The sequence below is a fragment of the Humulus lupulus genome, chromosome 3 (assembly GCF_963169125.1).
Source record: "Humulus lupulus chromosome 3, drHumLupu1.1, whole genome shotgun sequence".
Taxonomy (NCBI): domain Eukaryota; kingdom Viridiplantae; phylum Streptophyta; class Magnoliopsida; order Rosales; family Cannabaceae; genus Humulus; species Humulus lupulus.
Window position 1 is genome coordinate 52667311 of NC_084795.1, and position 72089 is coordinate 52739399.

Consider the following 72089-nt stretch of genomic DNA (forward strand, 5'->3'; position numbering starts at 1 on the left):
TATATTGTAATATAATTCACATAATAACTCAATTATTGCCTCCCGGCCCCCTAATCCAGGCACTAAGCCCTATTAGGAAATTTTGGATGTTACACTGCTACTGCTACTACTGCTACCACTATTACCACTACTACTTTTACTCTACTACTGCTACTACTACTCTACTACTACTGCTGCTGCTACTACTACTACTGCTGCTGCTACTACTACTACTACTACCACCACCACTACTACTACTACTGCTACTACTACTACTGCTACTCCTACTACTGCTACTACTACTACCACTACTACTACTACTGCTACTGCTACTGCTACTGCTACTACTGCTACTACTACTACTACTGCTACTGCTACTGCTACTACTGCTACTACTACTACCACTACTACTACTACCATTGCTACTACTGCTACTACTACTACTGCTGCTACTACTGCTACTTCTACTACTGCTACTACTGCCGCCACTACTACCACTACTACCACTGCTATCACTGCTACTACTACTACTACTGCTACTGCTACTACTACCACTGCTACTACTACTACTACTGCTACAACCACCACTACTACTACCACTACTATTACTACTGCTACTACTACTACTCTACTACTACAGCTGCTACTGCTACTACTGCTATTGCTACTCCTGCTACTAGTACTACCACTACTGCCACTACTACGACTACGACTACTACAACTACTACTACTACTACTACTACTACTACTACTACTAAATTATGAGACACTACACAAGTAAGCAATGCAACTAGGCATATATCCAAATATAGGGCATTCAGCATGCTTACTCAACAATCACCAGCATAAGTATGATTATGCACATTTATAGAGACTCATGCTCTAATCAATTCAATATTCTTGTCATGCCATAATCACATGTATCGCATGCTTCATATGCATCACATATTGGGTGCAGTTTTCTTACCTTTGGTCCAAGCACATGTTACCAATAAACGACCCTCAAGCACAATCCTATTTCCAAGCCCCTGGCGATAACCTAGTCACAACCATAATATAAAACCCCATAAAAATGAGTAAATAAATACTTCTGGACCAAATCCTAGCCTCCAGGGCATCAAATCCTACTCAAATGGGTAGTAGGATCGATCTCAGGCCCTTAGAGTTAAGTTTCCATGATTAAAAACCAAATCTAGACAAAAATGCATAGGCCGGTTGCGACTTGGCCCTGAGGGCCACGACTTGCCCCCAAGACAAAGAGCCTCTACCTGGGCTTCAGGGTGCTGGCCGTAACTTGGCCCCCCTTGAGTCGCGAGTCGCCCCCCAGGCAGCCTCCTCCTGGTTCTGGCTTCATCCAAGTCACGACTTGCTAGAACAAGGTCGTAACTTGACCACGAAATCTACCATTTCATACGTTTTTTCCCATTAAAATCCTCCAAAAACCTATCCAGATCCCAAAATAAAATTTCCCAAACATCCTAATTTCCCAAAACTATGAAAACCCAAGTCTCAATCCATCCAAAAACTCATCAAAACGTAAAATCCAATCAAAGCTTAAAAACCCGGAAACTTAAAACTTAAAACTTGGATTACCTCTGATTTAGTCGTTTCCCAACTAAATCCTCATGCTAATAAGCTTATAATCTTCCCTAGAATCGATATACCTCGATCCTTGCTTAAATCTGAGTCCTAAAACTCGAGTTTCCTTCGAAAATGCAAATGGGTGTCGAAAAGGGAATGGGAGAGAGAGACGTTCTGAACATTCTTTTATAATTCTAACAGGTTACTTCGAGCTTAAGTAACCTCAAGCAAATCCTAATGTCCAGGGTCCCAAAAACGCCCCCAGGGTAAAATAGTCAAAATTCTCATAATTTCCCTCTAATCTCACTAACTCCCAATTTATCATCAAGTATTTATTCCCATCACCCAATATCCCGGTAATGTGCTAAATACCCAAAATACCACTTGACTCACTCCGAGTCAAGTATGGATTCCGTTGTGACTTTCCCACTAACTTGCTCCCTAGGATCGTCTCATGCCGAGTAACCCAAACATATTCACATAATAATGTGGTCCCACACACATACCACATATATGCCAACTATACCCATAACGAGCCAAATTATGAAAATTTCCCAATTAAATAGAAATGGGCTCACATGCATATTTAATACACCTAAACATACATTTCAAGTCATTATAATATCACTCACATATTCACATAATAATACACATAAATATCATATAATCACATAATTCCATAATTTTCCATCCTGACCCCCTAATCATGGCCCTAAGCCTTACTAGGATATTTGGGACATTACAGTATCCACTGGGAACCGCACCACCTCCAGTAGATGACCACGTAGCCACCATATATGGGGGCCCGCATCTGGGAGGACCATCCCGGAATGATCAAAAGAGGTACCTCAACGAACTTGATCACGATGGTGAGATGTGTGCTCTAGTCAAGACCCCAGCCTAGCGCCCGAAGCTAATGAATCTACCAATAACCTTCATAGAGGAAGATGCCCGGAATGTTCATTTCTCGCATCACGATCCATTGGTCATTGATGCACAGATTGCCAACAAAAGAGTACCCCGAGTGTTGGTGGACAATGGAAGTTCTGTTAACGTCCTATTTAATTCGGCCTTTACAGCAATCGACCTGATAGAGGTAGCTCTAGCATCGTGCCCAACTCAGATATACGTTTTTAATGGGGATTCGTTGCTCCCCATGGGCAAGATACAACCCTCAGTTACGTTAGGAGGTGACACCCAAAGCACTTTCAAGTATTGCACGTTTGTGGAAGTAGATTGTCCCACTGCGTACACCGTGATTTTAGGGCACCCCGCTTTGGTTGATTTCGGAGCCGTCACTTCCATTCGCCACTTATGTTTGAAGTTCCCATGTGACAACGGCAGAGTAGGGACAATACAGGGAAATCAGAAAAGCGCCCGGAAATGCTACCATGTATCTGCCATACCAATCTTCATGGTTCGTGAAGAGCCTTTAGAAATAGGGGATGTTGTTCCTGTGCATTAGCCATAGCCAACCCAGGTGGTGGTCTGGGAGGATGATGAATTAGACCCTAGAATAGAGGTAGACAGAACATTGGAATCGATGGAAGAAATAGAGGAGGTGTGCATCAGTAACACAGATCCAATAAGAGTAATTCAAGTAGGGAGGAATTTGGATCCCGAAGTTAAAGTTGCCATAGTTGCTTGGGTAAAAGAAAATCAAGACGTTTTGGCTTGGTCCCACATAGACATGACTAGGATTGACCGCAACATCATATGTCATACCCTGAACATCGATGAGAACGCGATCCCGGTTTGACAAAAGCGAAGGCCTTTAGATCCAATACGGTCGTAAGATCTAAAACAAGAAATTGAAAAGTTATCCTCGATCAATTTCATCCTGGAAGCATTATATCCGATGTGGCTGGCAAACCCGGTGTTAGTGCCAAAGCCAAACGGAACATGGAGGACCTGCATTGATTGCACTGACTTTAACAAATCATGTTCGAAAGATTGTTTCCCGCTGCTCCGGATCGACCAAATGGTGGACGCCACTTCTGGATATGAGTTGCTAAGCTTCATGGACGCCTACTCAAACTACAATCAAATTTCCATGCATGTAGCAGACCAGGAACACACTAGCTTCCAGACGGACAAGGGTGTGTACTGTTACGTTGTCATGCCCTTTGGGATGAAGAATGTCAGAGCCACGTACCAGAGATTGGTTAACAGGATGTTCAATATTTTACTCGGAAAGAATATGGAAGTAACATAGATGACATGTTGGTTAAGTTCAAGACCTCAGCCCAGCATGCAATCGACTTGGCTGAAGCATTCGCCATTATTCGGAAGTATGGGATGAAGCTAAATCCCAAAAAGTGTACCTTTGGAGTGGCATCAAGGAAATTTCTTGGCTTTATCGTAGGCTCTAGAGGGGTAGAGTCCATCCCAGAAAAGATCAGGGCTTTGATCGACATGACATCACCCTGGAAGCATAAAGATGTTCATAGTTCTACTAGGAGGATAGCTGCTGTAAGTCGCTTCGTGTCAAAGTCCACGGACAAGTGTATCCCGTTCTTCAACATACTTCACAAGTTCGAATGGACAAACGAATGTGAAGAGGCTTTCCAAAAACTTAAGGAACACTTAGCACAAGCACCAATCTTGTCAAAGCTGGTGGATGGGGAACCACTGTACCTGTACTTGGCCGTGTCAGAACATGCCATAAGTGCTGTCTTAGTACGAGAAGAGGGAAAGGTCCAACTCCTAGTCTATTACGTAAGCAAAAGGTTGTTGGGCATGGAGTCCAGGTACCCACTGATCGAGAAGCTGACATTTTTCTTTTTGAACGCTTCTAGGAAGTTGAGACCTTAATTTCAGGCTCATGTCATCAAGGTACTAACAAACCATCCCCTACGACAAGTATTACAGAAACCAGAATCATCAGGGAGACTTTTGAAGTGGGCTATGGAGTTGAGCCAACTTGACATTTCCTACATTCCCAGAGTCTCCATCAAGGGTTAGGCCCTAGCCGACTTCATCATGGAATGTATCGGGATCACACACGACGAATAACAAATCAATCCTATCATGCCCATCTGGAAAATTTTTGTTGAAGGAGCTTCAAACGAGAATGGGTCTGGGGCCGAGATTATCCTAGTCTCTCCCCAAGGTCACCAATTACAAAGAGCCCTGCGATTCCAGTTAGAGGCATCAAACAATGAAGCTGAGCATGAAGCTATCCTAGCCGGACTACGCCTGGCTTGAGAAGTTGGGGCAGATAATATCGAAATTCACAGTGCTTCCTAGTTAGTGGTAAAACAAATACCGAGAGAATACCAAACGAGGGGAGAAAAGATGGCCACCTACGTGACACGAACACGAGATTTGCTTCAGTCCTTCAAGAGGTACATCATCCGCTAGATCCCTAGTGAACAAAATGTGTTCGTGGACACTCTGGTGAAGCCGGCCACGAATGTCGAAGCTAAACTCTCAGGAGTAGTCCTGATCGAGCATCTACCCATACCCAGTATTCAAATCCCTATAACTGTGCATGCCATCGATTGCATTGCCTCATGGATGGGGCCTATCATTAAATACCTAACCACTAGGGCATTGCCCGTGGACCGAGCTACTGCAAGGAAGCTACAGTACCAGGCTCCCCGATATGTTGTGATGGATGGAAAACTGTATCACAGGGGGTTGTCTATGCCTTATCTTAGATGTGTATCCAAGACCAAAATAAGTGAGATCATGCATGAGGTACACGAAGGGTTTTGTGGAGATCACACAGCCAAACTCAGCCTATCCAAGAAGATCCTAAGGCAAGGATACTTTTGGCCAACGATGAAGAAGGACTGTGTGGATTACGTCCGCAAATGTGAACAATGCCAAAGATACGCGAAGGTCCCGCGAGCTCCTCCTACGGAGTTCACCCTGATGACCAGTCCACCTTCCTCTTTTGAGCCAAACCCTCCGTCGGTGGAGCCTGCTCCAAGTTGACGATCCGTAAGAGAGTGGCTGGGAGTAGTCGTGACTCCATTGAAGCCGTGCTGACTGGGACGACACCTGCTGACCTCTCCATGGCTTCGGCAGCCAGCTCCATGGAATAGGCCAGCGAGATTATCATATTGGTCTTGGTTGAGCTCTTGATGGCCTTTTTTGCAGCTGCCCTGGCCTTGATGAGCCCCTTCATTTTTGCTACCGGGTCCACCATGTCCTACTCACCTGAGATAAAAACAAGTCAGGGTCAATAACGAAGCTAGATAGAAAGAAGTATGTAAAACACTACGATAAAAATACGTTTAAGTTCCTCTGGGACAGACCCTTAGCAGTAGATATGGCACGACTTAATTCTCCTAGGGCAAAGATCATATTGAAGAAACCATGATGAACTCATGAGGGTAAGAGAATCCACAACAATAGGATATGGAGGGGGCCTCCTGTTGCTGGGACTCCCAAATAAGTGGTCAGGGGTTTTTTTCCTAATCCTAACATAGTCCTCAATGTGTGGGGCATGAGTTAAAGACAGAGGCGATTTACCTTGCCCCGCGATGCTGGCTCTGGGAGCTCCAATGTTGGGTTGCCTCCCCTCGAGCAAGGCGTCCAAATCCTCGAACTCGGCCTGCTCCGCAAGGCACTTACGTTCCACCTTTGACCTCTCTGCGTCGGTCTTGATCGCAGGGTCCCTCTCACGTTGCAGTCCCCGAAGATTGGGAGCATCTATCGATTGATGGCTGGCAAGCAATCCGACCAGCCAAAGATTTTCCGTGTTCACTAACCCCCCACATCCGAATCTTCGGCACTAAAGGTGGCGTATTTTCTCTTTCGGTCTAGGATGAATTTAGTCATTTGGGTTTGGGCATACGAAGCTGTTCAAAGGGACATGAATATCTGATGAGAGATAAATAAAAAGGAAAGACGAAGCGTAGAGTGGGAAATGAAAACTTACCCACACGCTGGAAGTCTAGAACTAGAGTTGGGTTCTTGTCTAGTAGGAACCCATATGTCATGAACCAATAGTGCCTGACATCAGGGGGATGCTTTTAGATACTGGAACCAACATTACAGGTTCTCATCCTGTAAAACTCGTCCCACTTCTTGTCCTTCGAGTTCAACTGCGGCCCCAATCGATAATAATAAAGCACCTCCGCGAGAGTAGGTTCAACCATCTCCTTCCATGCACAAAACATGTACAACCCCGCGAGAAGCTTGTATGCTTGGGGAAGAAGCTGGAACGGGGTGATTCCCATGAACTTGAGGACCCTCACGAAGTATTCATGTAAGGTGAGACTAGCCTCGATGCTGATGTGGCCCGTGCTCCAAGCCCCGAAACCCACCAGCGCTGTTGTGGGCCTTCTCTTCTTTCTGAGCCAATCTATAGAAAAAGAGTCTAGGAGTTGACTCGATGCTGAACGACTTCTCAATCTCATTCAACATTTGATAGTTTTGGAACTCGTTCACTTTTGTCTCCATCTCCCAGGTATTTCCGGTAGGGAGTTTGTGCCTCTCCAGGACCACAGGAGCTGCGCTGATGTCATCTTTCAGAAAGATAGTAATACCGGCCATGATCAGGGAGTCGGACATAAAAAAAAAAGCAAGAACCAAGCAGTTAGCACCGAAACCGAGCAAAATGGTTTGGTATGGGAACTCTCCTAAGCTGCTTGGAGAAGTTTACTCTGGAGCGCCAGGGACAACTAAGGTCCCGAAAGCATAAGTCGGGAACTAAAAGCAAATTTTTTTTTTGCAGAGATGAAAAAAATCCACCCGAACGATTTTAAGGCGTCTGGGTTCGATGATTCGAAGTGGCCCAGCGAACTTCAATATTCACAACAAGCGTTTTGACGGAACATCACCTTAAAACTTAATTGGTCTACTTATTATGCTACCTAGAGCCAGCCGATACAATGACATTTACCCTAACAACCAGAATCTTAACAGAGAATACTAAGGCAATAAAGCGATGAAAAACAAAGCAAAGAGATTACCGGAAACACTTACTTGAGAGAAATGAGTTTGAAGTCTGGTGATGAAAGGGCGAAATCGACGGTAAAAACTCGACCTTGAACTTGAGAAGACGGTAGAGCAGTTCGTCAATACTCTCAGAGGGGCTGGTGGAGGTGAAGGACTCCTCTTGATGAATGGAAGCCGGATTCGACTGGAATAAGTGGGCTCGGAGTAGTAATAGACGGTGTTCGTCGGCAAGTTCAGACATTCACAAGCAAATCCCGTTGCTCTCTGGTTTGGAAATTTTAATGTGGTCAAAGTGAATAGAGAAGTTTGTAGGTGTATTTATACAAACAGATCCATGATCTGTGCCTTTTTGATCCAACAACTCACATTGAGTATCCCAAGAAAAACTACATCCGATGGCCTGGAAGGACAAACGACCATTAATTAAACTACTTAAGTGACAAAACATCGATTCACCTTGATGGGATCCCTTGAGAAATGCGATGATACCCATCAGTCCCCCAGGACAATGAAGAGGTTTCCACACATGTTCAGGGCGTGGGTGGTGTCAACATACCACCCACCTGGAGACACGTGCCCAAGGCCTTTGGAATTCAAAAAAGTTTGGGGACCTTTGGAATTCTAAAAGGTTGGGGTTCTTTGGAATTCGAAAGGTTAGGTTTGGTCAGTTGGCCCCCAACAAATTGAACCGGGATGAAGGAACAAGTCTCCATCGCGCGAACACGAATGAAGACTTGGGGGTGAATGTTGTCCGTATTTTCTACCAAGGACACGTGGCACCACTAAATGGGCTTCGATAACTCTCAAGGTAGGCCTAGGCCCAACTTGGGTAAAATAAATAATAATTACCCGAAGTATGGCGAGAAGCCAGACCTAAAGTGAAGGCTCGGACCAACACCATGACCGCGAATGACCTGTATTAACCTGGATAAAGGTCATTACATCGTATAGCCTAGCTCAATGAACGGATCCCATCATTGGAGACTTGAATGGTATCTCCGACTCCATCCGTGCATCCTAGTTTGATGCATCAGGGTATATCCTAAACTCATCACCATGAATGGATACCTACCCTCGGAAATGAACCCGGACTCTTCGTCTGGAAAGTGCAAGACGGACATGTCATCGTGCTGACGCCATCCTCGAGAAGTTTGAAAATTGGTCTCCTCAACCAACCTGCAAAAGGGGTGCGCACAAAAAGCACAATATTCTTAGGGATTGGCACTACCACTACTCTAACACATCCTGTCCCCTGAATCCCCATGACGACTCATACACGCCAGTCACTATCAACGAACAAGGGACTACTGGAGCGTCCAACTAGACTTGGGCCGACCCAATGGGCTTTAGATTTAACATATTGGAATAGTGTTTTATACTTGTATCAAGCTCCATTAGAGGGTTAATTGTAATTACATCCCTATTGGCCCCGGATTAGTTTGGCCCAAAGTACATGACCATCTATAAATAGGGTCCTCAGTTCATTATAGAAGGGATCCAATTTTTCATGCATGCAAAGACGCTGCTGAACTTACTACACAAAGCCTCCATTGTTGAAACTCAAAGCTTAATACTACTGAATCATGGACTAACACTTATTAATACCCCAACCAAGTAAAAATCCTAGTCACATTAGTTTATTTCCTTTTTTGCTAGTTCTGATTCTTAATATATTTAGAGTTTCCGAAAAACTCGGTAAACAATTATAATAATATATAATACAATATTAGCTATTTAATAATTGTATTAATATAAACTCAAATTTTATAAATATTATTATGATAATAGTATATAATATATAGTCCTAATTTTATTAATATGAATTCAAGTATTATAATAATATTTAATACAAAATTAGATATTTAATACTTATTTTAATATAAATTTAAATATTATAAATATCATTATAACAATAATATATAATACATAATCTTAATTTTTATTAAAAAAATTATCATTTGTATTTAAAAGGTTGTTATATTATATATATATTTCAAAAATCATATACAATGTTTTCAAAAATTATATACAATGTTTTGGTTTAATTTTTCTTTTAATATATTTATGTCATTCTTTTATATATAATACTGTTTATTTATTTAAAATTTATATGACAATGATACAAATTTAATAAAAATAACTAATAAATTTTATAAATAAAACTAAGCAAACATGTATTGCACGTTATTTGTATCTAGTAAATTTGAAAAACTGTGTCAATGATAGTGTACTAACGAGGTGCTCTAAAAATTATTTATTATCTCAATAATTAATAATTCAGTGGTTATAAGGATAATCTAGTGATACTAAAGGTCCAAGTTAAAAACTACCTCAGAGTGTAAAAAAGCGTTAATAAATTAAAGACGATATTTTTTTTTAAATACATATATTTTTTTGTTTTTTTTACTTTTTTACGGTTATACTTTTTTAAAAAAAAATATATGCACTCAAGTTTTCAAAAATACGATTTCAAACTTTCATAATTACGAAAATACGATTTTTAGGAAAAACAACTAAAAAAGAATTTGAAAGCAACTCACTAGACCAACTAAACATCAACAAACAAAAAAACCTAAAAGCAACGTGAAAATAACTGGAAGCAATACAAAAAAAGGAAAAAAGATAAAACCGTAAAAATTTCTTTTAAATCATAAAATTGAACAAAAATGTTTAACCATGAAAATGTAATTTTTTAGCGAAAATTAATATTTGATGTAATTTTCTATTTTTTTTAAGCAAAAGTTAAAGTACTTTTCTTGTTTGGCAAAAAATTACCGTTAAACTTTATACAAACGGTAGAAAGACACGTGGACTTAAACAAAAGCTTAGAGCACTCCCAATGGATGAGGTAAAATGTATAATTTTTTATAATATAGAGAAAAAATTGTTAAAAATAGTCTTCCAATGAGTGATGTAAAGTTATATTTTTTTACCTAAATGAATAGTATTTATATATATAGTGAAATACTATTCATCAAGCTATAAATATTTTATTATTTTTTTATAAACTTTTGTATATATACGAGTGTGATACTATTATATTTAATTATTTTATTTCTTAAAATGAATAAAATATTTAAAAAATATATAATATTTAAATTATGTAGAGAAAAAATAGAAAAACTAATATATAGTATAATGTAAAAATTTGAGATAAATTATAAAAAAATATATATTTTGGTGATATATTTTATAATACATTTTCTCTATAATATTTTGTTAAAACTTACAAAAACACATTCCATCAACTCCTTTATACATATAATTATAATAGCTATGCACAAACTCCAATTAATCCATACCTATATTTACATAACATTTACATATCATTTATATAATATTTTAATATTATTTTTCTTTATAATTTTTCTCTCTTATTTAGTATATATATTTATTATTTATTTTTTTAATTATTTTATTTTACTTTAATTAATAAAATATGTTTAAAAATATAATATTTAAATGATGTAGAGAAATATATAGAGAAGCTGATGTATGGTATAATGTAAACTTAGAGGTAAAATAGAAAAAAATGTATTTTTAGAGGTATTTTAAAAGATGGAGTAGAACATCCATTGGAAGTGCTCTAAGACCAAAATGCAAAAGTGATATTCATCTAGGGTCTTAAACGACATATATATGTATTTTTATAATTAAACGACAACAAAACTTCATACCACAAATGACTGATTGTATCTGAAACGACATAAATTTGTCGTTTAAATAATGCAACGACCCAAAGTTTCTAACACAACTTGTTGTTTTAACAAGGAACACACAAGTTCATTACAGCAAAAAAAAAAAAAAAAAAAAGAGAAGGAACACACAAGTATTTATTCTCTAGCCTTACATTAAATTTCAACATATATTTATAATACACCCTAAAAATATAAATCCAGTAAAAAAAAAAATAATAAGTGTCGATATTTAATTTTAAAAAAAAAAAAGAAAAAGAGAGAAAGTGTTGATCAAGTAAACACGTCAGCTGCTGTTCTTTCATACATTTATTTAAAATGAAAATATTGAGGAAAAAAAAGAAAAAGAAATCGAGAGCGGGAGAGGAAAGAAAAAGGGAGGATTGGAGGAGAAGGAAATGAAATAAAAAGAACCAAACCTACTTATTTATTTCATTTTAATAATTAATTATTGTAATACTATTTTTATGGATAATTATTAATATTTTAATTATGCTTAATTAGTTGTTAATTTGATTGATATTCGTCAAGCAAAGGAAAGGAAAGCAAGAAAAGAGACGAAGAGGGTTTGTTTGAAGCTCATCTCTTTTCTTTGAGTTTCAAAAATGGACGATGAAGTGGTACAGCGAGTTTTCCAAGAAGGAGGCCGCGATTACTTCCAGCAGCAACCTTCCACTTCTTCTTCCTCTTCCTCCATCCTCCAATCACTCCCTCTTCATGTGGTATATAATATATATATATATTTATATATATTTGTTTTTGGTTTTATTGTGTATGAATTTGGGTTGTGATGAACGAATTTTTCTCTAATTTTAAAAATTTCCTGGCATTTGGTAACAATTTTTTTGTTATGTAATTCTAAAATGCATTATGTGGGAAGGTTTGATCATCATGCTAATTAAAAAATTGGCTTTTACTTGAAATAAGGATAAGAGAGGGGAAGTTAAGTTGTTTGTCGTGTAAGTTTTGGCAATTAGAACAGAAGGGCTATTTTTTTTTGTTTTTAGTTTTTCATTGGTTGGTTATGCAAATTCATCAGTATGAAAGGTGGATGAAGAGACTAAAGGGAACTTAACTTCATTTCTGATGCTTTTTGGCATGTATTTTTTTTTATTTTGATCAAGAAGAAAATGGAACTTCATTGAACAAACAAACTATACAACTCAGTGCAATGCACTCAAGAACAAATTCTGTACAAATAACAAAAAAACCAGCACAACCTCTCACTAATTACATTGTAGTTTCCTTATAAAAGTCTGCTCTTGGACTGAAATCTTCCTAAAGTTAACCAAGTAAAGTCTATATTTAACTGTGTTCTTGACTTCCTTAGCTAGGCAATCAGCTGCCAACGAATAGCCATCAAATAAACACCTGTTTCTATTCCTCCATATACTATAAGTAAAAGCTGCAACAGAAGCCAATATTCCATGCCGAGCTCTAGCAAGCCAAACACCCCAGCTAGTGAAGTCACTAGGCCAAGCTATGAATCCAAGCCAATTAAACATGATATGGAGAACCTGCTTAGAGAGACAACAATCAAAGAAGAGGTGATGGTGACTCTCGGAACAACTCCCACACCCCGGACACATCAGATTTGTCACCTGAATGTGCAATCTAATAAGGTTGTCTCTGGTGAGCAGCTGCGGATTAATCACCTGCCAAAGGAGAAATTTGTGTTTTGGTAATGAAAGCTTACTCCAAACTGCAGGGTAATAGCCACCAGCTGCTGGTTTAAAGCACAATTGTACAGTTTTGAAGGCTGGAATCTCCTTACAAACCCAGCAGCCTGTATCTCAGAATAACTAAATTTCTCCCTAATACGACATAACTTCCTCCAGTACCAACTACAATAAGATTTTAGTGTATAACTCCAGAAGTTGAAGCCTTTCAGATATATAGCATTGATCCATTTAACCCATAACCCATAAAATCTCAAGCTTTTCAGAGATAGTCCAGATATATTTGGCTAAAATAGCTCTATTCCATAAAGCTCCATCTTTGAAACCAAGCCCACCATAAGCCTCAGGAAGGCTAACCTTCTGCCAAGATGCAAGATGAAGCGTACTCCTCTGTCCAGAACTACCCCAAAGAAAGCTACGACAAAGTTTCTCTACCTTCTGCCCAGATATATTTGGCATGTATTTTTTGCCCATTAAGTAACTAAGCTGTTTGGGCTGGAAATAGTAGCATCAAACTATTATGACATGGACTTTGATCCTAGAATGAAGATAGAAGATACATGTTATTTTGTTCCCCCCCCCCCCCCCCCTCTCCTCTTTCTTCTATACATTTTGGTTGCCTCTTATAATTCTTCAATTAACATCCTAGTGGCTATTGTTGTGATGATGTTTATGGTGGTTTGATATCTAAAGTTTCTTTGACCTGTTAAATAATCCTTATGTATCATAAGTGAATCTATGTTATTGTGTTCCTGCAATGTTGCTTTTGAGAGTCAATATTTTTCATGTATTATTGGTATTGACTATATTAGAACCAACTTGTAATCTTAGAATGTGGTGTTTTACTTTTATCTTTATGTGTACCATCGCAAATGCTGTGTAAACTTTCATTAAAAATTCCTAATTGAGGATTCGGTTGAAATGTTGCAGTCTTTTGATCGCGGCTATTATTTGTTAGTAAAATCTATCCAAGAACTCAGAGAGAAAAAAGAGGGTCTTGTCACAGTTGGCATTGGTGGTCCTAGCGGTTCTGGTAAAACAAGGTATACATAAATTCCTTTGATGAATGTCATGTAGCTGCTGCTGCTTCTTCCCTCTTTTGAAATTTTTAGGGTTGATGATATTTTAATGGTCCCTGAAGCTTAGCAGAAAAGGTGGCATCCGTTATTGGTTGTACTGTTATATCAATGGAGAATTATCGCACTGGAGTTGATGAAGGGAATGATTTGGGTTCATTAGATTTTAAGACACTTGTTCAAAATCTTGAGGTATGCTTCTTAATGTACACTAGTAGTCTACTTTATCTACCTGTTTGGGTTGAATGATGTCCAAACAATTGGCTTGTCATTCTAATGTCATGTTGTTTTTGATAATTTCTATGACCATACTTATATCTTGCTATTGGAAATGGCTGTTCTTACCTCAGAACTTTAAAACAACTACATTTTACTGGTACCACCAAAGAAAAGCACAAGTGTTCTGGATTTTTTTACATATTTTTCCTAGTTAAAGTTTCAGCTTCCTTTGTTCAGTATTATCAACTCAGGTCCTGAGTTTGTCAGTGCGTTCTAATCCAAGGCAATAGGGGTCCTATGCTTATATATATTCTTCTTCCTTTTCTGGTGTTTTATTTTTTGTTTTGTTGTATATGCACTTATGGTGAGCCTCTATGTTGAAATAGGATTTAACAAAAGGTAAAGATACATTGATCCCAGTGTTTGACTATCAACAAAAGAAGCGGGTTGGTTCAGAAAAAATAAAAAGTGCTTCTTCTGGGGTGGTAAGGATGTCTGAATTGCATTTAGCATGATAACTGTGATAATTATTGGGTTTGTTCTGAGAAAATATTTACTTATACGAATATATGTAGAATGTACACATAATTGTATTATTTTTGTGTTTAGGTAATAGTTGATGGCACCTATGCTCTGCATGCAAAACTGCGCTCCTTGCTGGATATTCGAGTTGCAGTGGTACTTCTTTTGTCCCCATCCTTTGTTTTATAATACATAGGTTTTTTTGGTTGAAAATGAAAGACTGATACAGCCGTATGTAAATCTCTTATACCAGGTCGGCGGGGTTCATTTTAGTCTCCTGTCCAAAGTTAAGTATGACATTGGTGATTCTTGTTCGCTGGATTACCTTATTGATAGCATTTTCCCTCTATTTAGAAAGCATATTGAGCCAGACCTTCATCATGCACAGGTTAATGTTTTTCTGCTCTTTTTCTTGACTTTAGTAAAGCTGGGATGGGGTCACAGATGCTGTCTCCTCTTTTCTATTGCCCTTACCATCTTATGTATCATGTTATCTCCCTGGTCCAATTTTCTTCCGTCTTTACCACAGTTGAGTGTGTTTTTTTTTCTTCTTTTTTGTTGCAGATTAGAATTAACAACAGCTTTGTCTCATCATTTCGAGAGGCAATCTATAAACTAAAATGCAAAACTGAGGTATGTACTTTTCTGTTAGGATATTTTCAATTGATGCTGGACTTATTTATATATGTAGAACTTGGACCATCCTCATTTATGCTGTTCTTATGGCTGTATATTCTAAGTAGTTTAGAGACAAGACTTATATATTGTACTTAAATTTGATTTTTTCCTATAAAATAATCCAACCATTCTGTTAGGCCATTTTCAATGGATTCTGGACTTTGTTATATGCATAGAACTTGGACCTTCCTCATTTACGTTCTTGTCGCTTTGTAATTTCAAGTAGTTTGGAGACAGGAAATGTGCATTGTTCTCTAGGACATAAGGTTATGTGAGTTTATCTTAAAAGTAATACAACTTTTGCTTTATTGAGGCATGTAGAAATGACATGTTGAAAGGAAGAAGAGGAGAATGAGGCATATGTCAGGAAATCCCTCACTATCTATGAAGACATTATACTGTGATTAATATATCTAATTGTCCAAGAAACTGTGGCTATAATCTTTACTGATGTAGATGTGTTATATTTGTGGAGAGATATACTACGATAATTGGATTACATGGTTGTGTTTGTGTGCATGCTTCCTTCTTTCTTACATTATTAAGCCTACCTAAACAACTTCTTATGTTAAATTTCTTTTCTGATTTGTACTAGTTTTTTCTTTTTTTAATTATCAATTTTTACAGTTGACGATTTTATTATTAATAGTATATTTTTTTTTGTGGGGTGGTATTATTATTTCTAAATAGGCATGTGTGTGTATCATTCTTGATTAATTTAATTTTTTAATATTATTATTATTATTTTTACGCTTTTGATACAGTCTCCAGGTGGACAATCAGCATATTTTCTTCAAGAATATGAAGTAGAAACAGATAAGTGAGTGTTGCAGACTGTTTATTTTCCTAGTCCTGACCAGTTTTTTCAACGATATGGAAAGAAATAAACTGTAATTTCCTTTTGATTTTTTTTTTTTTAAATTTTTTCTTTTTTGTTATCAGTTTTATTGAGATGTACCTTAGGCCTCCTTCAGCCAGTGAAGAAGCACTGACAAATGATTGGATAAAAGTGCGTCAATCTGGTATTAGATATTATCTATCTCTTGGTGATCAGAGGATTGTTGACAAGAATTTCATCATCAGGCCAAAAGCTGAGTTTGAGGTAAGGCATATCTTCTTAAGTGATTACTGACAATATTTTCACATTGATAGTGAAATTATTTCAATAAGCCATGATTTTCAGGCATGTGAATAGTAAAAAGACCCAAGCTTGTCAGGCCTTACATTTCCTGTTATATATTTCTTTCCGAGTTGGAAATTCCTTTATCCTTGCTATATCCATGCAGCAAAAAGACCTTAGTAATTTGACTAGATTTGATAAATTTTTGTTTGTGTTTCTGGATTAGAGCCAAATCCCAGCAGCAGAGCCTTCATTAATTGATTTAAAAAGAGATGATTATTTTGTGCACCCCTATTATTATGAAGCATGTGGTCCTTCCTTTTACTTTTGGTTTTGTTTTGCACTTGAAGATAATTCCTACTTAAAACTCATGTGAAAGCTCTTGTGCTCGGGTCATTTTATTTGTACATTATTTAATACATAACTACTTTATATTCTTTGCTTTCCGATTATCCTTTTAAATATCAAAAGCAGGTTGGAAGGATGACTTTAGGTGGACTGCTTGCTTTGGGGTACAATGTAGTTGTCAGTTATAAACGGGCATCTACATCAGTGAATAATGGCAATGTATCTATTTCACTTGAAACAATTGATACTCTTGGTGAGACATTCATGGTGCTGAGGGGTACAAATCGAAAAGTATGAACTTAGTATTCTTTACTAAAATGTGTTTCTTTTTTAACATTCTTTTGGAGAAGTTTTTTAAGGGTGATGGCCATGGTTTGAACACAAGATCAACCATTTGATGAAGAGTGACCTGGCTGTCCCTTTGGGATGTAAATAAAGTCATTATGAATTGTGTGCCTATATTATTACTTTGCAGAGGTTTACTGTTGATACTATGCTGATGTCCTTATACATTCTTTTATTAGGATATGCTGCTTTAGTGTCCTGTGTTTTGAAGTTTTTTCTATTACATATGAAGTATATTTTGGGTATAGGGGAGGATTGGTGGACAACCTGTTTGGTAAACACAAATGAAATCTGTTTACTTTGGGATCAACCAAGTTACTAGAAGGGAACACATTACCTTTATCAATCCTTTTCAACATGACTTTATATGTAATTGTATTTTAAACTTATTATCACCTTGATTAATTTTATTTTCTGTAGACAGTTGGAAATGAAGCATCAAAGATGGGTGTTAGTGGAACGTGGCTCACTAAATCATATCTTGAAATGATTATGGAGAGAAAAGGTTGTAAACGAGACAATGTTTTTCTAATTTATTAATGTTTATTTTACTTGTGAAATTTAAAATTATTCAAAAGCTTTTATGTGGTTTCCTTGAGCCTTTTTTTATAAGTTTGTGTGGTTCACTCTTCTCTCTCTTGGCATTTGTTTGAAGGTGATTTAGAAAAATATAAAATAAAATATACATGTATGAGTTAAGAGTAACAAGGATTGTGTTGTTGGCCTGTACAGGTGTACCTCGTCTTAATACACCTCCACTTTTGCCTAATACATCCCTGGCCAGCAATCAAGACAAAACGATAATTGCACCAAGGCCAATCCGGGTTACTCCGAATCTTGTTAATAAGCTTGAGGATCTATCTCAGCCATGGACTCGGTCTCCAACAAAATCAAAAATGGAACCTGTAGTGGCAACATGGCATTTCATTTCTTCAGACCCTCCTGCAGATAGCTCAGCCATAGGTATGTTTCCTTGACTAAGAGACTATTCTGCTTGCCTGTTTATTTTTTCTGGGTATGTTGCCATCGTCATATTTAAACTTCTCTCATGAAGCAACCACAGATCCTTCCAGTTTCAGGGACACCATGAAACTTGCTCCAATGCCCGATTCATATGACCTGGATAGAGGATTACTTCTTTCTGTGCAAGCAATACAGGTATGGACTGGAAGATAAGTTAGAAGTCTCTTAATCATTTTGAAGTTTTGACAGTGAGAACTTGAACAGAATTATTTATATAATTCTTATGTTGATAATTTCAGGCTTTGTTGGAGAATAAAGGTTTCCCAGTTATAGTTGGAATTGGTCTGTTGAACTACTCCCTCCCTCTTCTAGCTGTTGATATTAAACTTGGCTTGTTTTTCTGCTAGCACTTACATATTTGTTATGCTATTAAAGTATGTAAATTGAGTTGCATAGGATTTTCTGAGTGATAATTAACATGCTTATATTCTATTATTAGTTCCATTTGAGTTGGAATCTCATTTCCACTCAGTGAATGAGATAAGAGACATACTGGATCAGCAACTTGATAGGCCACCATTGACCTTTGTCTATGCTAGAAGACGTTAGAGTAGAGCTGAGAAAGGGTAGTTTGGGGACTGAGAAAGTAGTTATAACAGCAAGTATTATGTAAGGGAGGGTGTAGGTTTATTCAGTGGGTACCTAAGTATATAAGGGGCCCAAAAAGTTAGAATGAGGTGTGGAATTTGTAAACAGTAATTGGAGAGACTAGGCTCTCGAATCCTAGAGTTTATGGAAGGAGAATTCTGACTATTTTCTGTTTCTGTTTGGCTGTGCATTTTTTTTTTTTTTGGTTCCCTGGCTTGTTGTTGCTGTATTGTTTGAAACTGACAGGTTGATTCTTACCAAAGTGGTATCAGAGCATTCGATCTCATGGGGCCAAAAAAAGATCTGCAAACGGAAGTATTGGAGGAGAGAATGGAGTTGTTGCAGTCGGAAGTTAGGAAGGAATTGGATGGCTTCAGAATTGAATTTCAGCACCTTCCCAAAGAGCTGGAATCGATGAAGACAGAGGTTCTTAGGCTACCGGCTATGGAGAAGAAGATGGATTTCTTGGTGGCTCATTTGGCTCAGCTGTTACAGGCATCGGGGAAGCCGACGGGGGGCTCTATGACCATGGAATCCGACAGGCAGCGACGCACGATGGAGGAGGAGCGTTCACCAGGCGGCCAGAATTTTTCCCCCACACCCCCGATCATTGGGGAACCTTCCAGCCAGCCTCACGATCAGCAACAGCCATCATCGGAGCCGCCGTTTGCGGGCCAGACCTTCAGCCATGATTATCGGCCACCTCGAATGGAGCTTCCGCTGTTTTCCGGGGATAACCCCGACAGTTGGGTTTACAGAACAGAGAGATATTTCTTATTGATGCATTTGACGGAGCCACAAATGTTGGAGACGGCAATCATCGGACTCGATGGGGATGCCTTAACGTGGTTCCAATGGGAAAATCAGAGAAGGCCGATCACTTCCTGGGCAACGCTGAAACGGCTGATTTTACTGCGATTCCGTGCGGCACCGATTGGGTCATTGTCTGAGGAGATTCTGTCGATCATCCAAACGTCCACAGTCAAGGATTATCGGGTGCGTTGGGAGGTCCTTGCTTCACGTGTTCCAGATATCCCTGAGCATATTTTGGAAGGCAGCTTCATGAGAGGTCTGAAGGATGAGATAAAAGCTGCTCTGCATATTCTGCAACCCATTGGGTTAGCCCAAATCATGGATACAGCACAGAGGGTTGAAGAAGGAAACCAGTTGCTGCATTTGGGCCTTGGGTTTCGGCCCAGTTCGACTAAATCAACTCAGTCCTTTCCAGCCCATTTGAAACAAGCCCTAAACCAGTCTGCTTACCATGTGCCTCAGCCGCACGCGTACGGACACCCAGCCTCAAGTGCGCCGTCCTCGTCACCGCCTACACGCACGACCGTTCCCAGTTCCGTCGCCGGTCAACCACCCAAACCGCAGCAGTTCCGACGGCTTACAGAAGCCGAATACCAAGACAAGCGCGCGCGGGGTATTTGCTTCAAGTGCGATAAGAAATTTTTTCGCGGTCATGAGTGCGAACAGCGAGCATTACAGGTCCTTTTATTGTCAGATGAAGAGGATAATGCGAACACAGATGACTCCCCGCCACCTTCGCCAGATTCAGAGGAACTTACAGCCGGCGAAGAAACTTTGGCAACCTTGTCCCTCAATTCCTTGGTGGGCATTTCATCCGCCCATACAATGAAGTTGGCTGGCCATATTGGACAACAACCAGTAACGGTACTCATCGACAGCGGCGCGACCCATAATTTTATTTCTATGGATGTTGTATCGGCTACAGGGATACCGATTACAGCAACTACGTGTTATGGGGTGTTGTTAGGCACCGGTGGGAAAGTGCGGACGGAAGGAATATGTGCACAAGTTGAGCTGGATTTGGGAGCTTTGCGGGTGGTGACGGACTTTCTTCCGCTGGAATTGGGAGGAGCTGATGTAATTTTGGGGATTAAATGGCTGGAAACGCTGGGCAATATGCAAGTGAATTGGCGTACAATGATCATGAAGTTTGAAATGGCAGGAACTTGGATAACATTACAAGGAGACCCAAGTTTGTGTAAGTCGCCCATTACATTGAAAGCCATGATTTGTTCGGTAGAACGGGAAGCCCAAGGGTTTTGGGTTCACTTTGGGGCGTTAATTACAGAGGAAGAGACGGCCATTCCTGCAATTCCAGCAGCCATTAACTCTGTTTTACAGAAATTCCAGCAAGTATTTCAGTCATCGTCGGGTCTCCCTCCTAGCCGAGCTAGGGAGCATGTCATCACACTTAAGCCCGGGTCGCAGTCTGTTTCGGTGAGGCCGTATCGCTATGCTCAGGTGCAAAAAAATGAGATTGAACGGCTGGTCGATGCTACAAGCGGGTATTATTCGCCCAAGTACAAGTCCATTTTCGAGCCCGGTCCTTCTAGTGAAAAAGAAAGATGGGAGTTGGCGTTTTTGCGTGGATTATAGGGCGTTGAATAGGGAGACGGTGGCTGATAAATTTCCCATCCCCGTGATTGATGAGTTGTTAGACGAACTCTATGGAGCCCAAGTGTTTTCAAAGCTGGATTTAAAGTCGGGTTATCACCAAATTAGAGTGGCTGCCAAGGATGTTTAGAAGACTGCTTTTCGCACCCATGACGGACACTATGAATTTCTAGTCATGCCATTTGGGTTGACCAATGCCCCAGCCACATTTCAAGCCCTTATGAATGAGGTTTTTCGCGACTATTTACGCAAGTTTGTTCTGGTTTTTTTTGATGATATTTTGGTGTATAGCAGCTCATTGGAGGAGCACATGCACCATCTCAGCTTGGTTTTGGACCGCTTATTAACTCACCAATTGTATGCCAATCACAAGAAATGTTTGTTCGCACAAGAGAGGGTGGAATATTTGGGTCATATAATTTCAGCCAAGGGTGTTTCAGCCGACCCAAGCAAGATTTCAGCAATGAAAGAGTGGCCAACCCCACAATCAGTTCGCGAACTTAGAGGATTTTTGGGTTTGACTGGCTATTACCGTAAGTTTGTGCGTGGGTATGGAGGTATTGCAAGGCCTTTGACAGACCAGCTGAGAAAAGACGCGTTTGGGTGGTCAACGGAAGCCCAAGATGCTTTTAATCGGCTTAAGGAAGCCATGAGTTCTGCCCCTGTTTTGGCGCTGCCCAACTTTGCGGAACCTTTTGTGGTGGAGGCGGATGCTTCAGGCGTGGGATTGGGGGCTGTTTTAATGCAACAAGGACAGCCAATAGCGTATTTCAGCAAGGTATTATCAGCCAGAGATAAGCTTAAGTCGGTGTATGAAAGGGAATTGATGGCCATAGTGTTGGCGGTGCTTAAATGGCGCCCATATTTACTTGGAAGGAAGTTTTTGGTGCGGACTGACCAAAAAAGTTTGAAATTTCTGTTGGAACAACGGCTGGTGGCGTTAGAACATCAAAAGTGGCTCACAAAGTTACTTGGATATGACTTTGATATCCAATACCGACCCGGGTTAGAAAACAAGGCTGCCGACGCGTTATCAAGACTCCATGGGGAGCCCATCCTCGCTGCCATTTCGGTTCCAAACCTCATTTCTATTCCGGACTTACAAGCACATGTTGCAAGCGACCCAACGTTGGCTGGAATCATAAAAGAGTTATCCATGGGCAAGCCGAGTGGGGGATTTTCTTTATTTCACGGCTGTCTCAAGTTTAAGGGGCGGCTGGTTTTGCCATCCTCTTCACCATTTATACCATTGCTATTGCAAGAGTACCATGGCAGCAAAGTGGGGGGTCATTCGGGAGTTTTTAAGACATTTCAAAGACTAGCCGCTGACTTGTATTGGAAAGGAATGAGGAAGGATGTGCAGAAATTTGTTATGGAATGTTCGGTGTGTCAACAAAGCAAATATTTGGCTCAATCTCCTGCTGGGTTGTTGCAACCTTTGCCCATTCCGGAACAAGTTTGGGAAGATTTTTCCATGGATTTCATTGAGGGGCTGCCCACATCAAATGGGTTTGATTCTATATTGGTGGTAGTCGACCGTTTGAGCAAGTATGGACATTTTATTCAGTTGAGACATCCTTATTCAGCAGCATCAATAGCGGCTGTCTTTGTGCGCGAGGTGTTGAAACTTCATGGCATTCCGCGGTCCGTTGTCTCCGATAGAGATAAAATCTTCTTGAGTTTATTTTGGAAAGAGTTGTTTAAACTCCAAGGGACAACACTCAAGCAAAGCACCGCTTATCACCCACAATCCGATGGCCAAACGGAAGTGGTGAATTGTTGTGTGGAAACATACCTCCGCTGTTTTGTGAGCTCTAAACCCAGCCAATGGGTGAAGTGGCTACCTTGGGCTGAGTATTGGTACAATACTTCCTTTCATTCGGCAGCGGGAATGACTCCTTTTAGAGCTGTCTACCATCGGGACCCTCCACCATTGATTAGATTTGAGTATAACAGCACTAAAGTCGCGGAAGTGGAGCAGAATTTGACGGAAAGAGATGCTGTTTTGGAACTGTTAAAACAGAATTTACAGCGGGCACAACAGAAAATGAAGCAACAAGCGGATAAGAAACGGCGGGATGTTCATTATGACGTGGAGGAGATGGTGTATGTGAAGTTGAGACCATATAGGCAGCGCATCGTAGCTAAACGCGTTAATGAGAAGTTGGCGCCTCGGTATTTTGGGCCTTTTAAAGTGACTGCACGAATTGGGGCTGCTGCTTACTGCTTGGACTTACCAAGCACCGCTGCCATTCATCCAGTTTTCCACGTCTCTCTCCTTCGGAAGGCCTTGGGTCCAAACCAGCAAGCAACAGTTCTTCCAGCAGGTCTCATGGCTGATTTAGAGTGGATGTTGGAGCCCGAATCAGTTCTGGAAGTTCGGCCAGGTTCACATAAGGAAGCTCCCCAGGCGTTGATTAAGTGGCGTCACTTACCAGATTTTGAAGCAACATGGGAGGACTTTGGCGTGATTCAAGACCAATTTCCGACATTTCACCTTGAGGACAAGGTGAAACTCCTAGCGGGCGGTATTGATAGGCCACCATTGACCTTTGTCTATGCTAGAAGACGTTAGAGTAGAGCTGAGAAAGGGTAGTTTGGGGACTGAGAAAGTAGTTATAACAGCAAGTATTATGTAAGGGAGGGTGTAGGTTTATTCAGTGGGTACCTAAGTATATAAGGGGCCCAAAAAGTTAGAATGAGGTGTGGAATTTGTAAACAGTAATTGGAGAGACTAGGCTCTCGAATCCTAGAGTTTATGGAAGGAGAATTCTGACTATTTTCTGTTTCTGTTTGGCTGTGCATTTTTTTTTTTTTTGGTTCCCTGGCTTGTTGTTGCTGTATTGTTTGAAACTGACAGGTTGATTCTTACCACAACTCCACCCTATCTTGGAAAATATACTTTTTTTTGTGGAGGCTCAAGGATGTTTTGGTATTTTGCTGCAATGATGTCTTGTATTTTGATGAATTTTGAGTAGAAGTTCCGTGAAAAAGAAAATGATATTCATCTTTTTTATTTTATAATTAAATCTTGACGTAATTCCCTTTTATTGTTCTGATTTATTAATACAGCAGATTCTCATCTAGATATTTACATGCATTAAAGTGTTAAGTTACAATTATGCACAGGTTTGTTTTCTGCTTTGAGCTGTAGTTTAGCTTCCTGAAATCTTTCCCTGATCTCTCATCTTTGTATTTTTCCCATTAATACAAAGAAGTTTCTTTTCCAAAAAATAAAAAATTATGTACATTTTTTTTTTGGTGTGTGGCGTTGATTTTGTCTGTGAAACTGCGCATGATCCCTGAGTATTCTTTCTGTTTAAATGAAGACAATGCTCTTAACTGAATCAACGAATCTAGTCTAAAATATAAATTTATATATATACATATATATTTATGGAGACTTGAACTCCTTACTGCTCACAAACACACACTCATCCATCCACCCAAGACCGCTTGAGCTAGCCGCAAGTGGTCGTTAAGTCTAAAATAATAAAGTTACATTTTCTTGTTCATGAAATGATTATACTACAGGTTTCGTTATTCAATTGAAAGATATATTTTGGGATTGATGTTATTTTCTTGTCTGTGGAATCTGCTTCTCCAGCAGTTTAACATTGTTTGTGCTAGTGATAATTTATTTTTTCTTCTTCTTATTGTTGTATTGTAGGTGGTCCAAGTGGGTCGGGAAAGACTAGTTTAGCTCACAAAATGGCAAATATAGTTGGTTGTGAAGTAATTTCTCTTGAAAGCTATTACAGATCTGAGCAAGTAAAGGATTTTAAGTATGATGACTTCAGTTCACTTGATTTATCTTTGCTTTTAAAAGTAAGACTTCAATCATTGTGTATGTCTTCTTCAGTAAACTATCTTCTATTTATTTACTTTTTATGTGTCTTGTACCCTGTGCTGTATGAATTACATGATTAATCATCTGCTGTAGTTTTGGAGCCATTAATGGAGTCTAGAGAGTTGGATGAAACAACTATGTTTATATGATTAAGTCCATGACTGGTCAGTCAAATTTTCAAATTAGGTTCTTATTGGATTACCAATCCATTCCCAAAAGCTTACAAATTATCACAATGTAGGCCCACAATTATATTATGAGATGCAAACAAGAAGTTAGGAGGTTGCAAATGCATGGATATGAAACTTTTAATTTGTTATTTTTTTTTAAACAAAACTACTTGTATTATTGATCAAAGATCAAAAATACAAGTAAAGGTGGAAATTGTCCACCAAAACACTCAAAGAAACACACAGAATTACAAATTAAAATATTGACCAGAGAAAGGATCTGAACTTACCTCTTGATTTGTTATCATGTTAAAAAGAAAACCAATTCATCCCAAAAGTTTAAGTTGCTAAGAGAGCCAACAGTATTATTTTTTAATAGTTTTATATTGTCTGTACATGGTAGTGCTAGAGTCTATTATTTTTGTTCTACAAAATCCAATTCTTTTTTATTGACGAAATATATTGTGCCAAATTCGTGTCAGTGGATACTTGTGCTCAAATTTTGATTTCTTTCTTTGGGGAAAGAGGGGGGAGGGGGTTATGAATCATTATAGGTCTGTAATTTTCTCAAAATCTTCCTTCAAAACAAATTACGTGTTCCCTTGGTAGACAACACAATTTTATCTTTAAAAAATTTCACCCCTCAATCTACACTCATGAGCGACCTATTTCCTTTGAAATTTCTTTCCTTTTTGGAGTTCATGGTATGTAAGAAATATTTCCATCATTTTTTCATCTAAGTCTTGAATGATCTGTACCATTTTTCTATTATTTTCATTCACTTATTTGATATCTGCTTAGGTATTACTGCTTATATCTAATACACATGGTAAATCTTATGGATTTATACTTTTACTAGTTTTGGTGTTTGCTGGAAAAGATCCGTTTAAGTTTGTACTAGTACCTTAACTATTTGACAATCATTTGCAGAATTTTGATGACATAAGGAATGGCAGAAGAACAAAAGTACCTGTATTTGACTTGGAGACTGGTGCCCGGAGTGGCTTCAAGGAACTTGAAGTTTCAGAAGATTGTGGAGTGGTCTGTTGTCAAACATGTTTTGTATTGCTCTGGAATTTGCGCTGGCAGTTTTCAGATTATGCTTTATTTTCTGTGTGGTAAAAATGACATGATACTTTATGGAAATCACAGAGACAGAAAGTTTGGTGTGGACTTTTTTTAACCGAAGAATAGCTGGTCTAAAATATCTCACCTTTCATGACCATTTTAATAACTAAATGCTTCAAGCAAGTAAAACTGTTCTTTATGATGTTGGTTTTTAAGCTTTTTCCAGATCGGTGAAAAAAAATTGGTTTCGTTTGAGCAGATCATTTTAGAAGGAGTTTATGCTTTGCATCCTGATATCCGAGAATCTCTAGACTTGTGGATTGCTGTGGTAAAGATAACTTCCTACTTCTCTTTTGAGGCTTTTTTATCCTTTTATTTTTTATCTGTAGTTTCTTTTTACCGTTTTCCTTTTTTATTTCCTTATAAACTGTCCTTTTCAAATTGAGGATAAGACCAATTTTCTTTTACCTTTTACCTTTAATCTTTTTTTTCTTTCATTCTTGATTTATTAAAAACAGGTTGGGGGCGTTCACTCACATCTTATTTCTCGAGTTCAAAGAGATAAAAGTAGAGTGGGGTGTTTTATGTCCCAGAATGATATTATGATGACAGTGTTTCCAATGTTTCAGCAGCACATTGAACCACATCTTGTTCATGCACATGTTAGTGGATTTGGAGTCTTTCAGAGTTTATACATATAGATAACTTATCTTGTCATGGTTACTTGCTATTTCAATATTATTTCAAGAAATCTAGAAACAATCTTCTTTAAAAACACTAGTACTTATTTGAATTTTGTGAGAACCAATTTTGTGCTTTATACCCATTTAACAAGAAAAAGAAGTTTTGTTTTGTAAGATATGGATTATGGAGTTTGTTAATGTGACAGTGACAGTGTAGAGTACTATTTTTCTTAATATAAGAGCATCTCCAACAAATTTATGATGCATTGCCAAAATATAATCCACTTCAAGGATGATCTGCTCCAATGTATCACCAATAAATGTTTACTTTCTTATTTACTTTTTTGCCATTACTTATTATTTTATTACATTTTTTGATATTTTATTTATTATTGGCATAAAATGTTCATTTTTTATTTGCTTTTTTTCCATTACTTATTACTTTATTATTATTTTTGGTATCTTATTTATTATTAGCATTAAATGTATACTTATATCACTTTTACATCTATATGTGCACTGGAGCACAATTGTAAAAGTTTTGCAAAATATGTCATTTATTAACTTTTTGTGCTAAATTTAGCACTATTTTTGCATCTTCCATTGGAGAGTGGTCTAAGTTTTGGTATTCTGAATACTTCTTTTCTCGATAGAACTTCTTGAAAGATGCATGCATTATTACTGATGCTGCACTATGCTTGAAACATTGGTTCACTTATGAGAACTAAATGCTGTATTTTTCTTTCTTTCAAATGCAGCTCAAAATTCGAAATGACTTTGATCCTGTGCTTTCCCCTGAGAGCTCATTGTTTGTACTGAAGAGTAACAAGCAAGTAAGACGGCATCACTCTTGTCTCATCAAAGTTTTTTATTTGTGATTTGATTCTGATAATATGTATTCTGTCCAAATGGTAACAGGTAGCTTATCAAGATATTTTGAAAATTCTTGATCCTGCGAAGTTCTGCAGCTCTGTTCAGAATTTTATTGATTTATATTTTAAGCTTCCTGGAATTCCTACTAATGGACAGTTGACTGAAAGTGATTGTATACGTGTTAGAATATGTGAGGGTAGATTTGCACTATTGATAAGGGAGGTTTGTACTGAAAACTCTCGTGTATTTCATTGCTATACTCATGGTCTCTTTCTTTGAAACTGCTGAAACCTGATTCTGCTTCTTGTGGAATTATGATTGCTAGCCCATAAGAGAAGGAAATTTCATCATACAACCCAAAGTGGATTTTGATATCAGCATTAGTACGGTTGCTGGCCTTCTTAACCTTGGGTAAGAAAAGATATTCCTTTTTAACAGTGGTTGAAGGCTGCAAGGCATTATGCTATACCATCAAGTAATTGATTTTACTTTTTGATGTTAGGTATCAAGCAGTAGCTTATATTGAGGCATCTGCATTTATTTACCAAGATGGAAAGGTAAGAGAGAAGCTTTTCTAAACAATATATTATGCATTTGGAAGCTTATTTCACCTGCCATGGAGATGTCACATTGAAATTTTTATTTGTTTATTATATTATTATCATTTGTTTACATGTTAATGTTCTCTTTTGAGATTTCTGAAAGAGGTATGCGCTGTATACTGCTATAATTTTTTTTACAGGTTTTTAAAAAAAATAAACTTCATGCTATTCCTCTCCAAGAAAATATACCCTATCATATATAACAGAAAGGCTCACCTTATTGTCCAAGATGCCAACATGTCTGAAGTAGACAATAATAGAAGCTTCTAGGTCCCTCCTTTCCCTCAAAACCATGAAAACAAACTTCCGTAGCTACTAGCTTATGTAAACTTTTGTCCTAATTAAACTTCTAACTCCAGATTTGTCTTGCTATAACTGGTCATCTGTTGCCTTGTCTATTGATGATCTGCATTGCTTTTTAAACACCTCAAACCAGAAGACCACTTCTTTCTTTGTTGTAGAAGTTGACCAACTAAGAGAGTTCTTACCTGATATGATTTCTCTCAGATGATCTATCTTACACTTTTGTGATGGGTACTTCTTTAGTTAAACCTGATTGTTTTAGATGTTCTAGCAAGTGAGTATGTTTTTCTCGTTTTCAGTATGAATTGTGATTTTCAAGTGTCTTGTTGTTGAGATGTTAAATTTGCTCCAGTATGTCAATAATATTGTATTTGTATGTTGTGGTGTTTCTATTCACCATAAAACAACATTATGCTGTGTAGAGTGCTATCAAAATATCTTTTATTTCAAGTTTTTGATGTTTGAATTTGTTCTGGGTTATTAAAATATTGCCTGAGCTTTTATTGCTCATTTCAGATTTTAATTGAGGTCGATCATCTGCAAGATTCCCTTGGTCCTTACCTACAAATCAAGGGGGTTAATAAAGAGGCTGTGGCAGCTGCTGGTTCAATGCTTAAATTGGATGGTTCATATACCACTAAGGTTTTGCCTTGATTATTATTTTTTTGTTGTGTGTGTGTGTATAATGCTCTGTGCCTTCGGTTATATTTGTGTTGGTATGAACTCTTAATCCACTGTTACGAGTGGAAGGGAGTAAGTGACTGGGTCATTAGGTTCCATCCTTACTATCAGTAGGCCAGGTATCATATGAGCTAATGTCTTATAGATGGCTTCGAGGGTTTTGAGTTTTATCCAAGATCTCCAACTATTTTGTCATTTTACCTTTGGGGTATATATTATGTTATGTATTAAAATACGTTTGTATATTGCATGAATTGGTATGGGACGTGCCACTGAGGGCTTTCTCTTCTTTAGTGAAGTAATGTTATTTTCACTTGTTTGCTTTAGAGTTATCTTCAAATAGTCCTGGAAAGATTACCAGCAATAGAAAGAAGTTCTGCTGGTATTCACTCTCATCAAGCTGCAAGGTTGCACGAACTTGTGGAATATATTCATTCTCAGGTATTCCTTTAAGTACCGTTTCTAAGTTCAAATGGTTATGATAATAATTACTCTACATTGTTATGTCTAAATGCATACATAAGAACATTTGGGCATACACAAATTAATTTACCAGAGATATGTAATCAATAATAATAAAAAAACCATTGTTACAGAAAAATTCAATATGTCAACATCACATCAGATAGAAGAGGAGAGATCAAGGGTTTTTCTTACTGGAGCATCGTGTGTTTAATAGGAACAAGAACAAAATCACTATATAGTCTTGTCTGGTCATGGACTTGGCAGGGCATGTACTATCATATCGATACTACATTTTCCTAGAACTAGAACTCAAAATTAGTGGCTGGCATCCTAAAGGAGAAATTAGGGATGCAACCCAATTAGACATCCATCTGAAAATTATGTTGAAGTTGCTTCTTATTTTCACATGAACCTTTAGTTACTGCTTCTTTTTCTAAAGCTTTGGTATAATTCATATGATGGTACAAACAGGGAAGTTGCTCAGCTTCTGAATCTTCGCCAAGTCGAGATATTTCTCCAATGGAAGGGGTTATTGAAGACATGCAATCAAGGATTAGAAGGCTCGAACGCTGGCATACGATCAATACGGTACTTTCAGTATTTTTTTTTTAAGACTAGTGTTTACCTAACCATATAATATTAATTAAGCTAATGATTTAACAATTTGTGCCAGGTGCTTTGGACGTTCCTGATGTCTGCTCTTGTTGGTTATTCACTTTACCACAGAAAACGCCAGTAATTGCTATTTCTTACACATAATTCATTGCAAGAACTTCTTGAATGTAAATTGAAATTTGCGGTAACTTTTTTTTCCCTTCTTGAAAGAATGGCTTCATGGAGCCGTTTCCACAGGTTCTAATCAATTGATTTAATGACGAGCCTTCGATCAGGAACCTCCTAACAAGCCCTTGCTGCTCTGGTCTATATGATCAGTACAAGTCATACCCTTTTCATTGCTGCACATAAAGAACTTCCAAAACAAATGTTCTACTTGCCTCGGGAATTCGGAAATGAAAATAACTTGTCGAGAAATATTAATGCATGTACAAAATTTACTTAAATTCACACATTTTGTTTGACCACTTTGCCTCGATATCATGTTATCTTGATCAACGCAAAATGTAGAAGCAATGTTTTTAATTGAATATGGCTAGAATCATGGCCATCAGCAACTGAAAAACAGCATTTATATCAAAAAAATAAATAATTAAAGAAAAGGATCAAGTATAAATTTGTCTTTTGAGATAACTATGCTTTCAAATTCCGCAAAACAATCCACTATTCTCCCATTCCCAACATTTGTTATTTGAGCTAGGAACCATTTGAAAAGAGGCAGCATCTCAATTGCTATACAAGAAAAGGCATCACTCGTTGAAGGTCAGACTCAGAAGGTTTTCCTCATTATTCTTTTATAAAACACAAAAAGGTAAATGCAACTATATTACTTTCCAACGATAAGAGCTGGCATTTTACAATTTTATCATAGTAGTAAACTCCTTGTATCTCTGAGGGTTCTTCAAGAAATATGCAGCAATGGCTATTAGAATAATCAATATAACGAGCCACAAGCTAAATCCTCCTGCACACAAACAAAAAAAGTACATGTTACATATAACAAAGAACAACACTCAGCTAAATACCCGAATTCCCCAAACAGATAATGGAATAATGAGTTTACTCCAAGTTTCTCTTATACATACAGAGACATATATTTAATGATCTCTTCATTTTCTAGAACTAGTTACTATTATCAACGTATTTTTATGCACCATTTTCTTGTTTACCATACCACGGCCAATTTGCTTTGCTTTATGTGTTAAAAAATTCGCTTACCATCCTTCTTCTCCTCTATCATTGTTACTCTTGTGCTTGAATCCAAAGAGGCAGATGCCAAAGCTCTGTAATTATATAAAATATCATGGCTCATTAGATGTTCTTAGAAGGAAATACAAATACAGTAAAATAATTCCTACGGCGGCAAAGAAATCAGCAGCAACCTTGAATCATGAGAGAATCTCAACGTGGTTACAAAGCCAAGATGTGCCTTCTTAATCACTTGTTGAATCCGCATACTTGACGAGTTCACAACAAAAATATCCCCTTGTGTTGTTCCACTGGAAAAAAAATTTATCAGTAAATTCCCTTATAAACAAAATAGGTATGATGGTTCCATGAAGCTTAACACCACGAATGCAAATTGAAATACTTTTGATCAATATACATACATACATGTATAAATTACCAAATATTTTTATTATTAAAGAAAATAATGTTCTAGAATCTTGACAATGAGAATAGGTAGGTACTACTATTTCAAGCACTATGCCTAGAAAGTTGAACAGAATTATGTTGTCACAGAATCAGTGATGGGCCAGTTTTACGAATATTATTTATAAATTTTCACCCTAGAAATCTTGAGGGACAGGCCTTTCACAATAAAAGGCTCAATCACATCCCATACTACGCAAGTTCATTACTATTAAGAAGACCCTAGAGATGATAGCTGAAGCAAATTCAACAACTCAATGATTTTTCAAACAGTAAACTAAAGAAATTTACCATGCAAGGAACTTTCCATCAGCAGAGACATCAAAGGCAGATATTGGGTCACGGACAATAGACTTTGAGCCAATCCTCTTCCATGTGGTCGTATTCCATGTTACAATGCTTCCACCTTTATCTAAATCATACAAAGGCCACAATGTTTATTAACACATGTAATGATGGGACAACATGGAGGGAATCTAGAACTAGAACCAGGTCATTGAAGCGTATATCCACCTGTAACTGCGGCCGTATATAGAACCAAATTCTTGTCATTGGTTTGAGAAAATCTACATGCGCAAAATATTTCGTCCTGTTTATCATAAATTGTCAGTTTCAAGACCAACTAAATCAACAAAACAGATAACATGATTCCATGCAGACCTCTTAAAGGTGCATAATCAAGTGTGCATACAAATCATAATTCCTGATAGGGTATGGTTGGTCACTGGTGTTCTTACTTTAACCACTTTATACTCTCCTGTTGAAGTTAATAGCCATTCAAGTGATATTCTATAAATGAAAGTTAAAACAAAGATAAGCTATGAAGACAATGATAATGCTTAATAAATGAGTTTAAAATAAGGGATTTTTCTTGTTCTTTAAGTACGAGGATCTCAAGTAATTACTCACATTTCCCTTTGTTAGCGAAGCGACAGGCTTTGATGAAATTACATCCCATACCCTACAGCCAACACTTCCCAAAGATGCAAGTAGTTTCCCATCGGGGCTGGACAAACGATTTGAGCAAGCATATTAGTATAATACCGAAAGTAGCAGTACCTACAGGAACTGCCTTCCGTTCCTGATGCTAATAGCCTTGTGGCACTGCAAACCTGAAATTTAAGTCCTTCACACTACTATGAGCTTTAGCTTCATCAAGAACAATTTCCATGCTAGGCCACTTGAAAACCTTTAAATTTCCATTCTGTACTGCAACAAAGTGAAATCATTATAAAGCATGCTTTTTCATGATAAAAAACATCACGTACCTACAACTTTGAATAAACTTTTCAAAATCAATTGTATATACGCAAACATTGGTAAAATAAGAGTTAAAACACAAGGCATTGGACGCATAAAACTAGATTCTGCATCTATAGAAGATGTAACACAACTTCTTTTAGCAATATAGAAACGGCACCTTAGTGTTAGAATGGAGCTCATGTCTAGAAAAGTAGACCATCAACTTGAAAGATAATTAGAAACAGCAATACGACCAAGTTTCACCCCTTCTTTGTTGGCTATTTTTTTTTCATTTTATACATAACCAAAAACTAAAATGTGAATGCTGATATCTACCTCACCACCAGATGCTAGTATTGAACCCTCGTTGTTAAATGCCAATGATAACTGTTGTTCAACGTCTTCCAATGAGGTGAGCACTCTATCAGATTGCTTGACACCAATCTGATGACCTTCGATGCTATTTTCTCCGTCCCATTCAAACCATCTGCAAAACAATGTTTTGATTACTAATACATCAATAAAGATAGCTAAACACAATAAATCCAATGACACGAAACAAAACATTTAGCCCAAATCCTAAGCAGCTGGGCATAAACACAATAATCAATAACCACTTAAGGTCAAGTACTACGAAATAAATAAACTCAGGGCAAGGAGCATGCGATTATAATATAAAACAACCAAGAAGTATTATAAATTGTACTAATAACATTTGAACCTTTGAAGAAACTACACACCTGCAGCTTTTGGGAAATGAACAAATGAGGCCCTCACCACCAGGGTGAACTGCCATCCTGTATGGCAAATCAGAGCCAGTTCTATGCTTTACAACCTGCATGAATTAAAACCCATTTGAGAAAACTCTATACGGAGCAAACCAAAAAGGGGTTCGGCTCATAAGAGGAACTAAAAGGAGAATGCATAACGATAAAAGATTGGGAACTTACGGGCTCATCAGAGAGAGAATTGGATGCGACATCAAATTCAGAGAGAACAACGGCGTTTGGGATGCCACTGTTGCCTTCGCCACCGCCACCGGCCAATACGATGTACTTACGATCAGCAGTGGGCTCGTCGGCGGGCTTAGGCTGATCTTGGTCATCTTGAGGTTTTGGTTTAGGGTCAAATCGAATTGAGTTGTAGGGAACCCAAGCTACGGAGTAGAAAGGGACGCCGTACTTCTGGAAGTTGTGAGGCTCTGGGTTGCTCGCCATTTCTGCTGAGATCTATGCGAATTGAGCTCTAAAGAAAGAATTGCAGGATAGTATTAATACTAATCGACACTGATAAGCCATTTTTTATAATAAAATTAACTACCTATAATATGCATAAAGTAAAACTCAACAAAAAAAAAAATCCTCAATTTTAAAACCATTTCCAATATATGCTAAATTTTCTTAACATTCATAAAATACCCCTAGTTCCTTTGGTCTATTTGGCATTGTTTTCTGTTTTTAAAATTTTGTTATCAGAAATGAGAACAGAAAACTGTTTTTGTAGTTTTCAAGAAATAAGAGTTGTTTGGTTAATGTTTTCTAAAAACAATTTTTTTAGTTTTATTTTTTTTAAAATCTTAATTAAAAAATTAACAAATATATTTACAAAGAGAAAAATATTTTAAAAATTTGTAATAAATAATGAGATAAAATAATTTGAAAGAAAAAATGATGAAAAATAAGAAGTAAAGTTAGGAAAAAAAAATTGAGAACAACAGAAAATAACTTTTTGTTGTTCTCAAAATTTTCTGTTTTTTGTAACTTTGTTTTTAAAAATTGTTTTATGAAAACAATGCCAAACACCCCTACTAGTTTTCAAAAAACAATTTTTAGCTTTTAAAAACAAAAAACAGTTTTTTAGTTAAGGTGCCAAACACCCTCTTTCTTTCTCTCTTGTCTCTTGTCTCATCTCTCTTCTCTCTCCCTTCCCCTCCTAAAACATAACCTAGCATAGCAACATACCGACCCCAATGCCAACCCACCCCACCATGCCGACCTTCTTCTCCGCCAAATCTCCCCAAAATTAATGGGTAAGTAGATTTAGTGTTTATATTATTAATATATTTCGAACATATATGTTGTTATATTTCTGTTTGTGTTTTTGATTTTGTTGAAGTATAATAGATTTGGAAATTTCTGCATTTTTTCGTATTTTTTGCAAAAAAAATCATTGCACCTCACTAGACCTTGCTCGACATCGCTGTTATTTAACATGAACACACCTCACCAGACATCACCAGACATCGTCAAAGTACTTAACATGAACACATTTCACCAGACCTCATCAAACCTCACAAAGCCTTGATAACATTCATCATGAACACACCTCGCCAGACCTCACCAATCTCACCACACCACTATGAACTCTAACATGATGAAGCCTTACTAGACCTCACCATGCCTCACCAGATCTCGATTACATTTAAAAGAAAGACACTTCACCAGGCGAGGTATCTTACCTCACCATACCTTATTAAGCCTCTATGAGGGTTCTTGCGCTACCTCACCAAAAAAGTAAAAATCGGTACACTAATGTCACATTAAAATTAATTTAAGAATACTTATCTAACAATGTTACTATCCATATTTTTCCAGTGGAGATTGTGGCATGTATGTCATTAAAGGTATTGAGCATCTTATGAGGTGGCTACCACTAGACACCATTGTCAATGAGAATATAGGATTGTTCAAACAAATTTGGTGCATTGACTTGTTCTGCCAAGATGCCGTCCCTTGACATGGATTTGTTTTCAGTTTTATCTAACTCTGTCAGGATATAATTGTTCTTCGTTTAGACTTGATGTAAATATTGTTCTTAGTATAATTAGGCATTCTATCGACTTTGTTAAACAATGCCAATTTCAGAGCATTTCAATGAAGGCAATTTAGTTTCAGATACGTTCTGTGTAGCATTTAAATCAAGACATTATGATTTTTATTTTTATGTATGTTAATGGAGACTTGGTGAGGTAAAGCGAGGTTCAGTGAGGTGCCTCGCCAAACCTATCTCGATGCCTCACCAGGTCTCGCAATGTTAATTTCAAATAAATTGGCAAAAAATTACAAAGAGAAAGATACTACTTTTATGTCAAATAAATTGGCAGCAAGTACAAATACAAAGTTCAAATAAGATGGCAACAAACAAATACAAAGAGAATGAAATTGTTTCAAATAATTCAAGCTCTATATTTATAAGATTTCCTATTATGGCCTACCATCGCATCTGCTACATTTACGTTCCACCACCGGTTGTTCGCCTGGTGATGTGTCTTTCTTTTAAATGTAATCGAGGTCTGGTGAGGTGTGGCGAGGTTTGGTGATGCTTCATCATGTTAAAGTTCATATTTGTGTTGTGAGGATTGGTGAGTGATAACTCTACAAAATAGAGTTATTTTACCACATTTTTTTTATGTTAATTGTTGCTTAGTCTTTGAGTTTTTAAGTAATTTTGCATTTATTAGTCTTATTGAAATTTTCTAGATTTTTATATGTTTTTATAGATATTTTATTGTTTTATGTTGTAATTTAATTATTTGAAATTAGTGTTGTTAGTTTGAATGCTAAAAATATGATTTTATTGAAATTAAATGTTATGTAAATTAAATTTTAATTAATATTTTCATGGAATTTATATGGTATATTTTATTAGTGAAAATATTTAATTTTGATTTAGTTTATGATTACTTTGTAGGAAACAATGTTGCATTTTGACACTTTGAAAAGAAAAAAAAAGATTAAAAGTGTTGACGCCGTTTTTCGTCAACAGATAAAAGAAGAGAGCACGTAAACAATTAAAGATAATGGCCAAAAGAAACAAACGAATCAAACACACGGTTTTTTACGTGGTTCAGCAGTTAAATCTGACTAGTCCACGAGTCTCTGTTATTAATCTCAAGATTATCTCTGAACAATTCTTTAGCATGAATTCTCCAGAGTTTTCTCTCAAGGATCAGAATTTCGGTCCCTTACAATGATGCATGGCTTCTCTATTTATAGAGAATGATGCAGAATACTATCCCACATATTTTGGGTAGTTACTCTTTTGTGAATAAAAATAAATGGCTTTAAATGCCTTTAATCAGATAAAAAAGGAAACGTCCCTGAAGACCAGGAAACGCATAACTGACTAAATAATATCCCACGATTCTTGGGGATTTACATCAATAAATGGGGATTACATCTCATGTTTACAATACTTGTAGATATTCAAGGTGGTCATAGCGTATCTCCAAGGCTTCAGCATCTCAGGTTTCACGTCATTGTTCGAGCCACTGACATCTCCCGAGCTAACATTGCTTTCGAGATAGTACATCGAGCTCGATATCCCTGCTCCGAAGTTGTTCCTGAAGATGAGGGACTCTCAGAGCTACCTTTCGAGATCGAGATCATTTCGAGGTCAGTACATTCGAGGTCATGTATCATACTTTGCAGGCTTCGATTTACAATCGTAGAGCATACCCTAACCCTCACGAGACCATTTTATGCGAACACAGCTTTCGAGGTCATATTTACTATGGCTCGAAATCTGGGTATAACATTTTGCCCCCTCAAAAGTATTTGTTCGAGTCCTAAGAGAAGGAAACTTTTGAACTACTCTTTCTGGGAACCATACCGTCACACTCTTAAAAACGAACACGTGCCAGATGGGTATTGCTCACTTTAGGTACTTGAGTACCTTGGGAACACGCCCACGATCGTTCGTCTGACAACTTTTCGGCGCCATCTTATCACCGATTCCCCTCCATTCGATATGTTGAGGATTTTAACCAACGCTCCTGATCAATTTAGTTTTCCCACCTATATATATAAGATCTCCTCTTCGTCTTCTTCTTTACGCTTGTTCATCGTAAACCAGAAAGAAAAGAAAAAGCAAGAAAGCCAGAAACTTTCTTAAGAAGCTTCCGTCCCGTGCATGTTTTCTTGACCCAAAAAACAAAGGAACCCTGGTCTGTTCGAGTCAGTGAGTTCTTTCTTGCAACCTCTTCTCCGAACGACGATTTCGCTACAATCACCATCACTGTGTAAGTATGCCATTTTTGTTCTTAGCTCTTTTTTTTTTTTTTTTGTTATGTCGCTCTTGCTGCGTATAATAGAATGATACGATAGGAGGTTTAGGATCAATAGGCTTTATGTTTTCTGGATTTTCTTTCTGGATGTTCGCCTCTGGTTTATGCCCAGTTTTTTCCTTTGAACGGCGTTTCAACTTTCTGGGTTTTGAAAATTTTAGGCTATGTTTCTTGTACACCAAGTTTTCGGGTAAAAACCCTTGTTCTTGACAATTACACGAAACCCAAAAACGCTTTTCCTGGCTAACCGTCACTCTCCTTTCCCTTTCCCGTGGAACCCACGCTCTGACTCTTTAGTAAGGGTCTAAATACTTAGTTTCTTGTCCTTAGATCTCCGAGCTCATCCATCGAGCTCGTGATTCTTGCATGCATGGCCCTCACCATTTTTTCTTTCTCGTTAGATGTCACAGAATTCGGAAAGACGGTGGGGGTCATCACGAGCAATTCCTTACGAGCCCAAATCTCCGAGCCCGGAATCGATCTTTGCCCGGAACCAGCGTCGGATTAAAGAGTACGAGATAGCACGCGAGCAAGAAGACATTCGAGCCCACTATCGCCGCCAGATTGACGAGGTCATCGAAAAGAAGAGAAGGGTCCTTCGGGAAGCCATCTATCCGGAGCCTAACCCCGGACCTAGGCCAGTTCCCCTCGACCCCGCGTTAAAAGTCACGGTAGCATACCACCCGGGGGAACTTCAGTTTTCCTTAATGGCGGAGCCTTCGTCTTCGCAGCATAGGAGGGAGATGTTTGAAGCCGAATTCTACCAGAGCTCGGTTACCACCTCCGACCAGATAACTGACATCCTGGCCATTCATGGCCTTAGCTCGTTGGACACACTGAAGTGTCGAGCTCCGACAAGGCATGAACGGAGTTGTTTCGCTCCTGGGGGCCGCGATTCCAGTGTGAAATACGCGGCCTGGAGCCAGGAACACCTAAGGGCAGGAGCTTTGCTGCCCCTGGAGTCCTTTTTCAGAGACTTCATCGATTTCGTTGGGTTGGCTCCATTCCAACTCAACACCAACTCATACAGGGTGCTGTCTGCCCTGAGGTCCTTATTCCACGAGCTGGGGTGGATAGGACCTTCACCCCAAGAGATTTTATATCTCTTTTGTTTGAAGAGTAATCCCTCCCGAGCTCGGGGAGGAGATGGTTTCTACTATCTTTCGAGCTACCCCAAAGAGACAAAGATCTTTGAAGACCTTCCGAACCATCCCCCTGACTTCAAGAAGGCTTTTTTCTGGACAGACGGTCTGTTCCCGTCTCGACATCGTTCGTTTAGGCGGATTCGTAAGTATTCTCGTTACTTTCTATTTTTGAGCTCGAATCTTTAGCCCTTGAATCCATGTTTAGTTGAAGTGTATCTCGCCTTTTAGCTAACTTTCAGCGTCCCACCCTTGACGAGACAATGAAGGAGCACAGAGAGAGCCTGCTCCGACTCCCTTATGGCAGGAGGTCTCTCTCATTTCTGCTACATGAGGACAAGCTACGAGCTTGTGGGTTGTTGGGGCAGGGCCAGTCAACCTCTGACTGGTCCAGTAAAAAAATATGAACGCTGGGAGGAAGTGCCTCTGCCCACAGGCATCCTTCCTCCGAGGAGGGAAAGGAAAGCATCTCTCCCAATTCGCTCGAGAAGTCCGCGGTCGGGGAACGAGGCCAATGATGAAGCCTCGAGTTCGGACTCCGGTGGAGGTAAAACCCTTCCTACTTCGCGAATGTGGTCCCCCACTTTATTAAAACACAGGCCCAATAGACTAGTCTCGTGCCCACAGGATAGATACCACTTCTACATATGGAGTTGGGTAGATGACTGTGTCCATAGGTTTGATAGTGGGCTCGGGAAATACGACACTATGTATACCACGGACGAGGTGTGGAATGGGATAGCTGTGCAGTATGGGACCAATGATTATAGGGACCTTTCGAGGTTATCACCAACTTATAGGGAAGGCCCTCCCCCCGCCTCTTCTGAAGACGGGGGAATTTCATGGTCCCCAAGCTCAAGCTCGGGGGAAAGTTCCAGTTAGGTTTTTTCTTCCACCACTCTATATATAGTGTTGAAGTAACTTGTATCTCTTTTACTGACTCACTGTGATGACTTGTGCAGGCGATATGGACTCCGACCTCGACGCCCTTATCGACAATGCGGGTGCCAAGAGGAGCACACGCCCCAGGGCAGGGGGACTGAAAACCAGCCAGCCTGGGAAAGGCTCCAAGAAATCTAGGAAAACGCCTCCTCCTCCCCCGCCGGCTTCGAGCTCTGCTGCTGCGTCGACTGGCCAGACTAACGCCCCCACGACGATTCCACCCTCGCAGGCCGTCGTCTTTGTGGTGGCGCCGGCCTCGCAGACCGGTATCGCTGCCGTGGTCGAATCCCAACCTCCTGCGGCAGGTCCAATGTCTTCTACTCAGCTCGCCAAAAGACCTTCTGCTTCCCGAGCTCAGAAGCTAACCATCTCCACCCATATGGATTCGTATGTGGTGGATAATGCTGCCGGTCCTCACGGATCTACGCTGATCTCGGATGTAATGTCCCGGATCGGCCAGAGCTACGGCAGTTTCGAGGCTCCTCAGTGGCAGTGTCTAACTGGCACTCGAGACCGCACTGTCCTGTACGAGAAGAGTATCGAGCACACTGCCGCGGTAAGTATCATATATTCCCTTTGCTTACATTCATACTGTCTCGAGGCTAATGATGGTTTCTTCCTTTTTTCAGGCTCTTGCTTTCACTGCCCAGCTCAATTACGAGCTGAACAACGAGGTCCATTCGAGCAGGACCCTCGCCCAAGAGGAGAGGGACCTCCACCTTAGAGCGAATGATGACCTGAAGGCGGCGAACATTAAGCTCGAGGCAGTGGTTAAGGAGCGTGAGGAAATGGCCAAGGAGCTTGGAAAGATGAAAAACGAGCTCGAGGAGCAAAAGAGAGATAACATCCAGCTTCGGGAGACCAATAAGAAGCTCGTGGAAGATAAGGCCGTCACCCTCGACCTTATGGAGGATATCAAAACCCGCCTTACTGCCGAGTTCAAAGAAAAGAAGGAAACGGCGGTCGATTCAGCCATGTACCGGATGTGGGCCTATAACGAAGAACTGGACACCAGTTTTTTGGGTCCCCACGAGGCGTCCTTCCTCGAACGATGGAATGCTCGGCTTGAGAAGGAAGAGGCTGAACGACTCGAGAAAGAGAAGGCTGAGCAGCTCGAGAAGGATAAGGCTGCTCCGGGTACCGTTTCGGAGGGAGCTCAGGAGGATAGTCATGCTATTCGTCCTGAGGGGTCCGGTGCCACTGAGAAGGCCAAGGAGATTCCTCTTCATTGAGTCTGACCTCGGGGAGATCGGTCATTGGGGCTGCGTCCTCTTTTGTAATTATTGTGAATTACGCCCATGGGGCTGATACAATTTCTTTAACTAATTTAATTTTTTACATGCTTTACATTTCTTGGCTCGAAATATTTTGCACATTCTTATAATTGATGAACTCGTTTATGTTTATTTATGCATACAAACATAGTTTGGATTTTAGGCTCGAAATTCGATGCATTCATGCATAGTTTATTCGGATTATCCGTTTCCGACCTCGTTATTTATCAAGGTCGGATATTACTCCAACCATGAACTCGAAAGTACTTATATGGTATGTAATATGAATGATTTGGTTATATCTTTTTTTTTTTAGTTACTTTTCCTCATCCTCAGTATTTTAGCTCCGAGGTTAAGAGTTCGAAACTATATTTCTAAGATATTCCAGCCTCGACTTTGACTTATCTCGCAATAGGTTTAGGCTCCCATTTATCATCGATCGATAATTTGGCTGGTTTGTTCCAAACCTGTTGTGTCTACACATCTGGTTAACTCCAGATATTTAGGTTTTGATGGTTCGGTTATATCCGAACTATCTAAGCTCGCGCATTTGGTCATGTCCAAATACTTTGTGTTTGATAATTCGGTTATGTCCGAACTATCTAATATCGCGTACTTGGTTATATCCAAGTACTTTATGTATATTTTTTATTTTTTAAGCTGGTGGTATGTATACCAATGATGCCCCCTTAATATCCTATGAGTGTGATCATAGGTTATTAAATTAAGAGAGATTGCAAAAAATAAAAATAAATTACATGTGAAACAAAGTAGACCCTTTATTTGAAATGCAAAAACAAACTAAATACAGAAAATCATGGTTACAGGCGACACTTTCTACACTGTTGATAATATGGTCTAAGGTGTTCGCCATTCCATGCTCGAGGTATCAGGCTCCCATCTAATCTCGCAAGTTTGTATACGCCCGGTCGGATGATTGACTCTATCTGGTATGGTCCTTCCCAGTTCGGCCCGAGCACCCCAGCTGCTGGATCTCGGGTTGCTAAGAATACTCGTCTCAAAATCAGGTCTCCCACTCCGAACTTTCGGTCTCGAACCCTCTTATTGAAATATCTCGTGGTCCGTTGCTGGTAAGCAGCATTTTTCAGCTGAGCCTCTTCCCTTTTTTCTTCGATCAAGTCTAGGGTTTCTTCGAGCTGAGTATGATTGGAACTTTGGTCATAAATCTGAGTTCGGATCGTTGGAATTTCGACCTCAATGGGCAACATTGCCTCGCAGCCGTATGCTAGAGAAAACGGGGTATGCCCAGTTGATGTCCGAGCTGTAGTTCTATATCCCCAAAGGACTTGGGGTAATTCCTCAGGCCATCGTCCCTTTGCTTCTTCTAACTTTTTCTTCAAAGAACTCTTGAGAGTTTTATTAACGGCTTCGACCTGACCGTTCGCCTGAGGGTGAGCCACTGACGAAAAGCTCTTTATTATACCGTTCTTGTTACAAAAGTTGGTAAATAAGTCGCAGTCAAACTGGGTTCCGTTGTCAGACACAATCTTTCTTGGCACTCCATATTGGCATACGATGTTCTTTACCACGAAATCTAGGATCTTCTTCGAAGTTATGGTCGCCAATGGTTCAGCCTCCGTCCATTTTGTGAAGTAATCAACCGCGACCACAGCATACTTTACTCCTCCTTTGCCAGTTGGGAGTGAGCCTATGAGGTCGATGCCCCATACCGCAAAAGGCCATGGGGATGTCAACATGGTTAGTTCGGAAGGTGGAGCTCGGGGTATCGTGGCGAATCTCTGGCACTTGTCGCACTTTTTCACGAACTCGAAAGAATCCGTTTTAATGGTTGGCCAGAAATATCCTTGGCGTATAATCTTCTTGGACAGGCTATGCCCCCCGGTATGGTCTCCGCAGAACCCTTCATGAATTTCTTCAATAATCTTCTTTGCCTCAGGAGGAGTTACACATCTGAGAAATGGCATGGAATACCCTCTTCTGTATAGCCTTCCGTCCAGGGTGGTGTAACGGGGAAGTTGATACATTAGTTTCCGAGCCTGATTTCGATCTTTCGGAAGAATTCCATTTTCGAGGTACTCAACTATCGGGCTCATCCAGGTCGGCTCTGTCTCGATCATACTCACATCTTCCTCGTCAGGCTCAGTAATGCTGGGCATTGACAGGTGCTCTACGGGTACAACATTCAGCTCCTCATTTTCAGCGGAGGTGGCGAGGCGAGCTAAGGCATCTGCGTTTGAGTTTTGTTCTCGGGGAACCTGTTCGATTGCATAAAACTCAAAAAACTCCAATGCGGACTTTGCCTTCTCCAGATAAGCTGCCATTTTTGTGCCACGAGCCTGGTACTCTCCCAAGATTTGATTAACTACGAGCTGGGAGTCGCTGTAGCAATGTATAGCTTTGGCCTTGAGCTCTTTTGCTATTCGTAGTCCCGCCAGTAAAGCCTCGTACTCAGCTTCATTATTAGATGCTTTAAAGCTGAACCTTAATGCAGAGTGAAATTTGCTCCCTGCAGGAGTGATCAAAATAACTCCTGCCCCCGCTCCATTTTCATTTGACGACCCGTCGACGTAAAGTTTCCACAATTCGTGGGCCGTGGTTGTTACCTCGTCATCAGCGATGCCGGTGCACTCCACTATGAAATCCGCCAATGCTTGTGCCTTGATGGTCGTCCTCGGATGGTAGGTGATCTCGAATTGTCCGAGTTCAACAGCCCACTTTAGGAGTCGACCAGACGCCTCTGGTTTAGACAAGACTTGCCTTAGTGGTTGATCTGTTAGTACATGGATAGGATGTGCCTGAAAGTAAGGGCGGAGCTTTCGAGATGAGTGGATCAGACTGAGGGCGAGCTTCTCCATCAGTGGATACCTTGACTCTGCCCCCAGTAATCTTTTACTGATATAGTAGACGGGTTTCTGTATTCTCTCTTCCTCCCGGACGAGCACCGCGCTTATCGCGTGTTCGGTAGTTGAGAGGTACAGGAACAGTACTTCTCTCGTCTCAAGCTTTGATAGGATGGGCGGTTCGGCTAGGTGCTTTTTGAGCTCCTGGAAGGCTAGCTCGCACTCATCTGTCCATTCGAACTTCTTACTTCCTTTCAATAAGTTGAAGAATGGGAGACCGCGGTCTGTTGACTTCGAGATGAACCTGCTCAGAGCTACCATCCTGCCAGTCAGGCTTTGAACATCTTTATGCTTCCGAGGTGAAGGCATATCGATGAGGGCCTTTATCTTGTCGGGATTAGCCTCGATCCCACGAGAATTGACAATGAAACCCAGAAATTTTCCTGAAGACACCCCAAAAGTGCACTTCTGAGGATTCAACTTCATGTTGTACTTTCTGAGCACGCCAAAGCACTCTTCGAGGTCATCAACATGGTTCTTGTTAAGTTGAGACTTTACAAGCATGTCGTCAACATAAACTTCCATGTTGTTCCCTATTTGCTCTGAGAACATCATGTTTACGAGCCGCTGGTACGTGGCTCCGGCATTCTTGAGTCCGAATGGCATGACATTGTAGCAGTAGAGCCCTTTATCTGTAATGAAGCTCGTATGCTCTTGGTCGGGGGCATGCATGGGAATCTGGTTATATCCAGAATAGGCATCCATGAACGACATCAGACCATGCCCCGCCGTGGCGTCTACGAGCTGATCAATTCTCGGCAGGGGAAAACAGTCTTTCGGGCAGGCCTTGTTGAGGTCCGAGTAGTCAATGCACGTCCTCCATGTCCCATTGGGTTTCGGGACCAACACTGGATTGGCCACCCAATCAGGGTAAAAAGCGTCCCTTATAAAATTATTTGCTTTCAGCCTGTCCACCTCCTCCTTTAGTGCTTTCTTTCTGTCTTCATCCAGCTGCCTTCGCTTTTGCTGCTTCGGGGGAAAGCTTTTGTCTATATTCAATGCGTGGCTCGCTACATTAGGGCTTATTCCCACCATGTCAGAGTGTGACCACGCGAAGACATCCTGGTTTTTCTTCAGAAAGCAAATTAATTGCTATTTTGATTCGTCTTGGAGGTGTTTCCCGACCTTCACCTTCTTTGAGGGATCAGATTCATCGAGCTGAACCTCTTCGAGCTCCTCCAAAGGTTGGAGGTCAACCTTCTCTTCAATCCTTGGATCGATCTCCTCATCAATTTCTAAAACTGTCCCATCTTTATTCTGTATGACAACGAGTGCTTGCGCGCTTGTTTGTTTCTTTCCCCTTAAGGAAATGCTGTAGCACTCCCTTCCTGCCAATTGATCTCCCTTCAATGTTCCGACTCCACTTGGAGTTGGGAACTTAAGGGCTAGATGCCTTACAGATGAAACTGCCCCCAGCCCGACCAGGGCGGGTCTCCCGAGCAATACATTGTAGGCAGATGGTAACTCTACTACCACGAACTCCATCATCTTGGTCACCGAGACTGGATAGTCTCCCAAGGTCACAGGGAGTTCAATGGACCCCATACAGGCGGTTCCTTCTCTAGAAAAGCCGTACAAAGTGGTTGCACAAGCCTTCAGGTCGCGAAGGGAGAGTCCCATTTTTTCTAGGGTTGCTTTATAAAGAATGTTAACTGAGCTCCCATTGTCTATGAGAACTCGGCGCACTCTTTTTTTGGCAAGCTGTAGGGTGATGACGAGTGGATCATGATGAGGGAACTGGACATGGGAGGCATCCTCCTCGGTGAAGGTTATAGGCTGAGTCTCAACCCTTTGGCTTTTTGGTGCCCTTGGTTCGGGTTCATATGGAGACCCGTCCCCTGTCTTCAGCTCATTCACATATCGTTTTTGAGCATTTCTTCCCCCTCCTGCGAGATGAGGACCTCCCGAGATGGTTATTACGTCCTCTCCATCTATCGGCGGAGGCCTGTCTTCATCCCGAGATCGGGAGTTATTATTCTGTGCTGCCGGAAGCGCGGCTACTCTCTGGCTGGCAGTAGCCTGTCCAGTATTCTGGTTTTTGACATACTGCCGGAAATAACCTCTCGAGATCAACCCTTCGATCTCGTCCTTCAGCTGTCGGCACTCATCAGTTGTGTGGCCGGTGTCCCTATGAAATCGACAATACTTGCTGGAGTCCCTCTTGGACTTTTGATTCCTCATAGGGTCCGGACGCCTGAAGGGGACCTGGTTTTCATTAGCCAGGTATATGTTTTCCCGAGACTCGTTGAGCTCGGTGTGCACTTTATATACGGAGAAATACCTTTCTCCTTTTTTCTTCTTTCCTCCATCAGCCTCGGGATTATTTCCCTCGCTCTTTTTCCTCTTGGAGGGATTCTCCGAGGTAGGCTGTGTAGCTGCTGGGTCAACCGAGGTTGAGGCGGAGTTAATGTTTATCGTTGTAGTTTCGGTGTGCGAGGTCGCCTTGAGTGTTGACCTCGCCTCCTCTACATTGACAAATCTCTGCGCCCGTCTGTTAAACTCGGTTATCGACCTCACCGGTTTCCCTTGCATGTCATCCCAAAGGGCACTCCCGGGTAAAACACCAGCTCGGATGGCCATCAAATGCCCACTGTCATCCACGTCTCGAGCTCGGGCGACCTCTAGATTAAATCTTGTCAGGTAGCTCTTCAGTGTTTCGCCCGGTTGTTGTCGGACGTTAGTCAAAGTGGATGCTTCGGGTCTGACTCCCATCATAGCCCGGAATTGCTTCTTGAAGTCTCTAGACAATTGATCCCACGAAGTTATCGAGTGTCTCTTGTACTTCTCAAACCAACTCTTGGCAGGTCCGGCCAATGATGTTGGAAACAACATGCATCTGAGCTCGTAACCTACGTTACTGGCTCTCATAATTGTGTTGAATGTACTCAGGTGGCTACATGGGTCGGTTTTTCCTTCAAACGCTGGGACGTGAGGAATCCGAAACCCTTGAGGAAACTGAGTGTTAGAAATATTGGGAGCAAACGGCTCGAGCTCCTCATCAGAGTCCTCGTATCGACCACTCCCTCGTTCATTCTTCAAAAGCCTAAAGGCTTTTTCGAGCTGATCAATCCTTTCTTGGACTGGGTCCTTGGGTGGTGTTTGGAATTGATAGTCATTAATCGCGATCCCAGGCTCGCGTCTCCGTGAGGGATCTCTACGCCCATTCAGATGATTCCTAAGATCCGGATTTGTCTGATCTCCCTTTCCCCTGCTCTGATTCAGATGATTGCGCAGGTCGGGATGGCTCTTGTGATTTCCAGTATTTTTACGACCCCGGTCGTGTTTACTGACAGACCTAGTTTCTCCGAACTCATCATTGGTGAAACTCATCGATCGGTCATTTCGTGGTGGATCCTTTCTACGTCGCCTTGTCTCTGCAGTGCGAGACCGGGACGTCTGACTTCTCTCGGATGGCGCGCCTTTCCGCCCCTGGAACGTCTCCCTGTTTCCTTGTCTTTCCCCTGTACGCCCTTGATCCTGATCTCGACCAGGTTGAGCGTTCCTGCGGGGAGGTGAAGGATATCTTATGGGAGACGGAGGAAACCGTATAGGTGATGGTGGTTGCCGTCCTTGCCTCGGCCTGGAGGGTCCAGAATTGGCCCGAGATGGGCCAGTTGCGTTCGGTGCACTACCAGGAACCTGAGTCCGAGCCTCGGCAGGAGCTCGGTTGTTCTCAGTTCCTGCAGGCACTTCCACAGGTGGATTAGGCGGGACCCGAGCTCGGGTACTCCTCTGAGGCCTAGAAGGAGCAGATGGCTCTGTTGGTGCTGGAGGTTGTGCTGGCCTCCTTGTGGCAACATTTTTTCGTGGACGTCCACGGGGCCTTCGGGGAGGAACGTGCACGTCCCTTGGAGGAGGGACTTGGTCTTCGCGCGCAAGCGGGGGCTGAGCCACCTGCGCCTCCGCGGCTATCCTAGTCAACTCCTCGTTACGTTTGTTGGCATCTGCCAGCAGCTGTTTCAGCTGCCGATTCTCCAATTCTACAATAGGGACATAACGCTCAGGGTTATAGTACATGTCCTCATCCCTTGGTTGTGGAGGTGGTCCCCGGGAATCAGAGGACCCACTCCTTTCTTCAGCGTCCGGGTTCTCCATTGGTTGTTTTCTAGGACGCCTTGGGTAATTTTCTTCAGGAGTGTTCTGATTGTTTGCAGCCATGAATCTCTCTGGGATGGATGCTTGAGGCTCTCAATGAAAGCACCAAACTGTTGACGCCGTTTTTCGTCAACAGATAAAAGAAGAGAGCACGTAAACAATTAAAGATAATGGCCAAAAGAAACAAACGAATCAAACACACGGTTTTTTACGTGGTTCAGCAGTTAAATCTGCCTAGTCCACGAGTCTCTGTTATTAATCTCAAGATTATCTCTGAACAATTCTTTAGCATGAATTCTCCAGAGTTTTCTCTCAAGGATCAGAATTTCGGTCCCTTACAATGATGCATGGATTCTCTATTTATAGAGAAGGATGCAGAATACTATCCCACATATTTTGGGTAGTTACTCTTTTGTGAATAAAAATAAATGGCTTTAAATGCCTTTAATCAGATAAAAAAGGAAACGTCCCTGAAGACTAGGAAACGCATAACTGACTAAATAATATCCCACGATTCTTGGGGATTTACATCAATAAATGGGGATTACATCTCATGTTTACAATACTTGTAGATATTCAAGGTGGTCATAGCGTATCTCCAAGGCTTCAGCATCTCAGGTTTCACGTCATTGTTCGAGCCACTGACATCTCCCGAGCTAACATTGCTTTCGAGATAGTACATCGAGCTCGATATCCCTGCTCCGAAGTTGTTCCTGAAGATGAGGGGCTCTCAGAGCTACCTTTCGAGATCGAGATCATTTCGAGGTCAGTACATTCGAGGTCATGTATCATACTTTGCAGGCTTCGATTTACAATCGTAGAGCATACCCTAACCCTCACGAGACCATTTTATGCGAACACAGCTTTCGAGGTCATATTTACTATGGCTCGAAATCTGGGTATAACAAAAAGGTTAAAAAGAAGTGGAAGTTGGCATTATTAAAAAGCCTTGGCCTCCTCCAGGAGCCCAGCTGCTTCCTCCTAACCAGGCCCACGAGCCCAACCACCTTCAGCACCCAGCTCTTGCGCCTGCCCAGCCCAACGCCTGGCTCACCTTCCCAGCCAATGGGCCCGCCTGCCCATTCGACCCACGCCCAGATCCGACCCACCACGCCTCTAGTCTTCCCAGCTACCTTGCATGGGCCCACCAGCTGCCACTCCAATAGCCCAACACCTTCCTCCAGCATCTCCTTGGCCCAGCAGCTCCCCCGGCCCAACCGAGCCCACACGGCCCAAGCCCGAGCCCAACTGCTAGACAGCAGCCACCTGCCAAGCCCACGCCTGCCAGCCCCTTCTTGAGCCCATCAAATGCACCAATGGTTTTCTTGTCCCCTTGTCCCATAATGCCCAAAAATGCCAACTTTTTACCCATTTTTTCCACATATTTCATCACAAAAATCATCATTGCACCCTATAATTTACCCCTACTTGCCATATTATTATTTATTTAATTAATTTAAATTGATTGTTTTAATACTCTCATTTTGACTATAAATAGGGAATTTCCAAGACCATTTAAGGGGGGATGATTTTTAGGGGTTACACTACAAAATTTCTACACTTCGAAGACCACTCCATTCTCTTCATCTTTTTTCTTCTTTTTGGTCATTTTTTCTATGAGTTTTTAGAGGAAAAATTTAGGGGTTCCTCCTCCAAATTTTCCTATTTATATTTGTAATTTCTATTCTAATTATGCATTTCTAATCTTTTTCAGATTATTAAGGTGATGATGAAACAATATTAACTAGATAGTATTTATGTTGTATGTTGATTTCCCTTTTCGTACAATAAATTTTATGGATTTTCTTCAACAAATATTTTTCTTTCATCTTAAATATTTTGTATTTTTTATTGTTATAACATATTTACACTTTGTTCTTTATTAGTGCAAAATTCTAATATTTTTTTATTAAGGTGTGTCATTAAATTGTGCCCATCAAATGCTTAGAACAAAAATATTATGTTTTGCCTTATAAATAATATTCATTGATTTATTTGTTATTCCATTAGATTGATTTATATTAAATACTTTGAAATTATAATTTTAAAAGTGAAGATAAATCCCAGAATTCTATAATACTTTGTGCTTAAATAGAATATCTAATTTGAATAAGTGATAGTGAGTAATTTCTACTATTAATAAAACTTGGGAATCAAATGTACTTATAAATATTATTGAACTTGTATTTTGTGGATTCTAATACCTTAATAATCTTCTTTTACCATCTTCATTTCTACTATTAATTAATTTTTATATATTGTCTTTAATTTATTTATTATTGTCTCTTATTTGATTTTCTTGTCACAAATTCTCATCAATCTTTGGAGCTAGGTTAGAATTTAGTAATTTTGGTTTAAAATAGTTTTCTTTTTGATTTTAGACAACTCCTTTGGGTTCGATCTCGTGCTTACACGAACACTATTTCATATATGATTCTTGCGCTTGTGAGTTATAAATTTTTAAAACATACCCATTTTGGGTCCACCAGTGAGGTCTGGTGAGGTGTGTTCATGATGAATGTTATCAAGGCTTGGTGAGGTTTGGTGAGGACTGGTGAAATGCGTTCATTTTAAGTACTTTGACGAGGTATGGTGAGGTGTGTTCATGTTGAATAACAACGAGGTCTGGTGAGGTCGGGCGAGGTCTGGTGAGCTATGTGCATGTTTAATGTCAGCGAGGTCTGGTGAGGTACAACGATTTTTTTTTTTTTTTTTTGCAGAAAATACGAAAAAATGCAGAAATTTCCAGATCTATTCAACTTCAACAAAAACAAAAAAAACATAAATATTACAACATATATGTTCTAAATATGTTAATAAGTGCTAAAAAAACACCTATCACAATATAAACACTAAATCTATTTACCCATTGATTTTTGGTAGATTTGGTGGAGAAGAAGGTAGGCGTAGTGGGGTGGGTTTGCGTCGAGGTCGGTAGGGGGCGGCGACATGGGCTGCTCTGCTAGGGTATGTTTTAGGATGGAAATGAGCGAGAGAGGAGTGAGAGGAAAAAGCGAAGAGAGAAGATAGAAAGAAAGGAAATAGGGGTATTTTAGGAATGTCAGGAAAAATTAGCATATATTGGAAAGAGTTTTAAAATTGGGAATTTTTGTTGTTGTTGGGTTTTACTTTATGCATATTATAGATAGTTTCCTTTATAAATGAGATTTTTTTCAAACTTTACAATGAGAGATGACATCCCTCGGTAAAGGGACATTCATTGGATTTTTTTTTACTTTAATCTAACAATTAACATTTATATAATGAGGAGGAATAAGTACACATTCACATATTACACTTTGCAATTTGGAATAATGACGTACAAATAAATTCTCTGCGGGACCGGGTCCCAGCGGCCCCGCTTAAGAGTGGGGACTCTTTGCCTCAGCCAATAGCGATACAAGTATATAGATCGGGTCCTAGCGACCTCGCTTAAGAGTGGGGACTCTTTGCCTTAGCCAATAGCGGTACAAGTATATAAATGTTTTTTTGGGTTAATTGAGACTAAACTACCCAAACTTAAAAAATTTATTACACTTACATACTCAAAAAAATTTCACAGTAAAACTATCCTAACAGAAAAGACTGTGTATTGTTACTATCCACCCCTAACGGTGTTAAGTTTTTGCTGAAGTGGCATTAAAATGGAATGAGTTGATTGTAGCTAAACTACCCAAATTTCATGGTTTGTTACACTTAAATACCCAGTCAATTCAATCTCAATTATTAGTGGTTAGTATTCTAACTGATTGTATTATTTGAGTTCTTTGACTTGTTCGTTACCAGCTTACCCTACAGACTAGCCCATACTTACATCTTGGGAACTCGGTAGTATAATTGAGTGAGAGTGTCAATCATAGATATGAACATTTATAGCTTCCAGTAAAGAAGTGAAACGATGATTTCCTTTTAGTTTGGTTCAAGGTGCTAAATGATAGAGATCTCATTTCAGTAATTAATATTAATTTACTGAAATATCATTTACAAGGAACTAAGTGTTTTAAGGATAAAATACAATGAGGGGTAAAACAGTATTTTAGTACCATCTCATTGTAGACCGTCTATAGAGGATTGAGTGACAATTATGGTTGTAACAATAGATAGTTAATAATGTATCTATATTGCTTATAGAGCGTTCCATTAATTCAAGAGTGCAATTCTGAGCTTTTAGTGGAGTCACGAGGAATTAATAAGTTAGTAAATTTATGATAACTTATTGGAGCTTGATTTCATAGGCCCATAGTCCCCACTGTACCTTGGATATGAATAATCTAGATAGTCTCAATTAATTGATTTAATTATCAAAGTTGACCAGGTCAATTTTGGATAGTTTCACAGAGTTATGTAATTTAGTGAAGAAAAGAGAAATTATGGCAGATTTACTAATTAAGATAAATATGTGTCTAAATTAATAAATAAGTTTAAATCAAGGTTCAAATTATAAATAATTAATTTGATAAAGGATTTACATAATTATTTAATTAATTAATCAATAGAAAATAATACATGCATTGTTTTTAAGTCCAACGAGCTTATAATTAAAAGGAAAATTTTCACGGGCCTATGGCCCATAGGAATTTCGACCTAGGGCTGATTATTGGCTATTATTTTATTAATTTTTTAATTAAATAAGTAACCTAATTGAGCATATAAAATGAATGCTAAGTGAGAGTTGAAAATAGATTACAGAAAGACTATCTGACATAAAATCAGAAGATCTATTCTTGATGCTCTAGGTTTTAGATTCTCTCTACAACATAAGTCATTTTCTAAGCCTCAGTATTCTTTTCTCTTCTTCTCTCTGTATCTGTCTCATGTGTTGAGAATTTCCCACTATATTCTAGGTGATTCTAAGGACACTTTGGAAGTCTTTGAAGAAAATTGAAGAACGGTTTAGTTTCTTAGTGATACCCTGCGACAGAAAGGATACAAGGGTTAGAGAAACTAAAGGAATGACTCAATCATTCCACTGCACAATAATGTAAGTGTTCTTATCATTATCACTGTATGAATTCAATTTTAGAAACATGTTCTAGGTTGTCTCATATTAATTTGTTTAATATAAGATTTACATAAAAATAAACAAGATCCTGTATATGTTTTCCCAACAGGTCGCGCTCCAGGTCTTGCTCAACCATCATGGTCTCGGGACCAAGTAGTTCCCCTGGGAAAACTCGGAGTCAACACTCCAATAGGAGGGCTTAGTCCAGAATGTAGCGACCACTTCATCAAGATGAGCAAGTGCTGCCCAACAGAGAGCAAGGCTGCACCAGAAAAGTGTCTGGAACTGGAAGGCCTGCTAATGAACAATCGAGGCATGCAGCCTCATGGGGAGGCCAGCCTCCTAATCATGAAGCTGTTCAGCAATTCCGACAACCAAGGAATGAAAGACCAGCTAACCAAAACTGGGGCCAACCACCTCGACATGTTGGATACAATTATGGTCATCCTCACAAAAGAAAAGAAGGATGAATGATCAAGAAGTTAGTAGTAGTTATCAAACAACATACAAAGATGATTATAATGACAATGAGGGGGATAATCGGTACTACCAACCCAGTGACTATCAATATTATGATGACTGTCGCAATGATGAGCATCTAAGAGGACAGTTTGTTCCGCCAAGGCCACATGGGCCTCAAGATATCCCACCTAGGGAAAATGTGCAGCCTAAAGGACTATTTGTCCCACCAAGCCAGCAAGAGCCAGCAAACTGTCCAGAGAGACCACCTTCTAGCCCTCCTCGAGCAGATAGCCAGATTGTTGGGGGGCAAACCAGAGGAGGAAGCGTCTTCAATAGACTTGGGAATAGAGAGCCCGACCTTCGAGATGTCCTCGACCAGCTCCGGGTAGGCAATGGTTTTAATGTTGAATGACCCATTGCACCAATATTCCCACATGAAACACAAGTAAGAGTTGTTGCAATCCCAGTCGCTGCTCCAGTAGTTGTGCCACTAGTTCCAGCAATTGAAGCGTAACTAGATGCCCTCACTCAGACGGTTCAAGAGTTAACTGCTCCAAAACTCACTGACATTGATATAGAGAGAAGGAAATGATCTCATTTCTCTGAATGTATAAATGCTCTTACAATCCCTCCCAAGTTCAAAATGCACCCTTGGAAAATGTATACTGGAAGAGAAGATCCCATTTCACATGTCAACAACTTTGAAATACAAATGAATCTTCAAGGATTAAGGGATGATGTCCATTGTAGGATTTTCCCTACTACCCTAGTTGATTCTGCTCAACAATGGTTAGAACCAAGAACCATTACATCTTGGGAACATTTGTGAGGCTCTTCTACTCACAATTCTTTGCTGCTCGTATCCCACCAACAGAGCTCAACGACCTTGTGGACATCAAGAAAGGGCCTAACGAACCCCTTAAGGACTATGTGTAGCAGTTCATGTAAGAAGCTGCTAGGTAAAAAACGGTCAATGATGATGGAGAGCTGATGGCCATCATGGATGGGATCCAAGTTGATGGGCATCATAGATGGGTCGGGGTTATGGTTTGGAGGGTTGGGGAATGCATTTAGAGGCTTGGATTTGAGGTTTGTGGGGTCAGAATGGCATTTTCTGAGGGGTGGGTTGCAGAGGAAACAATGTTGGGGCTTATGTCTCGTGGTTGCAAAATGGGGAATAAGACCTGAAATTGTTGGGTATATAAAACTATTAGTAGCGACACGTGTCGCCGCTAATAGTCGCTCATAATTATTTTTAATTGACGTGGCATACTATTAGCGACGACATATGTTGCCCCTAATAGTCTAAAAAAACGTTTGTGGGAAAGTTCCCACTTTTTCTCATGATATTTTTCAAATTTATTAGGGGCTAATATTAGAAAAGTCGCCCTTAATAGTCTACAAAAAATTGGTGGGAAAATTCCCACGTTTTTTTCTTCAAAATATTAGAAATTCGCCCTTAATAATGTTTCTTATAAATAAAATTTATTCGAGGTGATATCAGCGGCGAATATGTTTTGTCGCTTCTAATAATGTTATTATTAGCGACGATTTGGTATCACCCCCAATAGTGTCGCACCTAAAAATCATTTTTCTTGTAGTGTTAATTTTCTTAATAATTTTAAAATTTTAAATTATTTTTATAATATTAAAAAAAAATCGACCAATAAAAATGTGTGACATAAATACTTACAGAGATTTAAAGGTTTGTAGTAACGGTTGCACAAAATCTTAGACTTAGGTATTATTACTGCAAAAAAAAAAATTTGGGTATTAAAGTGTAACAATTGAAAAGATTTTGAAATTATCGTCGTCAATATCCCTGTAAATGTAAGGGATCACCTTACCAAGCAGTGTCTACTTAGTTTTTTTTTGTGGAATTGTCAATACTATTAATTAAGTTGACCATTCAAGGTCTTTACAAAAGACACCAAAGGGGCTGAGGAGAGGTTTATCATCCCAATGGTGGAAACAGCCAAAGCCTATTTGGAAACATTGTGGGGAAAATAGTTATAGTCCCTAGTAATAAAAGAAAAGTTACGACCAATTAAACTAGTAGATAACTGACGACATTGATGCACAACACTTGTAATTTCCTAGTTCTCAACCTCACCAACCAGAGCTGAAATAGCTTGATTCGAATCACTTTCAATTACACAGAACTAATACCCTTTGAGAATCGCAGATTAAATCCCCATTAGGCAAGCTGCTGCTTCTCCTACCAACACACTACTCGCCTGAATTATGTTTGTTTCAATCCATAAAACCTCCTGGCAATGGTCTCTAGCAACAGATGCAATCATAAATAATTGGTGACCCGCGACAACATCACAATTGATTTTGTTCCATCCCTGTGGTGGAAGAGTCCACTTGTGGATTGGAAGATCCACTTCCTGTTGACCAAGGAATAAATTTGATTCTAATTCCACATAAGACCTTTGAATTTTTGTGAGACGCTAATTGAGAGATATGGTCAAATTGATATGGACTTTCTCATTATGCCACAACCAAAGATGCCCACCACTTCAGACACATAGAGGAATACATTACTGGAATCCACACAAAATCTGTTGAGGCTCCATATCATTTTAACCCAATCCTAACACCTCATGGAAGGGCTAGGGGAGAGATTCCAAGGATATGGAAACTAGATAATTCTAGCAATATCAAAATGTAAGAATACGTGTTCCACTGTTTCCTCCTTGATGCCACATAGAGGACAAAAAGGGTCTTGGATATTAATCACATGACCTACCCTCATTTTAGTGGGAAGACTATATGTAAGGATACACCACAACCAAATTTGTGCCTCTCTTGAATCTTGGAAGACCAAAGTCGGTTCCAATCTTTAGACCGATCAAGGCCCCTACTATTAGCTATGTCCAAGGCTTGAATGAGATACGCAGACTTAGCCGTGAAAATGCCATCAGAATTATGAAACCAAATCCACTTGTCCTTAGTATTATTACTACCTCTCTTCATCTTGCAGATAGCTTGAATTGCATCCCAATAAAAAAACTAAATGGAATTGCTCAAGGACCTAATTTCCTTGAGAATCAATGAAGTCAGCTGCATAAATAAAACCAGGCCTTTGGCTTCCTCGAACTGGCAGTCTAAATCCTGGGTAATAAGAACCCAAGGATCCTTCCAAATGTTAATCTCTTTTCCATTGCCAAGTAACTTGCAAGCACCTCGAATGAGAATTTCTCTCGATCTGACTACACATTTCCAAAACAAGGAGTCAGCAGGGCTAGGATTCGAAGGCCAAAAATTCCTACCTCGCATATATTTAGCGCGGAGGACCCTACAACAGAGAGATTCCATTTCACAAATGAGCTGCCAACCCCACTTAGCTAGGAAAGCCTTGTTCATTTCGCTAATTTTTCTAAAACCCAGACCTCCCCTAGATTTAGGCTGACAAACATTATCCCAAGCCATGTAGTAAAGCCTATGTTTAGAATTATCCCCTCCCACCAGAAGTCCCTGCTTTTAGCATCAATTTTCATAGTTAAATGATACGGTAGGCCTGATGATTGCATGGCATACACTGGCAAGCCTGTTGCTACAAATTTCACAAGGGTAGCCCGATCGACCTTCGATAAATTACTACCCTTCAACCCTGCTAACTTGGAGTTCAAATTGTCCAGAATAAGCTTGAAATCACTCAACTTGCTTCTAGACGAAAGACGGGGAGATCCAAGTAGCGAAGATTACCAACCAGGACTTTAACACCTAAGCTTTGAATGATATTTTGCTGGAGGCCTGTTGGACTGTTTTTGCTGAAAAATATCGTTGTCTTGAGCCTATAAACCTCTTGCCCAGACCAACAAAAAAAATTGACTAATATGGTTCCAAAACATCTACACCTCTTCAACATTAGCTCTACCAACGAGGATAAGGTCATCCACGAAGAACAGGTGAGACAGTTTAGGTCATCCTCTACTAAGAGAGATACCATTGATGACCTCCCCCCTTATTGTTTTGTCCAATAATTTTGAAAGAATCTCTGCTGCCCAAATGAGCAGATAATGCGATAAGGGATCACCCTGTCTTAGGCCTCTTGTCGAGACTACTCTTTCAACAGACTACCATTAATACAGATATTCAGAGAAGATGTAGAAATGCAGTTATAAATCCAGTCCCAGAACCCCCCTGGGGCATTAAAGTTTCTAAGAACTTTGTCTATGAAATCTCAACTCATTCTATCATATGCTTTGACTAAATCAATCTTGAGAGCAAAGAAACCACCCCTCCCTCTTTTCCTTTTAAAGGTGTGAAGAATTTCTTGGAGCAAAGCATTATTATCTTGAATATTTCTTCTAGGAACAAGAGCTACTTGGGTCAGGCAAATGAACTCAGGCAGGACTGGTCTGAGTCTATTAGCCAAGATTTTAGTGATTACTTTTTAATACACATTGTAGAGAGAAATTGGTCTATATCGATTCACCCTAATCGCATTCTCCACCTTATGGATGAGAACCACATTAGTGGCATTGAAACCCCGGTGCAAGGAACCTGTAGCAAGGAAATCCTCAATAGCTTCACAAAATGATTTCCCTACTATGTCCCAATAGTGCTTGAAGAACAGGACATACATCCCAATAGTGTCTGCTTAGTTTAAGATCATGTAAATGAGCATCGTCTGCTCACATATAGATTAAGATCTCACTCTGCGGTGGAGACATGCTTCTATCAATACTTGAGCTCTCTCTATGTGATGAAGTGTCTGCTCTTTTCTTAAGTTGAATCTCTCTCCGTAGTTGATTTTCTGCTATTTTTTTTAGGTTGGAGCTCTCCCTATTGAAGATTAAGTACTCACTCTGTGATTAAGTGTCTACTCTTTTTAAAGATTGATTTCTCACCTCGCGATGAGTGTTTGCTCATTTTAAAGATTAAGCTCTCAATCCTCAATGGAGTCTTGTGTTACTATAACACCGCAATAGTTATAATGTTTTGAAATTTTGTACACAAACTTAAGTCTAATTATAATGGTGGTATGCCTTAAAGTTTAGGTGTTAGATGAACAACGTAAAATTTAGATTTTTTCAGCAATACGTGAGTGCAAACACTCTATTACATTGAGTGATAACAAATTGGTCTTCTAATGATTTTTATTCAAATGAAAAATGAGTAGTGACTAATTACTAATAATAACAACTGTTGACCAGCGTTTGTGTGACGCCCCACGTCACTATGGCTGCTTTCTGGAATGACGACTGACCCTACAAACCAAGACAAGTCTTTCCAGCGTGCTTTGTCCTCACTCGCACACTTCCTGGGAAAACTTCCCAGGAGGTCACCCATCCCTAGATTACTCCAGGCCAAGCACGCTTAACCATGGAGTTCTCAAGTGATGGGCTACCGAAAAGAAGATGCACCTTCCTGATATAGGTAGTACCCATCAATCCATTTAAGCCTTCTTCAACTGGGTAGTCCCATACCTACACAGTCTTAGAATCATTACCCTTGACCTTCCCCAGGCGGTGTGGGATTGCACAGCTTACCCGGTCTTTCCCCTTACGGATCACGGGATTCTGACTGTCACAGTTTGGGTCAACGACACTGAGTCAATTTATACGTCAAGAATTAATAAAACAAACTGAAATCAAGTAAACGACACAAAATTTTATAGTGATTCGACCCCAAGAGTTGGTGATGACCTACGTCCACTTGCACTTTTATTAATCAACGAAGTCTCAGATTCAAGATCAAGAAGAAACAGGGTTCAACTGAGTTTCTGAAGCCTGAGAGAAAAAAATACATTTCAGTAGGGTTTTGTATGTAAAGTGCGCACAAAACCAGCTTAGAGATAATGACTGAGAGAGATCTCTATTTATAGAGTCTCTTAATGGGCTAGGGGCCCTTACAAATTAATCTAGGCCCAACACATGTAGTGTGGGAATGTTATAACTGACTAAAAATTCAAATAATACGGAGATAATACAATTAAAATATTTGTTACATAAATATCTTAGCATATTCTGCATTATCTCGTGAAATCTGGATCTCGGGTGAAAAATGTGTCGTACATCGAGCAATCCATCTTCGAGAAGAATCATATAACAACACCAGTCTTCTCCTATCGAGCAGGTTCTGATGTAGTTCTTTCGAACAACTACTACTTTTTCGACCAAGAGGGTGCATTCATTGTTGTTTATCACCACATGTCCCTTTTCCAAACGCCATGTTACTGAGTCCAAAAATGAGTCAAACCTTTTCCCCCAAGTTTATTCTAGTGCGACCAACACTGGATAAACTTGTATGCTTCAACCAGGTTTAGCACCTATTCAACTTCCGATATTCACAACCCACAGTATCACCTTTATAGGCAATGATCACGTCTTCTTGATTGCATAATTGACGTTTTTTGGGTTTTCTAGGCGTCTGACATGCTTCTCTGCACAACCATCAATGTACCATTTCAGCGAAAAAGAGGCAACTTTTCACCAACCCACGCGTGTGACATCACTTCAACCCAAAAATTCATGATGAAATTTATAGGATGACATCATCTGCTCGCACGTGTTGATCTATTGCCTATAAATATACCTTCACCTCTCTTCTTATTGTCTACACTTTCAAATTTCTCAAACTTTTTCTCTCTGAAATTTTCCAAACCCGAATCTCCATTTTCTCCTCCTGACCTTAATATCTTCCCAAATCCTTTCTCAAAATCTCTATAATAGTAAATTTCTTGAACTTTTACTTGCATTTTCATGATTTCTTGTCACTCGATACATTGTTGGAGATTTTACACTTCTGTGTTATTGATGTTCTTGATCTTCACGTGAAAACTTTATTTTTTTTTCTTGTAAAAACCAACACTTTTCTGGGAAAATATCATTTTGGGAAGTAGGAAAATGAATTAGGCTTCGGGATATACTTGATCTTGTTCATATATCGAGAAAATTCCAAAAAATCGAGGAGATAGTGCTTGTTGTTTTCTAGAAAAAATGGTGAGAACTTTCCCTCCAAATGGTAACTAAAAAGTTTTCATGAAAAGCTTTTTAACTGCCTTTTGGATCCATCATTACTTCTAATTGAGTGCAGAATTGTGTTGCTCGAGTAGCTCACATTTATTAGGCACACACATAAGCTGGTCGAATAACTCACTTCCTTTTTACCTGTTATCAAATGCACTCACGCAATCACTAGGGAAATGATTATTCAATTGATCTGGATTTGCTACAAATGCTGGTCGATGAAGTGGAACGAACTAAACCAGACATTGATCTCAATCGTGATATTCCAAAACCTACTGATGAATCTGGTGAGCACTCTCCTTATGATTTTCATTTTGTTCCCGACCATGAATATTGTCTTATGGTTGAGGAATTAGACCAAGGAATAAGGAAATTCCTTCCAACTGATTGGACTTTTGTTATCTACCCTGAATTGTTTATTCACTCTAGGTCGAAACTCTGACTAGTGGGAGGGCAACGAGAAAGTCTACATTTGTTGAAGAGGCCATAAATGTTGCTTTCTATACTCCAGATATGTCTAGGATTAAACAAATGACCAGAAAAAGATTGTCTGCAGATCCTCAGGTCGCAAGGCATGTGTAATGCTACAAAATTCCTAATAAGTCTTAGTGTGTCAGGATGACATAATTGGATGTATTTGTGATTGTAATGAATATACATATGTGATTATGTTGAATTATATGAGTTATATTATGATATGATTGTATTTGCATGTTTAAGTGTATTAAATGTGCTTGTAGGCCCAATTCTGTTAAAAATGCATTTTTGTAATTTAAACCCGATAAGGGTATATCTGTAATTATATGTGATAAATGCTTGAGCCCACATTGTAAGTGGATATATTTGAGCCATTTGGCAGGAGTCGATCCTTTTGGGAAATTTCGCAGAAAAGTCACAACGAGAATAAATACCCTGCTCGGGGGTGAGCGTAGGGCTATTTTGGTAATTTGGTAAATTACCAGGGTTTATTGGTTAATGGAAATTTATTTGGTGAATATTTGGGTTTAGTAGACTTAATTAGGAATATGTGGTGTAATTTGAGGTTAATGAGAAATTAGGCTAAAATGACTATTTTACGCTCAGGATGCTTTGAAAAGGAATTATAGGGTGAGGGAAAAATGGTCTTTTGACCATTAAGTGGATAATTAACCAAAGCTGAGAAAATTATGGGGCATTCTCGTTCATTCTCTCTCTCATTCTTCCAAACTAGCCTAGCTAAGTAACAAAAAATCATGGTGATTCAAGGTGAAGTTCCAATCTTTTCTTGAGGAATTTCGTGAAAATTAAGCTTAAGAAGAAAGGATTGTAGCTGCTAAGAGATCTTAGACCCATAGAGGATTCAAGAACTCAGAGAAGAGGTATGGTTTTTCTCTCCTTGCTCCTCTTTTCCCTTGTGATGTTCTTAACTGAATTTTTGAGATACGAGCTTCTAAAGTGCTTGTGCAAGTTTATGGGTAATAGAAACTGTTTAAGCTGATGATTTAAAGCTTGTATTAGGTCTGGGTTCTGGGTTTGGGCTGTTGAATCTATGAATTAGAGAAAATCTTGAGTTTCAAAAACTCAAAGTGTGGTTCTTGGAATTTCTGGTTTTATGAGTGCTTTGAGGTTGTTCGTGGGTTCTTTGGCACTTGGGTAACTGTTTTGGGGTCAAAGTTTCATCAAAATTGGATTGGAAAACTCATTTGGTGTTTTTTGAGGGCTTAGGTTGGTTTGGGGCAAGTTTGGGTTAGAAAAGTTGCAGAAAATGCAACTCAAAATTCTAGGTTCACAACGTAGTGCCCATGCACTGGGTTTGGGCGCCCCTGCCCTATGTAGGCGATAGTTGGGGGGGCCTCTTACTTGTTGGGCACCCCTGCCCTTGGTTTGGGTGCTCCTGCGCTATGCAGGGAGGATTTTAGGCTCCCCTACCCTATAACCATTTCAGCTTGTGTTTTTTAAGGGCTTGGGAAGAGCTTGGAGGCTTGGGGGACGTTTCCACCACCCTGTTTGGTGGAATCGGAGGTCCTGAGAGCACGGGGTTGGTCCCAGATTCAATATTTGGATTTAGTACTTAACGGGAGCACCATTTATGGTTGTGACTAGGTTACCACAAGGCTCGAGAGAAAAGGATCATGCTCGGGGTTGCCTCGTTTCATTGCTTAGGACTTGAGGTAAGAAAACTGGTATATGCACATAGAGCTAATTGGTTGGTATGCTTATTAGCCTTGAACTGTATGTGAATATATGGTATAACTGATATTCGACCAACGTGTTGAACATGGGGTCGGACGACCATCGCATTGAGTGTGGGGCTGGTTAGCAAAGAGTGTGGAATGCAAGCCATGAAGGCAAGTTCAATTTGAGGGTGCAGTCCCTACTCGCCCGACATGAACCGTGAGCTGAGTGCCTGAGTACACATCTCGCTCGGTTGGGTCGCTCGGTAGGACTTTTCTTCTGGGTTGTGTAATTGATTATATGATTAAAATGTATATCTTTGTAAACTGCGGAACGTGTTTACAATTTATATAGTCAGATTAAATAAAACTGATATCTGTGAAGCAAGTGTTTATTACTTTTGAATATATGGTTTATTGTTATGCCTTGTGAGGTTTTCTTGTTGGGCCTTTGCTCATGGATGCTCTATGGTGCAGGTAAGGGCAAAGAAAAGCTGGACTAGACATGATTTGGAGGGCTTCGAGGGCATTGTGTACATATGTAGGCTACTCAACTGCCACGATCGAGATAACTGAGGAAATAGGGTTGAGCCCTATTTTTGCCGCAAAGGCCGACATCTTTTGTATTCATTTTGTGTTTGTAATTATCTATTAAACTCTTTTTGGCATCCCATGTACAAACTTAAACTTTTAATGGAAAATGATTACTTCTTTGACCAAAATCTTTAATACCTAAATCCTTGAGTTAGTTTGAATTACATATTTTAAGTCCAAATGACTCGTTTAGCGAGTTAAGTACTATTCTAAAACACACAATGTAATGGTCCTAGATTAGTAGGGCGGTACAGCATGCGACCAATGAGCAGCAACTACATCAGCAATAACCTCCACAACAACAACAACAACAAATGCGGCGACAAGGACAACAACAAAAACAATCGTCGCAAGAACAAGAGCAGGTGACTGATACGATAAGGCTCTATGCCAAGAAGGGCCTCGTAAGAGGAAGAACATGCTCTGATATATAGTCCCTACTAGAACCCTCTCAAGCAGCTCTCTCAAAGAGTACCCCAAGAAGTATGGAATCAGGGGGATAAATATGGTTATTCCTCGAGCCGACCAGCGTGCTAACCTCCTGGTGGTGTCTTCAGTGCTTGGTCGCGTTTCCATATATTGGCTGGTGCCACTCTCCCCCTTAATAACTACTTCAGGGACATTGCTAGATACTTCAACATTCCCCATTTCCAAATAACGCCTAATGGATATTTAATGCTTTCAGCATTATATATCCTTTATCGCATCCAAGGGTGGGATACTCCTACTCCTCACTACGTTAATTACCTCTTTAACTTGAAGTCGAACCCAGGCCAACGGGGCACAAGATTATTCTATTTCTGCCATAGGGACACAGCAAGAGTGTTCCTAATAGAGCCCACATTTAGGAGCAACGTGGGTGGTTATTTCAAGGAATACTTTCTCACGATTGAGCTAGTCGCAGATAACTTGGCCTTCAAGCGAGGAGTTAATGATAATCCTTAGTTTTTCTATCACATTCTTCCTTTACACTAGTGCTTGGTTTTATTTCTTTTATTGTACTCTAGGTACATGGGAAAGACCTCTTCCTACATCTGATATGGTAAGGTGAGAAACGACTTTAAACAATCTTTCCTTCTAATAGAAAAACTACAGGCTGCTCGTGACGAAAGAAAATTTGAGGAGGGTTGGTCTGCTCAATACCCACCAAAACAACGAGGGAGGTACTACTGAGAGTGCAGCTGGTGGAAGATCTGCCAATCTAGCAGTTCGCAAGGAGGTGGGGCGATCCGAACAGCCCCAAGCGACCCTTGTCCCTCAAAGGGGGAAGGCAACATGGATTATTATTAGGGAGCAAGAGGATTCTCCTTGCCCAAGGGCTCTAACGCCTTTTGGGGACAAAGGGAAGGGCAAGCAAGTGTTGGAGGAGGATGATGAACCTCTTGATATGTCTTCCTCTTTCGATTTCAACAAGGAATTCTTATGTAAAGTAGGCTGTTTGTGAATTGCTTAATATTGTTGAATGTTGAAATAAGCTTTGTTTCTGCTTGTTTTATATCATTGAAATTTTCTTTAATGTTCATTTTTTTTGCTGTAACGTTTGAGTTAGACATATTCAATCTTTATGGTTCACCTCCATCCTCGACCAAAGGAGGCATGAAAAAGAAAGGTGGCTTCTAAGGGCGACTCGAGCAAAGAGCTAGCCACCAAGTAGCCAAGGAGCGATCCACCTGCCCTACCTCTCTGGCAGAACTTACTCCATCTTCTCCCATCCAAGCTCCATCTGTTGGTTAGGAGTCTTCTATTAGCCAACCTACTCCTTCTCCTGCTGGTCGATCAGAAATGGACCCAACTACTGCCCAGACCGAGCGGGAAAAAGGGATTTGAAGGTTACCGTGGATGCCATCTCCTCCCGTTCCCAAAAGCTTGCCCAATACCTTCTGAGTATTGAATCCTTGTTAAACCAAGAGCATTCGTCCATGGACTCGGGACTTGGTCGCGCCATGTTTGAGCTCCTTTTGGTAGTATCTATTTCAATTCTTAAACTTGTTGTTTAAGTTTCCTGCTTGAATCTCACTTCTATTGTTCTTGCAGGGTATGATAACTCTTGCCAATACCCAAACTAAAGCACTCAAAGTTGCAGAGTCGTTGAAGAAATCATAGGTGGCCGTAAATAGCTTCAAGGAATCAAACACTATCAACTACAACCTCTGCAATGAGCTTCATGATGATCTGAAGGATAGAATCACTGAGGTCGAAAACAAGGGCAAGGTAATTAAGGCACTTGAGGAGACAAGGACCAAGAAAAAGTGCCAGATTGAGGATCTTGAACAGAAGAGGGCAAGCCTCGAGGAGCGCGTGAAGCATATGGAGGCAGAGCAACGGAAGCTGGCTGATGAGAAAAAAGTACTCGAGGAGGAGTTAACTAAGGAGAAGGAATCAGATTCCTCGCACCTAACAAGGTTCAGGAGTGTGACCTATAATTTTTTTTTCATGTTCTGGAAAAACAATAAGGAGGCCAACTTTGACTTCCTGCCCACAAACCTTCGGGACAAAGAGATTGCTAAATGCTTTGCTCACGAGGAGGAAAGGTTAGCTGCTGCTTTCCTGGAAGTCTCCTTGAATCATGATGGCTATTAGAGGCTTGAGCAGGAAAATACTGAGGTGGTCGAGCATTGAGGGGGAGTGTCCTTGGTAGTCATATTTTTCTTTTTCTTTTGCTGGACACCAGAACTGTCAGGTTTGTGGTGTGAAAAAAATTGTCGCTGACCAAGCTGCTTTTAATCTTGGATATTTTTGTAATAATCTTCTTGCATTACATACAATATATTGCTCATTAATTTTGACTAGATATAATAGTTCAAATGCTATATGTGTTTACAAACTTTCTTGCTTCTACAGAGCAATCAAAGTTTCTAGTTTCCATGTTCTTTATGAAAAAAGCACAACACTTTATAAATTTTGATTTTTTTTCTAATTAATACTTAGTTGTGCTTTTTCCCTCATTTGCTTATGTGTGATTATGTACACCATATATTCCCCCTAAGTGATCGAGGAGGTAAACGCTGGTCACTTGCCAAATAACCAATCCTAGTCGAGCTAACACACCTACTCGAATTCATTTCGTAAAGTAGTATACCTGTATGTTGTTAAAGAATCTCACATGTTAAGCAATACTAGTTATAATTACAAAAGTTGGCAATATTGAGTGTCTCTCACACTCCCTTGTAAATATCTCGTAATAACATGGACAAAATGTGTCTATTGAATTAAAAATTCTACGAGCAATGAGTGTTTTGAAAAAAAATATTAAGAATTGAATTAATCAGAGGTTACTGGTCGTATTTAAGGGCAAAGCGTGTCTGATAACCAAATAACAAAAAATTGTCTAACTAATAATTAATGTTCAAATCTGACTCCACTGCCACTACTGCAAATCTGACTCCACCTTTTCCTGTTGGAAGTTGCCCGATTAAGTCAATGCCTCACGCAGCAAAGGGCATTGGACTTTGCATCTGTTTAAGTTCGTTGGGAGCTACTCGAGGTATTTTGGAGAATCTTTATCACTTGTCACATTTTCGCACATACTCCATAGAATCTTCATTCATTGTTGGCCAAAAATACCCTTGTCGCAATATCTTCTTAGCTAGACTCCGCTCCACTGCGTGATTGCCATAGAATCCTTCATGCACTTCAATCATTAGCTGACATGCTTATGCTCTAGTAACGCACCGGAGTAGAGGCATCGAGTATCCTCTTCTGTACATCACTCCATCAACGATTATGTATCTAGCAGCTTGCCTTGAAATTTTTCGAGCCTCATTTCTGTCTTGAGGTAAAATTCCTTGCCCCAAGTATGTTGCAGTCTTTAAGTGCTTGGAAATCCTTTTCACATTCTTCTATCCACTCGAACTTGCTATTTCCCTTTAGCAGGTTGAAAAATTGCACACACTTGTGAGTTAATTTTGAGACAAACATACTAAGAGCTGTGATCCATCCCATTAGGCTTTGTACTTCTCTTATCTTGATCGAGGATTTTATGTCAATTAAAGCCTTGGTTTTCTCTGGATAAGTTTCTATGCCTCTTGCATTGATAATAAAGCCAAGGAACTTGCTCAAGCCTAATGCTTGATAATGGTCAAGCATTCTACTAGATCTGGTACGTGCCCCCCCCCCCCCCCCCCCCCCCAAAAAAAAACCTTTTTGGACTTTACCAGCATATCATTGACACAAACTTCCATGTTTTTGCCTATCTGGTTTTTGAACATCATATTTACCAGCCGCTAGTACATCGCGCCATAATTTTTGAGTCCAAAAGGCATTACTTTGTAACAGTATAAGCCTATGTCAGTTATGAAGCTAGTATGCTCCTCGTCAGAAGGGTGCATGTTGATTTGATTGTACCCTAAGTAGGCATCCATAAATGTAAGGATTTCATGCTCTACAGTGGCATCGACCAACTGGTAATTTCTTGGTAAAGGAAAACAATCTTTGGGACATGCCTTTTTTAAATCGGTGAAGTCCACACAAGTCCTCTTCTTTCCAATGAGCTTTGGTACTAGGACATGATTAGATACCCATTCAGGGTAGAAAGCTTCTCTTATGAATCCATTATCTTTCAATCTTTTAACTTCTTCTTTTAAGGCCTTACACATTTCTTTATCGAGCAGCTTTCTTTTTGTGTTGCACAGTTTTGAAGTTGTCTTTGTCTATGTTAGGCATGGTTGATAATAGTGAGGCTAATGCCCACCATGACTTTGTGTGACCAGGAAAACACGTCTTGGTTATTTCTCAAAAAACTTATAAGTTCATACTTGACTTCTTTAGCTAAGTTTTTTTTTTCCAATTTTTACTATTCTGGTCGGTTCGTTCTGATCGAGTGGAACTTCCTCTAGGTCTTCAATTGGTCCCACTCCAGTATCAAAGTCTCCAAAGCGAGGATCAATATCTTTTCCTTCGCTTTGGGCAACTCATTATTTAGAGCTGCTCAGTTTATCTGAGGAAGTCGTGGCTTGTTCTTCGATGGTGCTTACTCCCCACAGTCACTGCTAGTTTGATTGTTCCAGCTGGAGCCATTCATTATCTAGTAAAGCCATACAGGGTCTGTGTGCAAGGCTCCAAATCTCATACAGATAACTTCATCCTTTCAAGGGTAGATTTGAAAAGGATGTTTACGGAGGAGCCATGATATATCATTTTTCTGGCAATCTGGGCTTCTATCACCAAAGGATCGTTGTGCGGGAATTTGACATGTGCGACATTGTCCTTGGTGAATGTTATGGGCTTGCATTTATACCGAGGTGTTTTGGGAGTATGCTCATCGACGACCAACACCTTATATTTCGGTTCATGGCGAAGTGTCAATGCATAACGTTCTAGAGCGTTTCTACTTTTACCTGCCAGGTGTGGTCCTCCGCAGATCATGCCTATGCGACAAGCTACTGGGGCTGGTTGTAGTGGTTGTGTTGGTGCATCCATATTGGGTGCAACATCCTGATTTTTCTTGGTAGGACGAACATATCTTCTCATGGCATGGTGATTTTGGCAGATGAGAAATTCAATTTCATCCTTGAGCTGGTTATACTCATTGGTGTCATGTCTATAATCGTTATGACAGTGACATAACTTGTTCGTGTCTTTCTTACTTATATCTTTCCTTATAGGATTGGGTTTCCTGTAAGGAAATTAAGCCTGCGTAGCTTGAAAGACTTCTGATCGAGACCCCAAGACCGTAGAATAGGTGGTAAAACGAGGAGTGTATTCTCGTGGCTTATCATTGGTTTTTGTCCGTTTGTTATCATTATTGTTGCCACCGTTGGAATTATTAATTCGTTTGCCACCATTACTATTAGTTGTCTGGTTTTGGTTAGGTGTGCCAGTATTTTTGGTTGGAGCGGCACTAGTTCCTACTTGGTTAACCTGATCTGTTCTTTGATAGCTTCTTCCAGCTTAATAAACTCGTCTACTTGATTTAAAAACTCTCTAGTTGAGTAGACGATCTTTCTTCTAAGATCTGTCCATAAAAGACCTTTTACTTGGATCCCATCCATGATGTCCATCACATTTCCATCATCACTGACCGTTTTTGACCTAGCAGTTTATTGCACGAACTGCTGCACATAGTCCTTAAGGGGTTCGTTAGGCCCTTGCTTTGTGTCTACAATGTCGTTGAGCTCTGCTTGTGGGATACGAGCAACAAAAAATTGTGAGTGGAAGAGCCTCACAAATGTATCCTAAGATGTAATGGTTCCTGGTTCTAGCTTGAAAAACCATTGTTGAGCAGAATCAACTAGGGTAGCAGGGAAAATCCTGCAACGGACATCATCCCTTACTCCTTGAAGATCCGTTTGTATTTCAAAGTTGTTGACGTGTGAAATGGGTTCTTCTCTTCCAGTATACATTTTCCAAGTTGGCATCTTGAACTTGGGATGGATTGTAAGAACATTGATACATTTAGAGAAAGGAGATCCTTTCCTACTCTCTATATCAATGTCAGTGAGTTTTGGAGTAGTTAACTCCCAAACTATCTGAGTGAGGGCATCTACTTGCACTTGGATTGCTGGAGAAACTAGTGGCACAACTGCTGGAGTAGCAACTGGGATTGCAACAACTTCTACCTGTGGTGCAGGTAGGATTACTGGTGCAGCGGGTCCTTCAACATTTGAACCATTGCCTTCTCGAAGCTGATCGAGGATATCTCGTAGGTCGGGCCCTCTATTCCCAAGTCTATCGAAGACGTTTCCTCCTTTGGGTCAACCCCCGACATTCTAGCTATCTACTTGAGGAGGGCTAGAAGGTGGTCTCTCTTGATAGTTTGCTGGCTCTTACTGCCTTGGTGGGACAAACGGTCCTTCATGCTGCACATTTTCCCTGGCTGGGATATCTTGAGGCCCAGGTGGCCTTGGCGGAACAAACTATCCTCATAGATGCCCATCATTGTGACGATCATCATAATATTTATAGTCACGGGGTTGGTAGTGCCGACTATCCCCCTCATTGTCATCATAACCATCTCTATATGTTGTTTGATAACCACTACTTCTTGATCATTCTTCCTTCTATTTCTAGTGTGAGGATGGCCATAATTGTATCCAGCATGTCGAGGTGGTTGGCCTCGGTTCTGGCTAGTTGGTCTTTCATTCCTTGATTGTTGAAAATGCTTATTAGCTTCATGATTAGAAGGCTGGCCTCCTCGTGAGGCTACACACCTCGGCTGTTCATTAGGAGGCCTTCCAGTTCCAGACACTTTTCTGGTGCAACCTTGCTCTCTGTTGGGCATCACCTGCTCGTCTTGGTGAAGCGGTCGCTGCACTCTGGGCTGAGCCCCCCTATTACAGTGGTGACTCCGAGTTTGCCCAGGGGGAACTACTTGGTCTCGAGACTATGACGGTTGAGCAGGTCCTGGAGCCCGACCATCATGGGAATTTGCCTGACCAGTGTTTTCAGGTCGAGATAGGGTCAGAATAAGGTCAAAGATAGGGTCGGGGTTGGAATAGGGTTAGGATAGGGCCAAGGGTCGGGATATGGTCGGGTGTCAGAATAGGGTCGGGGATAAGGATGGGGTCAGAATAGAGTCGGGATAGGGTCGAGGGTCGGAATAGGGTCAGGGGTCGGAATATGGTCATGGATAGGGTCAGGATAGTATTTAACTTCATTCATTATCATAAGAAATCATAAAACGACATAATATTTGACTTTTGTATTTTTTGTTCGGTAATAATCGCATGTTTTATATTTACCGTATATGGAAATCGATAATAGTTGAATGAAGTTGAGAAATCTTTCCAGTGATGCTTATTGGAATGGTCACTAAAACTTCAGGCACCACAGGCACCGAAAGGGGACAATACAGATGACACTACTAATTTGAGATATTAAATGTTTATATTAAACAATTACTTTTAATTAATATATTATTGTATGCATGAATATTAGTTGTGTAATTTGAAAAAATTATTGTTTTATGAATATTAATTTGGATATTTTTTTATCAATTAAGAAACATTATTTAAACTTTTTTATATTTTATTTTAATAAATATTTTTATTTATATAAAACTACCTAATAATATAAAAGTCGCTAGTAATGTTTTATTATTAGAGGTGACTTTCTATTATTAGGGACGGAAATTGATTCTGGGAGGACCATTATTAGGGG

At 39.8% G+C, this 72089-nt stretch overlaps 2 protein-coding genes across 10 annotated transcripts; one reads left to right on the top strand and one right to left on the bottom strand.

The window, feature by feature from the left end:
- The first annotated feature begins 11513 nt into the window (after nt 1–11513).
- Nucleotides 11514–30970, top strand: LOC133822694 (uncharacterized). 9 transcript variants are annotated; one of them, XM_062255117.1, is made up of 27 exons: nt 11514–11890; nt 13778–13890; nt 13989–14115; nt 14529–14627; nt 14752–14820; nt 14918–15052; nt 15229–15297; nt 16107–16162; nt 16285–16444; nt 16934–17101; nt 17576–17660; nt 17888–18118; nt 18210–18313; nt 18418–18460; nt 24864–25021; nt 26144–26254; nt 26541–26609; nt 26800–26943; nt 27723–27797; nt 27883–28059; nt 28163–28248; nt 28340–28394; nt 29259–29384; nt 29751–29864; nt 30360–30476; nt 30562–30623; nt 30714–30970. In XM_062255117.1, the coding sequence occupies exons 1-27, from the start codon at nt 11774–11776 to the stop codon at nt 30745–30747; spliced, it is 2904 nt and encodes a 967-aa protein (XP_062111101.1). In that variant the 5' UTR covers nt 11514–11773; the 3' UTR covers nt 30748–30970. The 9 variants fall into 9 exon arrangements, with proteins under 9 accessions (XP_062111101.1, XP_062111103.1, XP_062111102.1 ...); XM_062255119.1 differs by having other exon boundaries at nt 18219–18313; XM_062255118.1 differs by having other exon boundaries at nt 16937–17101.
- Nucleotides 30971–31110: 140 nt separating this feature from the next.
- Nucleotides 31111–34676, bottom strand: LOC133822695 (SEC12-like protein 2). The gene is made up of 10 exons (XM_062255126.1): nt 34349–34676; nt 34139–34233; nt 33735–33885; nt 33269–33360; nt 33066–33162; nt 32670–32745; nt 32448–32568; nt 31886–32002; nt 31722–31786; nt 31111–31467 (listed from the first exon to the last, which is right to left on the bottom strand). The coding sequence occupies exons 1-10, from the start codon at nt 34613–34615 to the stop codon at nt 31358–31360; spliced, it is 1191 nt and encodes a 396-aa protein (XP_062111110.1). The 5' UTR covers nt 34616–34676; the 3' UTR covers nt 31111–31357.
- Between the last annotated feature and the right edge of the window lie 37413 nt (nt 34677–72089).

Coding starts and splice junctions, on each gene's coding strand:
- LOC133822694 (XM_062255117.1), top strand. CDS start 11,774: ATGGACGATGAAGTGGTACAGCGAGTTTTCCAAGAAGGAGGCCGCGAT. Junction 16,445..16,933: donor GGCCAAAAGCTGAGTTTGAG/GTAAGGCATATC, acceptor AAATATCAAAAG/CAGGTTGGAAGGATGACTTT. Junction 29,385..29,750: donor ATGGTTCATATACCACTAAG/GTTTTGCCTTGA, acceptor TGTTTGCTTTAG/AGTTATCTTCAAATAGTCCT.
- LOC133822695 (XM_062255126.1), bottom strand. CDS start 34,615: ATGGCGAGCAACCCAGAGCCTCACAACTTCCAGAAGTACGGCGTCCCT. Junction 34,234..34,348: donor ATTCTCTCTCTGATGAGCCC/GTAAGTTCCCAA, acceptor TAATTCATGCAG/GTTGTAAAGCATAGAACTGG. Junction 31,468..31,721: donor GATAGAGGAGAAGAAGGATG/GTAAGCGAATTT, acceptor GTTTGTGTGCAG/GAGGATTTAGCTTGTGGCTC.